Genomic DNA, 72089 nt, shown 5'->3' on the forward strand with positions numbered 1-72089 from the left:
TAGAACTTTTAAGACAGATAAATAGTACTCAGTCTTCCCTATGAACAACTGATCCCTGCTCTGAGGTAACTTCCTTTATTTGGATCCGATTTACCAACTTCTTTTCATACTGGAAAAAGATCTTAATTAAAACTCTAACTACAGTTAGTAAAGTCATCAAGTCTTCCCTCCATTCATACTTTCAAATGCAAGTATTTGGTTTCTTGATTGCAAACTTGACTGAGTGGACATTCATTCTTTTAAGTAGTCATGCCAACAAAGCCCTTGGTTCTTAATTCGGGGCCAAAGGAAGAGAATTTTAAAGTCCAGGGAAGAATGTGTGGCAGCTATCAGATGCTGGGCAAACTATCTCAAACTTGTAGGCAGATTTAAAGAAAACAACTACTAATTTAAGACATTAAATTAGTGTGCCACGGAAGCTGTCGCCTTATCTAGTGCCGAAAGGGAATACTCCTTCAAAAGGAACCTGAAGCCCATATGCAGAGGCTAGTTCTCCACTCAGCCAGCTGCCGAGACCCTCCAACCAGGACAGGCGACCAATCCACCTCCCAGGACTTGAACTGCGACAAGCCACGTTGCAGGCTACACGCTGGAAAACGCTTGCCAGAGAACCTAGCAGCCCCCAGAAGCAAGATGGCGGCCTCCCCCTCCCCTTCTTTCTCCAGGAGCCTCTCCATGTCCATGACCCAGACACGGGAACCCCGGCCCGGCCGTAGGAGGTGATTGCGCCTTGAGAACCCGGTAGCTCGTCGTGGGTCCGCCTGGAGGTTATACCACTGCGCCTCCCCCACGCCCGGAGAGCCTTTGTTCGCGGCCGCCAGAGTATTCGGCCCCGAGGACAGGAAGTGCCGATTGGCGCCCCGCCCCGTTCCCTCGCGCCCCGGAAGTGATCTGCGGCGGCTGCTGCAGAGCGGCCCGGAGGAGGGTGGGTCTCCCTAGAGCGGAGCGCCGGAGTCCTCCCCCTCCGCCGCCGCCCAGGCCGCCGCCGCCCTCACGATTCCTCCTGCCGCGCCCCGCGCGGGACTCCGAGCGCGGTCCGATCGGCACAGCCGAGGCTCAAGAGCCCGCGGGGCGAGCGGCTCGCGGTGCAGGTGAGCGCTTGCCGGCCGGGGAGGCCGGGCCGCGGCGGGGGTGTGTCCGACCGGCCAGGCCTGTGGCCGCCGAGATTGCACGTCCCGCCTGCCGCCTGTACTGGGACCCGACTGCGCCCCGACAGCGGGCGGCGTCTCCGGAAGGTCACCTGCATCGCTCCGGTGGCGCCCAGGGCTGTACCCGGGCGGTGCCCACAACCTGGGGCCGCCGCCGCAGTCCCTGCGCCGCACTCCACCTCCCTCGCTTTCAATCCACTCCTTGCCGGTACAGAGCAGCTGCTTTTCGAGCTTCTCTGCCAGTCTTTGGTGCCAGTTAAAGGAATGGCTTTTTCAGACTAAAGTCTTTAGACGCTTCGCGTCCAGCTGAAAGCTCATAGGCTCTTCTTGTATAGGTTTAGCCTCTAGAAGAGGAAGGGAATATAGGTATTTTGTATGACGAGGGTATCTTCCGCGTTTGGTTCCTTGAAAGATGGCAAGGAGTAGAAGATACGATTTGTGTGCTTTAGCTGGGCATATGTGTGTTTGAGTGGGCGGACGTGGTGGCGCTGAGGTGGTTGTGTTGTTGAGGGACTTAGGAGGAATTAAAGAATTAACTGGCCTTTGCTTGGAAACCAGAATGTCCAGACTCGTGAGAGCTCATCCAAGTGTCTTTGAGCTACTGTGAGAACTCTGGTGCCACGCCCTACCTGTCAAGCCAGAAAGCACCCAATTTACAAACAGTTTGGGTATGTGTGCTGGGAGAACCTTTATTTCTGTAAATTATTTCCTGTAAATAAATTACAACTTTAATTACGTTCCCAAAATTGGGTAATGTTTATTACAGTGTAGAAGGATTCCTTTAACTTCTGCTTGTTAATATGTCTCAGAGTATCCTATTAGTCTTTGCTGTTTGTATCTGTTGATACAATATTCTTGTAAATGACTCTTGTGACCCCTAAGATGTTTCTACAGCTTAATTTTTTTCAGAGGAGGAGCCTTTTCATCTTCCTCTCTGTTATCATGTAAAGTGCTCAGAACTCCCTGAATTTTTTTACTGAATGAATGACTGTGAATGTGTACAGTTGATGGAATAGTCACTTGTCAGAAGCAACTGACTTTGGTTGAGGGTATAGCTGAATGACAGTAGTTGCCTACCAAGGAAGGGGTACTAGTTTCCATCTGTAGCACGGCCCCCAAACAATTTTGTTAAGAGCACAGTTTTCTTCCTTTGAGATTCTTGGAGTGTAAAAATTTTGCTTTATCTTTTTTTTTGTTCTCCAAAAGATCAAGGAACTACTCAGGAAGAATTTCATTTTCACAACTCTGACTGGGGAAAGGTTTAAAAATATTTAGGGATTATGATGAGATGACATATTTTACTGTTTTCTGTTTACTTTTAGAGTATATCCAGAGTTAGAAGGAAGAGATTTCCTGGCAAAAGAGAGCAAGTGTATGCTTGGAGTTGATAACTGTACCCAATCTTAATAAAAAAGAGGAAGTTATGAATTGATGCTGTTTAGAAATAAGGTGAAAAGTGGGATTCCTCCAACTGGCTCATTTTTTGTCATGGATACATGAAATCTTCTGATACCTGATGTGACCGTGGCCTCTTTGATCAGCAGGCACTTTCATGTTTGGAGACCCACATGATTCTCTCTCCACTGAGTGTGCAAGTGCAGTGTTTATTTTGAAGTGGTATTTCATTACAACTCTTTTCCCAGGGCATTCAGGGTGGGGGAAACTAATCATAGGAAAGAATTATAGGAAAGAATGCTTACCATTTTTAAGGGAATGTTTTGGCTTATACATGGTTGCATTATTCTCAGTTTAGGGATGTCCAAACACGAACAAGCTGCACATATCTTTGTCTTCTAGTATATGGTGCTTGTGCACTGACTTTCTAAGCAGTGTTTTTTTTACAGAGCACAAATAAATGTACCAGTATCACTTCTTGTATATGGGTCTGCCAAACTAATAGGTTCTTGTATATTTATTCTTTTATAAATGAGTGAAAGAGCAATCAAATACTGGAAGTTGAGAATGTTAACCAGGGAAGAGACCATGATCTTGAAGAGGTAGGAGACAGTTTCCATTGTTTTATAAAATACTATAATTCTTAGATTAAAGAAAGCAAAGCCTTTGGTCTTGTAACAGTACTATATAGAAGTTATATTGATTGTCCATCAAGCACTGTGCTGAGGACAATCTCCACACTAGCTCTGCAGGATGGGTGGTCTTCCCCAACACTAAGTGAAGGTATTTGGCCAGAGGCCCAGCTCACAAGCTAGCATGTTGTAGAGCTAGGATTTAAAAGTACAGTAACAATCTCCAAGAGCACTGAAAATTGCAGCTAATCCTAAAAGTCAAGGGGAAAGTGATTCTCACTGACCTGGGCTTCCAGAAAAGATACTATGCTTATCACTCTTAGTCCTGAAGTATGGCCTGGAGGCACCAGTGACTAGCCAAGGGGCTTCAAGTGAGCTGCAGACAGCTTTGTTTCCAGGTGCTTGCAAACACAAGGTAGCTGTGCTCCTACATACAGTCTGTTGTGTGCCAAGATGAAAACTGGTCAAATATTGGTCTTGTAGGTGTCTCTAATGGCTTTTTACTACTGCAGCACCGGTTTGAGCCAGCCCTGTTTAAAATCATATTTGTTTCCTTCTTTCTGTCACTGATGTAGGTGTGACCAATGTAGGACACTGGGAAGAATGTCTAAAAAAAAAAAAGACAACAAGAGTTGCAGAACTCAGTTCTTACAGATTCAGTTGCCTTTTTATGGGCTTAAAAAGTAATGGATAGAGGACTTGTCGCCACTTGGTTTAAGAGATGGCAAGGGGGATGCTATCGGTCCAAATAACAAAGCTCCTTTCTGCCTGTGATTGTGGACAGTCCATTCAAAGGTTATGAAATGACCTTGATTTCAGATGCTATGTAAAATGGATGAAATCCCACAAAGATGCTGCAGATGGTAGCCATCTAACCCATAAGATCTCTGTCATTTTTTAACACAGTCAAATTGGTACTCATTGAATGTGGAGGTGGCTCAATGACTCGTGAGTGCTGTCTAGATTTATTCTGATTACTGAGACCCTGCTTAGCCCATAGTTGGCCTCCTGAGGATCTTTTTCTCATATTTAAAACATTCATCATACCCCACTGGTTGAAATCCTCTGTGACTCATGTTGAACATTATTCTTAATCTGATACATAGAACCTTCCAGAAGGACTGTTTACCTAAACTCACTACTGGCCCCATTCCTTTCCACGAGCACAGTTCCAACAGTGCTGTGACCCAGAATCCTGGTGTTTACTTGGGCGATCCCATCCCCATTCCTGACCCCTCTTCTCCCAGTCTAGTAAACTGCTCACCCTTCAGGTTCCCATTGGTTTACACTTTTTCGAAGAATTATGTATGTTAGCTAGGTTTTGTTGTTGTTTGCTTGCTTGCTTGCTTGCTTTTTCTGAACCTGTATCTTAAAAGAAAGAAAAATCTTCAAGACTAGGCAAAATAGTAAGGTGGGCATACCTATAATTCTTATAATTATAATAACTAAGGCAGGAGGACTGTAAGTTGGAGTAAATAGTGAAACTCTACCTTAGGTTAGGGGACCAGAGTGGATGTCTGTGTTTCTATGACCTCTATTCCAGTACTCATTACACTGTAGAGAGTGAGTTTGTCAGCTTATTTCAAGTTTTGCTGTACTCTCCTGAGGGCTGAGTTCCAGGTGTATACCACCATGATTGACTCAGTGTAGTTTTCTTTTGGGTGTCCCTTATTACAAGTGAGTTGAACACTTTCAAAATATGCTTAAGAACCATTTAATTAGTTATTAGCCTGGTTTTCTACATTTTTTTTGGTATTGTTCCTTCATCTTTTTAACTTATTTTTTATTTAAGAATATTACTTTTTTAATTCTGGCATATGTTAAAATATTTAGTCATCCTTTGGTGTTGTTTGGTGTTGCTTATCTTGGTTTTGCCATGAAAAAATCTTTGTTTGCTTAATTCAACTTAGTCATATTAAACTTATTTCATCTGGAGTTCTAACCATACAAAGCTTTTCTATGCCCTTAGATTGTAGAGAAATTCATACTTACTAATTTCATTTCTCATGTTTAGTTCCACATGGTGCATATTTCTATACATGGTTTCCTAAATGAATCTAATTTACTACTTTCAACTATTGGTATAGTTATCCAGTGTCATTTATGAAAACCAATATTTGCTCATTTGACACACACTATATGGAAATGGGTGTGTGCTATTCTGTTGGGTTTTCTGGCCAATGCTATGCCAGTACCAACACCCTAGTCATAGAGATCTATATCACACTGAGGTGTGGTGTGCTGTTGGACTGAGTAGCCCCCATTGCAGCGCTTCTCCTTACCGTTTCTCTTGTTCTTCTGCTGTTTTTTTTTTTTTCCTTGTGAATTTTAGCATCAGTTTGCCTGACTCTGTTAGTTTTCTTATTGGAATTGTATTACATTTATGGGTTTACTTAGGAGCAGTTGACATCTTTTTTTTTTTTTTTTTTTTTTTTTGTTCTTTTTTTTCGGAGCTGGGGACCGAACCCAGGGCCTTGCGCTTCCTAGGCAAGCGCTCTACCACTGAGCTAAATCCCCAACCCCTGGAGCAGTTGACATCTTAATGGCATTGAGACACTTTAACATTAACAGACAGCAAGCAATGCCATTATTTTCTTGTTTATTTCCGTGTCTTTGAGAAAGAACCTTTTAATACAACTTTTGTATGGCTCTTATTAAATTTAGTCATATTTTATCTTTTTTTAGATATATCTTCAAACTGGTTATTATTTATGCAAATAAATACTGTTGATTTCTGCTCATTTTCCTGATACGTTGCCGAATTCTAAGTTATTTTACAGTTTTCTCCTACACTTTCCAGATCCTGTCACATCACATGTAAATACAGTTTCTTCCTTCTCTGTATTTATGTGTGTTAACTTGTCTCCTTATTTCAGCTAGTCTCTGTAGAGCAATATTAAGTTGGTATACAGATGCTTACATTGTAACAATATTGATTTAGTTATGGATATGCCTTTTAATGATTGCAGTTCTCTACTCTCTTTAAGAGAGACTTAACTAGAGACATACATACGTTGAGATGTCATAAAGGTTGGGTTCTGGGGTGAGGGGAGCAACAGAATACAATGGTGAGTAAGGCTAGGATTGCTTGGTGGTTTCCCAGTTACAAATGGATCCTGTTTTCTTCTAGCTTCTCTCTGGCATTCTTCTAGACTTGATGTTATCTTCTCTCAGACTCTTAAGCTGAAGCTCCCTTTATCCTGCTGTGACTCTGGCTTGCATCATTGGTTCTCTAGGGCATATAGCAAAGCTGATGTGTAATCCAATGAGTGTATCTAGGGATAACCTAGAGTAACAACTATGGGGTGGTTCTAGATAGGATTATCCAAGGACCTGCATCACCTGGCTTTGAGGTTAACCTTTCTTCAGTTTATTTATGCAGGCCCAGTCGTCTGCCTGGAATGATGTATAGCTATAACAGTAGACAGTACACACCAATGCTCAGTCTTCCAAGGCCAGAAGAGAGTTATTTCACTGCTGTATAATTCATACAGAAAACATGCCCCTGGTATTACTATGGAGTTAAGGATGACCTTGAACTTCTTATCCTGCCACCACATCACAAATACTGGGATATACACCACTATGTTTCTCCAGAATAACTTTGTGTGGTAATTGGGATTGAATCTAGGACCTAGTATATGCTAGGCAGGTGCTCTATCACTGAGGTATATAGATTCTTACAATTTCAAGATTATGTAAGTCCATGTGTGAGTGTTCAGATCATATCCCATTTTAGTTTAAATCTTTCTTTTCCCAGGAGTGCTAAGTGGTAGGCAGTTATTTTCTTGGACCTTGGTCTGCACAGCTTATCCCTAGATATATCTGCACTGGCCTGTATTATCTTTACTGTCCTAGGAATGCTGTCAGGGTGTTAATAATCTCTTAGTGTTCTAGGTTGAAAGCATCTTGGCAAACATCTTAGTCCATGTCCTGCTGTGCCTCTGCTCTCCTGTGACCTGTGTAGTCATTTTCTCTGCATTGTACTACCTGCCTCACTGGCCTGGATTTCACTTGGATGGGGTTGAAGAACCTCAGATGTCACTCTTTGACACATGTTGCTGTCCTAGTACAGAGTTTGGAGTAAATTGTTTTCTCTTTTTCTTTTTTATCTTCCTCTTCACTGCTTTCTAGCCAGAGAAATCTGTTTTTACTTTTCCTTGCTTTCTTTCTTCTTCCTTTTTTCTTTTTCTTTTTCTTTTTTTTTCTTTTTTCTTTTTCAAAGTGGATGACCCTTTTGTTTTTCAAGAACATCTGGCCTGGAATTTGTGGTCCCTGCCTCTGCTATGCTAGAATGGCAGGCATGCATCACCTCTTTTGGCTCCACTCATCTTTTTTGCCTAAGGCATTCAGTCTGTGAAAGAAAATCTCTGTCTGCCGAGGCTTTAGGTTTCTGGGACGTTAGCCCTGCTCACTTCGTGCTTAGATAATTGCTGCCTTTCCCACGGCCCTACTCGTCTCCCAGGTCTCCCCAATTCCGTGTGCCACAATTAGGATAATTCACTCTGTCTCTTACCTTATATGTTATTACTTGCTACTTTTATTATTTGTTGTTTACTTAGTCCCAAATAAATGAAAAACTGATCTCTTCTTATTCTTGCTGTTTTTTCAGTTCAGAAAATTTAGTCCTGTATTTGTTTTTTTTTAAGCCTATATATGTCTTGTTAAAGTTGCTTGAGATTTGTATATGCTTTGCTTTTCTGTAACTTGTGCTTTTCCATTCTTTTTTCCCACTTTCTGCAATGAAAGGGCTAATTCTTTTTTTAAACCATTATTAAAATGTAGTTCAACTACCATGAACTCATTCTTTTTAAAATTTTATATTAGTATAGTCAAAGAGATGTGTTAACCTTCGCCACTCATTCTCGAACATTGCCCTTAAGGAGAAAGCAGCTCTAACTTGCTGGCTGCCTTTGCAGATTTATCCTGCCTTGCAGCCCTTGGCTGCCATACTTCATGTCTACAGATTTGCCTATTCTAATGTTCCTGGATTCCATAGGTGCTCTTTTGTATCTTTGATTTTCAGCGTTCACTGCATTGTAACATATGTGAATATTTCCTTTCATATGGTTGAACAATCCATTGTGTGACCATGCCATGCTTTATCTATTCATTAATTGATTAATATTTGAGTGCTTATGCTTAGGGGCTTATGTTAATGTCTTAACACTGAAATGTATCTGCTGACTTAACAAAGTAGCTCCTAAGTTACCTGTTTCTTTTGTTGAAGATATGGAAGAACTAGCAGTCTTTCCAATTTTATTCCATATGTATAAGCACTTTATTGTCCAACTTTTTTGCTGGTAGCCTTTGTAATAGGTATAATTTCTATATTTTCTCATCTGCTAGGATACTTTGTCTAAGCAATTCTGTGTGTATAAAATAATCTTTATTTTTGCATATTATTTATTTTCTTATTTGTCTTAGCATAAGGTCAAATGCCGAGAATGCTTTATTATAAGAATTATAAATGTGACTTCAAGGTAAATTTCCTTTTGAGCATAAAGGCAGTTTCTAAATAACTACTGTATTCTAAAGCCTAAGAAAGTAATGCTTCCACAGTACTGTCTGCTATCTCATTTGCAAATAATGCAAATTCATATTCTCGGTTGTCTCCTAATGCTTTAATCGCTGTTTTTCTCTTGTCTTAGGATCCAGTCAGGATTCATGATTTCTCTCCCAGTTATGTCTTTAGTCCTTCATGTTTTTCAGGGAACTATCATCAGCTTTTATGGGATATAATTTACATTAAATAACATATTTCCACTTAAGGCTTATATGATTTTTTTATAACTCCTGAATTATGAAACCATTGCCATAACATAATATTACAACATTTGAAACATAGTTTTCAAACTTCAGTAAGATTCTTTTTTGTGTATGTGTATGTACTTTGTATGTGTACATATATGGGCATGAATCCGTGTATGTGAGGCTCTCAAGTGACCCTCCTGTCTCCCACCTTCATGCTCTGGAATTACAGGTGCCCGCCATAATGCTTGGCATTTGTCCATTCTTTGGGATCAGACTCTGGTCCTCATACTTGGGAGGCAAGCTCTTTACCAACCGAGGCTCCCACCCCATATGCTCAAGTTAGTCTCTATTCCCATTCTCCAGGACTGGGAAACTATTACTTTATATTCTTTTCTAGGAATTTTCCCTTTGCCTTTCCTGAACAGAACAGAAATACTGAATCATAAAATATGTGGTCTGTTGTGCTTTTTATTTAAACTTGGCATATTTAATGACTTGTTCATTTTTGTAGCATGTATTAATAGTTTTTCCGTTTTTATTGATAAGTTGTATTCCATCCTTTAGATATATTACATTTTGTTCATCCATTCACTGATTGATGGATATCTGGATTATTTCTATGTATTTTTTTAATTACTAAATAGTCCTGCTGTGAATGTTCATGTAAATGTCTTTATTAGAACATGTTTTCATTTCTCTTGGTATATACTCAGGGGTATAATGACTGGATTGTGTGGTATATTAATTCTAAACTTTTTAAGAAACTACCAAGTCTTCTAAATTGGCAACATACTGTTTGTTTGTTTCTTTGTTTGTTTGTCTGTCTGTTTCATTTCCACCACCAACTTTTGAGGGCTCCCAGTGTGAGGGCCCAGCCATAAGAGCATGCTTACCAGCCATTGTTACAGTGTTTTTGTTGTCATTTTGTATTATATGGCTATTCTAATGGATGTAAAATGATATCTCATGGTAGTGAATTCTGTTTGTGTGATGTGCTGTGTCTCCACCTCCCAGGTGCTGGGATTACTTATATCATGAGCACTTTGTGGTACTGAAGATTGAACCCAGAACTTTGTGCTTGCTAGACAAGCCCTCTTCAGACTGAGCTATAGCCCCAGCCCTCCTTGTGATTTAATTTGCATGTCTTTAATGACCATGGTGCTGAGCATCTCTGTATGTACATAGAGGCCATTCATATAATTTCCTTAGTGAAATGACTAATCCAGTCTTTTCCCCTATTTCTTTTTAAATTGGGGTGATACTTTACTATTGAGTTTTGTGTATGTATTCTATATATTAGATTTTAGACACACACACACACTAGCCTTTCATTAGATATGTGTCATTAGTAAACATTTTAGTTAAAGAGTGCTGGCATTCTGTACTGATATTAACCAGGAATGATATTTTTTTGAGGGTTGGAATAAAAATGATCTTGTCTTAATTCTTCTGCATGTCTATTACTGAGCCACATACTCTTGAGTTAGTTTTGTTGAGTTATATTGAGTAAGGAGTGTAAGAGTTAATTCCTTCTCAAAGAGGAAGAGATAACGCACAGACAAATCATATGCATGATTCTCTTACAGTGTTGCCATTCTGTAGTGAATAGAAGCTTGGTTAATTGTGAAGTTTTAAAAGTAAAGTAAAAGCATGTTTGTTACCTGATTAATTTTGGCTATGATCAGACTTTATGAGTAGCACTTTTTTGAAACATGTCTAACACATGGTTTAAGATAAAACATTCCATCTCAGTGAAATGATGTTGTAATGGATCAACCGTGTTTCTCCTACCCTTTCTTTTATATGCTCTTTTTAGCTCTCTGCATAGGGCTTATATTTAGTTGTCTTGGAGTCTCTGCATTCCTATAGATTGCTAAAATCAATCTTTCATAATTAGTTTGCTCCCCTTCCACATCCACATAAGTCATCTCTGAAATGATTTTCTAAAAGTAAGGTGTTCCCAGTTTGTTTTCATGGCTGTGTATGCAATAGCTATGGCAACACGAGGAGGACTGGTGATATAGCTCATTTTCCTGCTCAAAATCTAAATCCCAAATCAGTAATACAACTAGTTGTCTTGTAGTTGGATAGAATGTGGATTTTGCAGTTCTTCCATATACTCCCTTTCAAGATTTATTTTTTAGCATGTAGAAGAAAAAGACGTAACAGGTTATCTAGTGTATTTCTCCACCTGCAAGAGAAACATCTTAGTGTTTCACTGTTGTGGGTTCTCTAACAAAAGACAATTATAAAGAAAGACACAAGTTTGTTAAAGTATGTGGCACAGATCATGAGAGGAAAGCTCAGTCAAGAGTAGCACAGAGTAGTGGCTTCACAAGAAGAATGTATTTGTGGAGAAGAACAAAAACTTCCTCCCCACAGAAAAGAAGAACTAGTTTTAGACTTTCAGGGACAAGAAACTGGGGAGAAACTAATGGAGTAAGAGTTATATATGGATATCTTTGCTGCAGTCTAGAATTCACTTAATGGGGTTTATTCTCTCTCGGTAGGAAAGAGATAGATGGAGAGCTGGCCCTTAGATTCTGTCTCCTGATTGCTTCAGAAAAACAACGAAACTTAGCTCAGAGGAGGATTTTCTGTTTTGTTTTGTTTTTTTGTTTGTTTGATTTTTTTTGTACCTGTTAATTCATATTCTCTCTCTCTCTCTCTCTCTCTCTCTCACACACACACACACACACACACACACACACACACTCAGTCTCTCCCAGCCACTAGCCATTGTTAAACGCAATGATGCTGTAGATTATACATCATATGGCTATGTTGGCTTTTAAAACTATATCCTTTGGGTTCGGTTCCCAGCTCCGAAAAAAAGAAAAAGGAAAAAAAAAAAAAACAAACTATATCCTTGTTTGTGCTAAAACATTACCTTAAGGCTTTTCTTTGTTCTTTGAATTTCTGGATTGCACATTTGAGGACTTATTACCTGTAGTCAGGTAACAGACTTGAAAGTAGAACCATTTGCCATGTCACATCCTTACTCAACCTAATAGCTTTTTAAATAAAACGAGTGCTTGTTCCATGATCCACCAGTTCATCTCTTTTTTTTTTTTTACAGGGATAATAAACATATATATTAGACAAGGTTTCCAAGAGTAACAGAATTTAAAAAAAAGTGTGCATTTTGCATGCCCATGCACACACGTACACACATATTCTATTGGATCTGATTCATTAGAAAACTTGTGTGTGTGTGTGTGTGTGTGTGTGTGTGTGTGTGTGTGTGTGTGTGTGTGTGTGTGTTATTTGTGTGGCTTACAGGTTATGGGATCAGTAATCCAACAATGGCTGTTCCCAGATGGAAAGACCAAGGATCTGGTAGTTGTTCAGTCTGTAAGACTGGATGTCTCAGCAGTCCCAATCTAGTGTTGGAGTCCCAGGAAAGTCCTACTGGACTGCTGGTCTTCAGTATGCACTGGAATTCCCTTCAGCAACAGGGTAGATGAACTTGCCAGTGTGAGGTGTGCCCAGGTTTAGGTTGGCTCTTCTTTGCCTCAAATGATCCAATGAAGAAAATGTTTTACCAGTGCGCCCAGGCGTTTAGTTGATTACAAATGTTCTCAAGCTGTCAACCAACATTGGTTATCACTGACTAACATGGTTTACAATCAGTAGAGGTTGGGTACAGTTCATCTCTTTAGTTTGTAACCATACTATTTTTTGAAATATTGTAATTAACATTTGCCTATTCAAAGCTTAAGTTTTAGAGCCCAAATACAAATTCCTAGAATCTGTAGATTATCTTCTGTGGTTGGGCCCTGACCAGACATTTTCAGATTCAGTGTTTCCATTTATTTATCCAAACACATACCATGTGGTAGAAAATCACTGAAGTTTAAGACATCATTAAGATGTAAAGTCTGTCTGTCTTTCTTTCTTTTTTCATCCAAGAGTATTTTTTTTTTCAGCATCCAAAGTATAAGTCCCAAGGCCTCAGTGGAACAGGGTGTTACACATTTGATGCTCATAGAAAATCAGACCATAATATGTCAAATTGCTATTAAATTGAGGAATTTGTTTGGGGGGTAGTCATGGCAGATGCCTGTAATCCCAGCACTTGGGAGGCAGAGGCAAGCAGATCTCTATGAGTTCAAGGCCAGACTGGATTACAAAGCTAGTTCCAAGACAGTCAAGGCTACACAGAGAAGCCCTGTCTTGAATACCACCTCCCCCCATCAAAAAGAGGAATTTGTGAGACATGAAATTCTGAGTGCAGAATCTCTCTTGCCTGTCATCAGTGTGCTATTATTTAGTGGCATTACTCTAGGCAACATACATTTCAAGAAAATTTTCCCATTCTTTATAAACATTGTACAATCTCCTTTCAGGGATGCAGTTCAGATCATGAACTGGCCACTTCCCTGAGCTCTCAGAAAACAAAGCTTTCATTTTAATGCTTCCATATCAGAAGTGAGTTTTCTCGGCTTCCACAGGAAACCCAACAGTGGAAGAAAGGACCTTGAACATTTTTATCATAAAGATATATTTTAATGAGATTAATTTATGAGTTATCTAATATAAACATTACATAATGTATAGAAGTACCAAAAATATGGCATGATACCCCACTTTTATGTATAGTTTTTATTTATCAACTTCAATAAATGGTGTTTAAATGCAACCAAAACTTTCTTTCTTATGTGAGTACTGCTTCTGGCAGCTAAGTTTGATGTTGAGAAAGTCTCATAACTCCTGGATTTCGGTATGTGTGTTAAGAGGACAGTAGATAGTAGGCCTTTGCTCATTTATGATCATTTTGAGAGGTAGTTTCTCATCTCTAGAACCATAGTTTAGCTTCTAAGGTGTAGCACACTCTGGTCCACTCCTCTTCTACTGTGATAAGGATGGAGGAGCACTGTCTGCCTCTGAAACCTTCAGTCTCACATAAATCTTACCTTTAGGCTCAGAGGTAAAAGGATAACTTTGTATTTCTTAGAAGAACAGTATTCCATCCTCTTCTCATTTTCCTATTGGGTTGACTACTACTTTGTTGTGAATTGTCAGTAGAACACTGCACCTTATGGCTTTGAGCCCCATCTAATTTGTTACATATTTAACTTTTTGATACAAATATTAACAATTTGTTTTTTAATCAAAATTTTCTATTGCCTAAAATTCCAGAATTAATCTGTGACAGCATTACTACTATTAAGATTATAAAATAGTGAAGTTATCCTTGCTTTTAGTACTGTATGTATTACTAGAATACATGGCATCCCAAATTGTACAGAATGTAAGAGAACTATATTTTGCTCACAAATTACTTGCTGCTGTTTCATTTTATTAATCAATTAATATAATGTAACCAAACCTTTGATGAATTCTGAACCTTAAATGGTGAGAAATAATTGCGATCATAACTGTAACTTTAACATCATTAGGATTTAGAACACACACATATACATGAAAAATACTGTTGCTTTTTTTAATATATTACAATTATTAGGCTATGAGTAAACAAGTTTTTTTTTTTTTTCATGAGTCAGTTAAACTCATGACTTTGTCAAGGTGTGGGAAATGAAGGCACAAGGGTTCAGAAAGGACATTTCCTTTTATAAGCTAGTCATGTGAACATGTGTTGAAATGAAAGTTGTTATTAATAATTTTCTTCATACCCAAACTGGGATGAATTTGCAGTTATGGCTTTATAAATGAAACAAGAAAGAGAAAAATGACAGCAGCTGAGGTAGGTTTGTTTGTTTGTTTGTTTGTTTGTTTCTTTAAGACTCCATCAGTTCTTTCTATAACATTGGAGCTAATGGGTATGCGTCTGTTATACAGAGAGTGTAAAATCTCAAAGCAGCAGCCTTGTGGTGGAGGAAACTGTGTGCCACCACAATGCAAATCTTGATGAGTGACCAAAACAGAACTAGTTTAGTCTCTCCACACTGCACTCTTCCTTCTCGTCTTCAGTATTATCTTGGGCTCTTAGAGCTTTAGGGTTTTCTGACCTATAACTCATTGACCAAATTCTTCACCGATTCTTTAGATAAACTGGAGAACAATGACGTGTCTACAGTGTAAGTGTTTGTCTTTGTTACTTGTGTCATTTCTGTGATAAAGTTCCTTGACAAAACAGATAGAAGGAAGGGAGGGTTTATTTGGGCTCACCCTTCAAGGGAGCAGTTCATCGTGGGAAGCAGGAAGGTGAAGCAACTGTTCATATTGTATCTACAGCCAGGAAGCAAAGAATGCTGGTGCTCAATTCAAATTCTCCTTTTGAATTCAAGAGAATCGTATCATTTACCACTCTCAGTTAAGGTAGACCTTTCCACCTCAATCAGGCAAATCTAGGTAGTCCCTCTTTTGCCCTCTTAGATAACCCAGTCTGGAGGGAGCCAACTGTCCTGCCATGAAGACCTTGAAGTAGCCCAGTAGAGAGGCCCAAGTGATAAGGAACTGAGGTCTCCTGCCAACAGTCACATTGAGTGAAACATCTTTAAAACAAATTGCCCTTGGATAAGAGCATCTTTCGAATAACTCCACTTGAGAACTATGGGGTGGCTGGATCTGAGTCATGAGATGACTTACACATGAATAGTAAGGAACAGCAAGAGTAACTTCATGTTTGCGGTATGGCTACCTCGGCATGACTCAGCGGTAACGCCATCCACTGCAATGTGCAATCTAGGAGAAGGAATGGGTTGTTTTAGTCAATTCAAGCATATGACTATCTCATAGTAGAAGTTGGGAACAGATGGGTTCTGTTACCTCAAGTCTTTAACTGTTAATATTGAATCTTGATTCAAGATACATAATTCCTGTAGTCTTACATTTTGCCTGGTTCTTGCATTACAGACATTTTGATGAATACTGTAAAATATTAGAAGACACTGGGCATACTTCCTCAGATTTTAGCACCATTTCCTTTAAAAACAAGCAGGGATGTCTGTATGGATTGAGAACATCGCATTTCTGTTAATGAGACAATTCCTTTAGGAGGAAATTTATATTGTCTCTGCCCTTACAAATCTTGCTCTGTGAATATTCTTTGTAATGACTCAAGATGATTTTTGTAAGTTTGTTAGAATCTACTTGGTTATCTCTGATAAAAGGGTTCCTTAGGTGTCTGTGGCCATTCCAATGTATTATTTCCTAGAAGGAAAACTCATTGGTGTAGTTAGGGATTAGGTTAAGGGATATTTCTAGCTGCATGTTTTAATTCCAGCTTAGACAGTTGTTAACTGTGTGACCTTGGGCATGTTTGCATTGGGTTTCATATTTTTATACCCCTAATATTCATATATTGATCCTAACTTCCAAGCTTATAGGTTTAGAAAGTGGAGCTTTGGAAAGGTGTTATGTCATGAAGGTAGAACCTTCAAGAATGGGATTTGTATGACCCCAGAGAAATCCTTTGCCCTTGTACTATATGAAAGTATTGAGCATAGAGCTGTCTGTAAACCAGACTCCCAGTATTCTGACACTCTGTGATTGGCTTTCAAAGTCTTAAGAATTAAGAGAAATAGTGCTTGTTGTTTATAAGCCATTCTGTATGGTGTTTTCTTCTAGCACTCAAAATGACTTCAGGGTCCTATTTTTAAGCCCTTAAATAGGTTTTGATTTGCCATCCGACCCACTGGTGTGATACTTAAGTATATCAGGACATTGTCCCAGGAAGTCAGACTTAAACTTTCCTATGAGTATAGCTTTACAGATGCTGTCTGTAAAGTCATAGCTGGGAGGGTGAGGTGGCCTAGAGAGTTAAAGGCACACAAGCTGCACTACCCATGTTTGTTCCTGGGATGCCTGCTTCACATAGTTGTCTTCTGACCCACACACGCAAACACGTGATCATTTTTAAAATTTAGTTATATCCAAATTTTAGTTTTGTTGATTTTAAGGTTCGAAGTCTTTATGTTCAATATTTTCATCTTATAGACCTGAAAAACATGGTCTGTAAAAATTTATGAGTAGTAGTAAACTAGAATTTTTAGAGGGTCAGCAGCAGAACTCTAGGCCCATTGCTCCATATTCTAGCCTTCGTTCTAGCTTAGTGTATAATCAGAGCTTTGATTGAATTAAAAATATTGAAAAAAATAGAATGAATATAAATATAATATTAATATAATAACAATGTCCATCTATTTTAGGAAACACACATGCATTGCCTTTTTTCATACTTCATTCATTTCATTCAAGAATGTGAAGTGACTACCATAGGTCAGAAATTATGCAAGGTGATAGATAGAGCTGTGACAGTAAATAAACTAAGGAGAATACCTGCACACATGGATCTTATGTTCTGAAAGATAGCATCTTAAAGGATGTAATCATGTTTTATCCTCTTCCATGTGGGGGATAACAAAAGCATCTGGAGTAGCTAGAGACCACTATGGAGCTTTATTCTGATGACATGGAGTCTTGGAGTAGGTACAATTTGAGGGATTTGTCAGCCGGTAAGATCTAAACTGTGAATGTGAATCTAAGGGTTTAGCCTGATCAGCTTGACATGTGGGGTTGCCCTTGACTGATAAAGGGAAAGCGAAGAGAGACTTGTTTAAGTTAGATTAATTAAGAATTCAGTTTTAGTAGCTTAGAAGGGAGAGTTATCTTAAAGGTTATTAGACAGCTGGCTCAGGTATTTAGTAGGAAAAATGAATGTGAATCTGGCATTAAGGAAAAAATGAGTCTTCCTTATGTATAAATGAGCTTCCTTATGTATGTCCAGTAGTTTGAATGTTCATCAACTCCAAAGTTCAGTCTGCAAGGCAAAGTGGCCTCAGGTGGAGCTTTGGGGAGATTAGGCTATGAGGGCAGAACAAATGGGATCTATGTATTTATAAAAGGACTAGAGGAAACTGTACTTCCGCTGTGTGACAACAAGGTTTGTCGTCTTGCAGGAACCATCTCTGAGCAACAAGCTTGTGGCACCTTGATATTAGGCTTACTGCTACAAATATACAAAATGTAAGTTCCTTTGCGTTATAATTCCCCAACCTTAGATGTTCTTTTGTTAAACAAATAGCACAAGAATGAGTAAAGTCCTTCTCAGCTAAATATAGATAGAAAAAGGAGGTTCAACTAAACCAACATTTACATACAGTGAGATAAGTAAAAAAGGAAATAGAAACCTGTGGGGGAAACAATGGGTTATAATATTCTGGAAATCAAATTGTTGTGTGTGTGTGTGTGTGCATTTTTTTTAAATGTTTTATGAGAGGCTGGCAAGAGCTCGCTGCTCTTCCAGAGAACCAGAGTACAGTTCCTAGAAGCCATGTCAGAAAGCTCACAACTACCTGTAACTACAGTTCCTGGGGACCCAACACCCTCTTCTGGCCTTCATGAGCACCTACACACACACACACACACACACACACACACACACAGAGAGAGAGAGAGAGAGAGAGAGAGAGAGAGAGAGAGAGAGGAAGAGGAAGGAGAGAGAGAGAGAGAGGGAGGAGAGAGAGAGCGCTTAGACATATACATGAATAAAAATAAAGAATGTTTTTCAAGGAAGTTGTTTATGAAAAGGAATGACTGTTTCAGTCAACTGCTGCCACGGGAAGGATCACGAAGGATCGTGAAGACTGGAAATTGACCGCTAGTGTTAGCCGTGATGCCCTTAACAAGAGCCAGTAAGAACAGACTTGAGAGACAGTGAGAGGAGGAATACATTAACGATTGTAAAAATGGAAGTGCAGCTGAGCAGTTTCTGTTCTTTAAGATGAAGTGTGGGAGCTGGGTGGTGGCACATGCCTTCAATCCCAGCACTAGGGAGACAGGCAGATCTGAAGTCAGGGCCAGCCTTGTCTACAGAGTGTAAGTGCTAAGATGTCCAGGGTTACATAGAGAAACCCTGTCTCAAAATACAAAAACAGAAAACAAAACAAACAAAATAAGATGAAGGGATGGGTCCGTCTCAGAGAGAGGAAAAAATTGATGAATGGCAGGAAGGCAGTTTTGTGGAGTGATGTTTAATTAGCTGCAGTGAGTGGGATCTTCTGTATGAGGGTATGCTGTATAAGCATCAGGATTACCGAGATAATTTATAAAAGGGGCAGAGAGCCAAATCCACCCCACTGCCAGATTTTAGAATAAAAGTTTTATTGGAATATCGCCATACTTTTCCATTTAGGTATTGTTAGTCCCAGTGGCAGAGTTGAGTAGGTGCTACAAAGCTTTAAGTATTTGCTAGAAAGCTTGCTGACTCTAGGTTTATAGTAGTTGAAGGAAGGTTGAAATACTGATAGGGACTCAAACAGAAGCCAAATAAGGGAACTGATTTTTTTTTTAGCAATGTATTTATTTTTGTTTTGGTCAAAACATAAGAAATGAGAACCTTGAATTTACAGCAAACTGGCTTGAATCCTCGGCACTTTTCCTAAGGTGGGTTCCTGAAAAGTCTGTTAGCGTTCCATCTTCATGGCAAAATACTGAAAACAAAAAATCATTATAAAAGGAAGAAAATTGTTTCCAGACCCTTATGAAGCTGAGCCACTAATGGAGCCACTAATTACTCAGGACAAGCAAAGGGGGTGGGGGTGGGAGGGACGACAAATGAGGAACTAGACCTTGTCTCAAGTTTTAGCTATGACTCCGTGGTAGATAATATACCAATTAGATTGGAGCTCCAGCCCAGTTACTTCCCAGAGGTTCCACCTCTGATTCTGTAGCTTTAGAGCTCAGCCCTTCAGGATATGAGGTTTTAAAGGACATTTTAATCTAAATCATAACAGCCTCCAAAATTGTAGGCTACAGGCTAGCTATATAGTCATATCTTGCTATATTGCAAACCACCTCACCTTTCCTGCTTGGAACAGTGAACATTTATGTCTCGTACCACTTCTGTGAATTAGGAGTCTAAAACTTGCTTAGCTGTGTGGTTCTAACTCAGTATCCCAACAGGCAGAAGCAACTGAGACATGGCTGGGTCTAGAGATTCTGCTTTCTGTTTATATCGCTGTTTGCAGGAGACTGGGACTCTCGATAAAACTACTCACAACATGGTTTCCCCCAAGTAAAACTGAGAGAACAGAAACCTTTGACTTTTATAATACGCCTTCCTCTCAAATGCATTGTATTGTAACACATACTGACCTTAATACAACCTTCGCTGGGAGCTTTCTTAAGGGCTGCTGCCCACACTGGCCTAATTGAATGGTAGTAAAATTCTTCAAGTTGTGTTCTTTCAGCATTGCTGGGCAGCCAGTGTTTCTCTAGTTACCCAGAGTAGGTATTTGTGACAGTTTGGTTATATTATAGTCATAAACACTTGTACATTTTTTTCACCAAGTTTTTTCCTTTTTCTTTTTCCCCTGATTTTATGAATAAAATTCATGGTAGAAAACTGGTATCCAAATAAAATATATAACTAGTGAAGTTATTACTGAAATTTTATTTTGCTGATATTTTTCTTGGTATTTATATATTAAAAATATAGTTCCTACATAAATTCTATTTCAAACTTCTGTATTGGTTACTTTCTGTTGCTGTGACAAAGACTCTGACCAAGAAGGCAACTCAGAAAATCTGTCAAGGCCTCCTAACCCTTTCTAAACAGTCTAGCAACTGGGGACCAAGTATTCAATCATATGAGCTATGGGCAACATTCTCATTCAAACCACATCCATTCCCTGGCCCCCATGGCTTCTGGCTGTATTATAATGCAAAATGCATTCAGTCCTATTTCAAAAGTCCAAAGCATCTTCTGAGGCTCAAGGCAATTTCTTAACTGTAACTGCTTATAAAACTAAAAAAGGAAATTATATACTTCCAAAATACAATGGCTCAGAATATTAGTGTTCCGCTTAGGAACACTAATGGGGGTGAGGGGCATGCAGTGAGGAAATACTGAAAGAGAGTAAAACCAAAACACAGGAGAGCAAATTCTAAATCCTGTTATTCCTTGTCTGATGTCAGAGCTTAGATGGCTCTGTTCTTCTGGCTTTGCTGCCTGCAATATACATCTCTCAAACTGGTTCTATTCCTTGTGTGCAGCTCTCCTTGGCAGATGTACCACAGTTCTGACACTGCTAACATAATCTAGGCCTCACTTTCTTAGCTTCACATAATGGTCTTTCAGGGCCTACATGCAGTGGCTCCCCTGCCACACAAGCAGCCTCAACATCTCTCCTTAAGCACAGAGGAAGGACTCTGCATCCCTCTTTCTTTCTCTTGTGTCTTCATAACTAAAGCCAGAGCACCATCCGTGGACAATACTAAGTTCTACTCCTGATTGGAATGGAGCCTGGCCTCCTTGAATCACATTTGCAGCAGCTTTGGTTTGTTGCTTTTTTAGAAGCAGAAAATTGCCTAGTAGGTCTTTTCACAACTTGGAAGCTTAGCCTGGGGAGGGGTTCTTGTCCTGATGCCCCACCCCACCACCACACCTTTATTCCAGTGCACATCAGGCCTCATCTCAATCCTTATATCTTTTAGCACAAGCCTTTGCTCCAACATTAACTTTCTCTTACATTATGTTTTGTATTTTCTCTTGCCCCGCTTACTCCTTTGCTGTAGACCCGCTTAAGAGTAGTGACCATGTGACAGCATTAGGCTGTCTTGAAATCTCCTCTGCCAAAAAAATTATTCCATTACTTTTCAATTTAGCCTCAGGCAGATTCCTAAGACAGGAGCAGAAGGCATATCAGATAATTGTCAGACTATCACAAAAATGGTTTCTAATATTATTCCCTCTGAAACCTAAGCTGGACCTCTACAGTCCGTTCTGCTCTTGGCACTGCCGTCTCCCAAGCTTCTCCTCTGATGGCCCATTAAGCTCTGTTTATAGCATTTAACCACTTTTCTAGTCCAAAGTCTCAAAGTCTTAGCATATGTTTAGGGAAAGCATATTGTCAAGTCTGTCACAGCAATACCCATTTCCTGGTACCAATTTCTGTTTTATTTACTTTTCTATTGTTGTCACAAAAAAACATAATGAAGACAACTTAAAAGAGAAAGCATGTTTACTGACTTAAACTTTTCCATGACTGAGCATGTTGTCAGGGACAGCTGAGAGCTTACATCTGGATCTGCAAGCAGGAGGCAGAGAGGATGCTTTTGGGATGACAAGAGTCTTGGGTCACACTTTCATCAAGGCCACACCCTCTAATTCTTCCTAAACAGTCCACCAACTGGGGATCAAATATTCAAAACATGAGCTTGTGAGAACCTTGCTGACCACCTTAAACCTCTAAGTTTCCAGTTACCTATATGAGGAGAAAGGCTTTGTAGAAATTGACTAATGACTGCCATATCAGAAAATAGAATTCCACTGTAGTCAGGCCTTCTTTAAAAATTCTATAAGATCGATATGCTTGTATTAATTCATTAAGGAAATTGCATGAATATTGACTTAACTTCGGAGGACTATCTCTTAATTCTGACTTATTGGGAGGGCATTTTGGGCAACAGCCTTATGAAAGCTAAAACAGCTTCCACACTTCACATGTCCTCCATACACAGGTACAGCCTGGGAGTAGTGTGACTCACAGGCCTTAATTTGCTGATTCTACCTCTTCTCTCTAGCCCTCCAGTTAGGGTTTGTTGGGGGCCAGATTGGAGAATTGGGAAAATGGCATTGTCACTTTACCCAAAGCCTTATACGTGCTAGGCAATCACTTTACTGCTGAGCTACACCCCAGGCTCTTAGTGAACAATTCAAACAGGGTCCCTGTTCCTCTGGGGATACAGTCAGTGTTAGTATTATTAATAAGCTATTCTTCAAGGTAGTTTCCTAGAGTGGCTTCCTGTCCAAATGCATGTGTGTATAGTTTCCTTTACAGAAAATGTACTAGATGAACTGAGTCCACTCTGCACTAGGAAATCCTGGTATCGTGATGAGAAGCACTGTAGAAATGGGCTCTAGAATGCTGGGAAAGCACTGAGGAGTTAACCACCTGGAAAGCAGGCAGGAGCAGGGGAAGCTGTGCAAGTCAATTCTGTTTAAACGGCCTTTCTTACCATGGGCACATTCACTTTACCCAAGTGGAAAGAAACGACAAGTCTCACTCAACATCCACCTGTCCTTCTGCAAATGCAAGGGTTACAGGCTTGCTACAGTGACAGCCCCACCTGACTTATATGGTTGGTGGGATTCAAACATTTACCAACTGAGCCAACTCTACAGCACCCCAAATATTTTTTTTCAAATATTTTAACTAAAAAGATTTTGATTGAGTTTGTGTGGACCACAATAATTGCTGTTTATCGTTGACTTATAGCAAATGTGCATTAAAGTGGTCATCTTGGAATTCACTAAAATGTGGATATACAATAAGAAGTTCAATCAGTTCTGTCTTCTGCCCCATTCTTGCTGTTTAGCTCTTTGATGAGTGCTTACAGGCAGTTGGCTACATGTTTTTACAGTAATAAACTAGAAGATTTTGCCAGTAAGGCAAAATTTGCACATTTCTTATCTTTTCCTCAATAATTTTTCCTAATTATAAAAATCATCTCCCAATCTCCCATAGCTTATCTTTTTTTTTTTTTAATTAACTTGAGTATTTCTTATTTACATTTCGAGTGTTATTCCCTTTCCCGGTTTACGGGCCAACACGCCCCTAGCCCCTCCCCCTCCCCTTCTATATGGGTGTTCCCCTCCCCATCCTCCCCCCACTGCCGCCCTCCCCCCAACAATCACGTTCACTGGGGATTAAGTCTTAGCATGACCCAGGGCTTCCCCTTACACTGGTGATCTTACTAGGATATTCATTGCTACCTATGAGGTCAGAGTCCAGGGTCAGTCCATGTATAGTCTTTAGGTAGTGGCTTAGTCCCTGGAAGCTCTGGTTGCTTGGCATTGTTGTTCATATGGGGTCTCGAGCCCCTTCAAGCTTTCCAGTTCTTTCTCTGATTCCTTCAACGGGGGTCCTGTTCTCAGTTCAGTGGTTTGCTGCTGGCATTCGCCTCTGTATTTGCTGTATTCTGGCTGTGTCTCTCAGGAGAGATCTACATCCGGCTCCTGTCTGCCTGCACTTCTTTGCTTCATCCATCTTGTCTAATTGGGTGGCTGTATATGTATGGGCCACATGTGGGGCAGGCTCTGAATGGGTGTTCCTTCTGTGTCTGTTTTAATCTTTGCCTCTCTCTTCCCTGCCAAGGGTATTCTTGTTCCCCTTTTAAAGAAGGAGTGAAGCATTCACATTTTGATCATCCGTCTTGAGTTTCATGTGTTCTAGGCATCTAGGGTAATTCAAGCATTTGGGCTAATAGCCACTTATCAATGAGTGCATACCATGTGTGTTTTTCTGTGATTGGGTTAGCTCACTCAGGATGATATTTTCCAGTTCCAACCATTTGCCTACGAATTTCATAAAGCCGTTGTTTTTGATAGCTGAGTAATATTCCATTGTGTAGATGTACCACATTTTCTGTATCCATTCCTCTGTTGAAGGGCATCTGGGTTCTTTCCAGCTTCTGGCTATTATAAATAAGGCTGCGATGAACATAGTGGAGCACGTGTCTTTTTTATATGTTGGGGCATCTTTTGGGTATATGCCCAAGAGAGGTATAGCTGGATCCTCAGGCAGTTCAATGTCCAATTTTCCGAGGAACCTCTAGACTGATTTCCAGAATGGTTGTACCAGTTTGCAATCCCACCAACAATGGAGGAGTGTTCCTCTTTCTCCACATCCTCGCCAGCATTTGCTGTCACCTGAGTTTTTGATCTTAGCCATTCTCACTGGTGTGAGGTGAAATCTCAGGGTTGTTTTGATTTGCATTTCCCCATATGATTAAAGATGTTGAACATTTCTTTAGGTGTTTCTCAGCCATTCGGCATTCCTCAGCTGTGAATTCTTAGCTTATCTTTTTTACTTTCTTAATTATATTTTCAAGAGCAAAGTTTTTAATTTGATGAAAGTGACATCTTTATTGATTTTGCTTTTGATGTTAATAAGAAGTCATTACCTAAGTCAGAGTCACATGCTTCCTCCTATGCTTTCTTCCAGATTTGTGGATTTGTGGAATAGTTTTTGTATTAAGATGGTCCACTTAGAGTTACTTGTTTATGTGGCATGAGATATGGCCGTATGTTAATTTTTACAAGTGGATATCAGCCTCACTTTTCAAAGGTTTATCTTTGCTTCATTACCCTTTGTCCCTTTATTAGCAAATATTGAAAGCAATATTAGCAATAGAGTTACCATCAGAAAGTGAATGGTTAAGAAATTGCAGTGTGTCCACACTATACAGTACTACTTAGCAATAAAAGGAAATGAACTATTGATACAAGCAACAAACATAACAGTGTATATTGTCCCATGAATTGTAAATATGTACTATTTACAATTTTGTTTGTTAGTTTCTGCCTATCCATGCTTGCCGGGCAAGCAGTTAATTTTCTTTGTTAGCTTTTTTAATTTTTAAGAAATCAATTTAAAAGAAGAAAGCAGTACATATTACATAATTTCCTTTTTATGTAACTCTGGAAAAATCCTTCACTAATCTGTTAGAGAAAACAAGGTCTATGATGAAGATATGTATAGGGAAAGAAGGGATTATGATGTCCAAATCTGTGAATGTGTGCCGCGTCCTTTCAGTATAGTCTGGTTTAGTAAACCTGTACACGTAAATATCTGAGGTGTACATAGAGTCCCAGTAGGTAGGTCAAGTTTTCATAATCAAGGCTTTCTTTTCCCATCTAGAAATAATATTCAGAAAATACTGTATTATAAGTTAGAGTAGTCCAAGTCATATCAGTCCTAACAGAGCTTATTTTTGATATTAGTATTCGGCTGTCTACAAATCAATTTTGATAGTTGACCCAAATGTCCCCAAATATTTCATTAGCAGTAATTACATAATCATCTGAGTTAATATACATCATTTAAGAGATGGGGAATGAAAAGAGAAAAGAGTAGTGAAAGGTGGTATTAAGGAATTACCATCTTAAGCTGTGGTCAGATTATCTTTTTTAGAAGGTAGTTTTACCTTTTGTTACAATGAAGGCAGTATTCATCGAAGGAGCTCTGTAGTCCCTTTGACATTGGCCTTAGTCTGTAGACATTTTGACTTATTCTCCTGTCTTACTTGTTTAGCCCATACTTCATTATAGTTGTGTCCTGTTGACTGAAGTGTAACTAGCAAACCAAGATTCAGCATTACTTGATCTTTTTTAGTTCTGAATATCCTTTCAGTTTATGAGAACAACAGCTATATTTAGCCTTAAGAATTTTTATACTTGAATTAAACAAACCCAGGTTTCATCTGTTCTTGCTTGTAATTTCTCAGGTTGAACTCTTATAAAATAGCATGGAAAGAGCTTTAACCTGTTATTATCTTCTTTTCAAGCCCTTAGAGTGAAGCCTGACTCACTTAGGGTTAGTTATGAGGCAGGTACTGATTCATGATCAGGAGAGCTGGGGTAGAGAAAATTGCTGTAAGAGCTGCTGCTGGTTCTCTGGGGTGGACTGCAGCTGTTAAAGTGCCTACTGAAACAAGCCATGTCTTCTTAAAGCTCCCACTGCTGCCAAGGTGTGTTCTAAATCTGGCCAGTCCTTCAAATTAAACTAGATCTTGTAGTATAGTAAGCCAGTTATGTCAGCCTGCCTTGACTCCTGGGTTAGTTCTGGGTTTAATTCTACCACAGTAGTTCTCAATCAGATATTTACATTGTGATTCAGTAAGAAAATTACAGTTATGAAGTAGCAATGAAGTAATTTTATGGTTGGGAGTCAGCCCAACCTGAGGAAGAATGAGAACCACAGCTCTACTACAACTCCCTAGGACTCTTGCAAGTGACCTCTGTCTTCTGGTGCCTCTGTTTCTTCATATGAAAACTTGAAGGGTTTGCCTTCTATTATGCTACCTTCCGTGATTCTTCAGGGTTAGTTACTGTATGTATTTTTTAACTCTTCTAGGTAAAAAAAATAAAGCAGCTTATTAAAATCACATTACTTTGAGAGAGGGTCTTTCATTGAACCTAAAAGTTAGACTAGAACATACTGTATGAAATAAAGTAACTTAGACCCAAAAGAGCCATGTGTCTTTTTAACTTGAGCATACAATTTATCTAATACCCTTTCCTTTTAGTCTTGTGTTGACTATGTGAATTTTTTTGGTCTGTTGGTTTTTTGTTTTGTCTTTTTCCTTTTAATTTTGGGGACAGGGTCCTTCTGTGTAGCTCTGACTGTCCTGAAACTCACTCTGTAGACCAGGCTGGCCTCAAACTCAAGAGTTTTTTGCCTGCCTCTGCTGCTTTCCCAGTGCTGTGATTAAAGACATGTACCGCCACCACCCAGCAATGATTTTTTTTGTTTGAATAGCATGGATTTTTTTCTGTGTATGAATGTTTTGCCTTCATGCATGTAAGTTCCTTGTGTACATATGTGCCTGGTGCCCCTGAGAAGACATAGGAAGGCATTATATTTCCTGGAACTGCAGTTAGGGATGGCTGTGACTTTCCATGTGGGTGCTGCAGATGGAACCTTGGTCCTCTGCAAGAACAACAGCTGCTCTCAACTCCTGGGCCATCTCCCCGCACTTCCCTCTTACGTTTAATATCATGAAAGTGTGTTGAGAGAGGAAAGGTTGCAGGAGTGCCTGAGTGTGCCTCAGGTACCAATGCTAGGACTAGGAGAGACGCTCTTGGAAATGAGCCTGTGTTGACACGTTAGATACAGTGCATCCTTCAGTGCTACCAAGATGCTATCTTGACTGGATGAACAGAAGTGGTGTGTGTAGCAAGCAGAATTTAAAGTTTGCTATTTTATGTCCCCTCCCTGACTTTCCTCCTCCTTCTCATTCTTTCTCATTGTTCCTTAAAAAAAAATTGACTGTTTGGCCACAGTTCCGCAGAGTAGTGGTTCAACAGGTGATCTGTAAAAGGCAGGAAGAGAACCCATGGCTGGAGAGTCTATCTTCAGTTTTTAATTCTTGCTTTCTAGAAACTATTTCGGGAGGTAATTTTGAAAGCATTGTCTAATCAGTATGTCCTTAAGGAAGTATGTCCTTAAGACAGTACCTGACATTAACAATAAATGCATATTGGTGCGGGTTTTGGTTATGGGGGAAAAGTATGACCATGTGAAGTCTTAATTAAAAAAAAAAAGAAAGAAAAACCACTATATAAAGAGAACAGTAACTGCCTTAAAAGGCGGACTATCAAATGTTTGTAAACCAGAAACTATACTTAGATGCTTATTTTAAAATGTTTCATGTATGTATAACTAAGCATGACTTTGCATGCTTGTAATTCCAAAATGAGAATCCTCCGCCCCTTTTTATTGAAAATAGATTTTCCCCCTCATACAATATATTCTGAATACAGTTTCCTCTCCCTCTGCTCTTCCCAGCTCCCCGCCACCTCTCCTCCCATCTAGATCCACTCCCTTTCCCTCTGTTACTACAAAACAAACAGGCTTCTAAGGGTTAATAATGAAATACAAAATAAAATATAGTAAGATAAACAAAAACTATCATGTGGGATTTGGAGAAAACAAACAGAAGGAAAAGAGCTCAAATGAAGGCACAAGAATTAGAGATCCACAAGTTCATACACAGGAATCCCACTAAAACACTAAACAGGCAGCCATGATATATACATAGAGGACCCAGTACAGACCCATGCAGGCCCTGTGCTTGCTGCCTCCTTCTCTGTGAGTTCATATGAGCTTTGCTTATGTTGATTTGGAGGACCTTGTCTCCTTGTCCTCCATCCCCGTTGGTTCCCTGAGTCATAAAGGCGAGAGTGGGGGTACCTTGAGACATCCCATTTTGGGCTGTGTGTTCCAAGAGACCTTTCTTAATAATAGTAGTAGCAATATTTCATTTTCTAATCATTGTATACTAACCAACCTTTTCCCGATATTTCTTAATATATGGTTTGAGGGGCAAGGACTTCAGTAGGAAAAGGTCTGTTTACCTGAATGTAATCCTCTGAACCCTTGTAAAGGTTGACTAACAGAGAGAATAGGGTCTACAATATTATCACCTGATCTCCACACAAATGCAACAACGCACACTCATACACACACACACCATATATATTTACATACAGACAATTTAAAACATGAATATATGTTTGGAATGTGATATAAATCTTGTTCCACTACTCTTGCAATATAGTTTGAGTGGTTGTTTGTTTTGGTGTTGAGGAATGAACCCAGGACCCCAAGCATCCTATTAATTTTTTTAAGCTGAATAATTGAAACATGGTTAAATCAATTTTCTTTTGATTGAAGTTTTAAATTTTGATATAACAGTTTAAAAAAAAAAAGCCTAGACTTAAACCTCATACTTCTGCTCATACCCAAAACCAGTTGTGTTTCATCTTCTAGTGTCTTTTATACATGCAGAAATGCAGGCTATTTTTAAGAGATTTATTAATTTTTATGTATATGTATGAGTATTTTACCCATCTGTGTGCCTGGTGCCTATAGAGGACATCAGATCTCCTGAAAATGGATGGCTGTGAGCCACCACGTTGATCCGGGTAGCTGGACCTAGGTCTCTGTGAGAGCAGCAAGTGCATTTTACTGCTGAGCTTTCATTCCAGCTCAGATGATATATTCTCATTAAGCTTACCTCCCACTTCCCTGTTCTGACTCCTCCCCCATCTCTCTATCCATGTGTTCCTCCCCAACTTCACGTGTTATTTAGACAGCAACAACAAACCCTGAGTTCACTCAGCTCTGCCAATATGTTTATGGGTGTGAGGCCATCTCCTAGAACATAGATAGCCTCTCATGGGCCACAACCCCAAGAAAAAACTGATTCTTTGTCTGCCATCAGCTTCCCAACTGGAGTGGGCTGGGACTTCATGATCACATCTTCCCTCTATGCTGAAGTTTCGTCTGTCTTGATCTGAGCAATGCGTACTCTTGTTTTCTCTGGGTTGACAACTTGTGGGTCTTGTGCTAAAAGAAGATTCTCTGCTGAGATAAAGTAATTTATGTGTATAACAATAACTTATAAGAAGTAAGCTTAATAGTATGTCCATTTAGCAAAATAATAGTAATAGGGTCTCTCTTAGAGCCTAACCTATATGTATCCACAGGTTCTTGCCCCAATACTGGTGCCAGGCATAGATTCCATCTTGTGGAGCTTGCTCTAAGTCTAGTCAGAAAGCAGCTGGTCATTTCTGTAACATTCATATGTCATACCACTTGGTGAAAGTTTTTACTAGCATTTAAGCGTTGTTCAGTGGAGTCTCTGGTGTCTTTTCTGTATAGACTCTACAATTCGGAATGCTTTGAACTCTTCATTTCTAATTCCTATCTCTTTTAACTTTTACTGCCCTACCTAACAGAAACTGTACTGAATATGAGAGAAGATAGTAGATACCTATTTCTTATTCGGGGTCTGAGCAGAGGTGCCTTTCCATTCAGTATGGAGTTGGCTATAGGCTTGTCATAGCTTTATTATATTGAGGTGCGCTCCCTCCATTCCTAGGGTCTCTGTGACTTTGATCATAAAGAGATTGTTAGATTTTTAGTGAGAACTTTTTCTATATATATTGAAATAATCATGTGATGTCTGTCTTTGAGTACCTTTTTTTGTTTTGTTTTGTTTTGTTTTGTTTTTGGAGCTGGGGACCGAACCCAGGGCCTTGTGCTTGCTAGGCAAGCGCTCTAGCACTGAGCCAAATCCCCAACCCCTCTTTGAGTACCTTTAAGTGCTATGTCAGACTTATGAAATGAAATGGATGCATCTCTGAAAGGAAGGCAAATAGATCATATGAGTTATCTTTTGATGGGATCTTGAATCATGTTTGCCAGAATTTTATTGAAGACTTTTGCATCTGTGTTCATAAGATAGATTGGTCTCTGATCTCATTATTTTGTCATGGTTGTATCTTTGCTGGGTTTAGTATTACAATACTGCTGGGTTCATAAAAAGAGTTTTGAAGCATTCCTTCCTTTTCTGTTTTATTGAGTAATTTGAATGAGTAATTCTGTTCTGAAGGTCTCAAATTCTGCAATAAATTCATCTGTTCTTGGAATTGTTTTAGTTGGGAGACTTTTATTGTTTCAATCTCATTGCTGGTTATGGATTTGCTGAAATGATTTCTTCCCACTTGGTTTAATTTGGGTGACTCTAATGCATCTAGAAATTGACCCTTTCTTTGAGACTTTCCATGTTAGTGGAATGTAGGACTTTAAATGCATCCTTATAATTTTCTGAATTTCTTTGGTATCTATTATAATGTCCCTCTTTACATTTCTAATTTTACTAGTTAATTTTTGGATAATTTGGATATAGGTTTGGCAGTTTATTTTTTAGACAACCATCATCTCTGTATTTCATTTATTCTTTGCATTTTTTATTTTTGTTTCTCTAATTCCTCATCCAATTTTAATTATTTCTCCCCATATATTAGTTTGAGAGTTTGTTCTTTTCCCAAAGCCTTAAGATGTATCATTTGCTCTTAGGACTACCTTTATTGTATGCCAGAGAGTTGTGCTTTCATTTTCATTCAGTTCTAGAAAAATCTTTTAGCTTCTGTGTGACCAATAGTGTTATCCAATAGTGTGTTGTTTAGTTTCCAAGTTTGTATACATTCCATGGTTTCTCTTGTAGGTGATATTCTGTTGTGGTCAGTAGAAAATAGGATGTTACTCCAATTCTGGGGGTGGGGGGCAGTGAGACAGGGTTTCTCTGTGACTTTGGCTGTTCTGGACCTCATTCTGTAGACCAGCTTGGCCTTGAAAATGCTGGGATTAAAGGAATGCACCACCACCACCACCACCACCACCACCACCACCACCACCACCACCACCACCACCTCCTAGCTCTTTCTATATTTCTATTTGTCAATGCTTGCTTTGTGTCCTAATGATTTTGGAAAGGTACTCTGAACTTTTGCAAAGGTATGTGTATTCTTCAATGCTTAGGTGAAATGTCCCGTCCAGCCCCACTCCCCTTTCCCTCTCCTCTCCAGTCCTTTCTCTTTTCCCTCTCCTGAACCTTCCCTCCTCTTGTCCAGGTAACCTATGCATTGTGACAGTGGAGTATTGAATCTCCCACTGCAACTGTGCTGGGGTTAATCTGGGGTTTTACATATGTATACCTCTGTTTGCTGCAGAGATTGTATTGTTTGCTTGATGAATTGTTCCCTTAATGAGTATGAAATGACTTTTATCTCTTCTAACAAGTGTTAAAGCCCATTTTGTCTGATAATAGAATAATTATGTCTACATGATTCCTAGATCTATGTTCTTGAAGTATCTTCTATCTTTTCACTTGAGGTATGTTTCTGAGAGACTGCCAAAAGATAGGATTTCTTCAAGTATCTCCCCATTTAATTTGATATTGGCTGTTGGTTTTCAGTAAATTGCTTTTATTATGTTTAGGTATGGGCCTTGAATTCCTGATCTCTCCAATACTTTTAACATGAAGGTATGTTGTATTTTGTCAAATGCTTTTTCTGAACCTAAGGAGATAGATGGTTGTGTGGTTTGTTTTTTTTTTTCCTTTGAGTTTGTTTATACAAATTACGTTAATTGATTTTAGCACATTGAACCAACCTTTCATCCCTGGGGTGAAGCCTACTTGATCATGTTGAATGATGGTTTTGATGTGTTCTTGGATTTGGTTTGCATGATTTTATTGAGTATTTTTGCATCAATATTCGAAAGTGAGATTGGTCTGAAATTCTCTTTTTTGGTAGGGTCCTTGTGTGGTTTAGGTATCAGAGTAATTGTGGCTCCATAGAATGAATTAGGTAGTGTTTCTTCTGTTTCTATTTTATGAAATAGTTTGAGGAATATTGGTATCAGATCTTCTTTGAAGGTCTGGTAGAATTCTGAACTAAATCCATTTTCCCTGGGCTCTTTTCGGTTGAGAAGTTTTTAATGATATCTTCTATTTCCTTATGGGACATGGGCCTGTTTAGAAAGTTTACCTGCTCTTGATTTAACTTTGGCTTGTGGTATCTGTCTAGAAAACCATGGATTTCATCTAGATTTTCCAGTTTTGTTGAGTATAGGCTTTTGTAGTAGGATCTAATGATTTTTTTTTAACTTCCTCCATTTCTCTTGTTATATCTCCCTCTTCATTTCTGATTTTGTTAATTTGGATATTGCCTCTGGGCCCTTTAGTTAGTTTGGCTAAGGGTTATGTATCTTGTTGATTCTCAGAAAGAGCCAGCTTTTGGTTTTGCTGATTCTTTGTTTTGTTCTGTTTGTTTCTATTTGGTTGATTTTAGCCCTGAGTTTGATTATTTCCTGTCTTTTACTCCTCTCGGGTGAGTTTGCTTCTTTCTGTTCTATAGCTCTCACGTGTGCTGCTAAATTGCTGTGTAAGATCCCTCCAGTTTCTCTACCAGTGCACTTAGTGCTATGAATTTTCCTCTTAGCACTGCTTTCATTGTGTCCCATACATTTGGGTATGATGTGTCAACATTTTCATTAAATTCCAGGAATTCTTTAATTTCTTTCTTTATTTCATCCCTGACCAAATTATCATTGAGTAGAGAGTTGTTCAGTTTCCACATGTATGTGGATTTTCTGTTGATTTTGCTATTATTGAAGACCAGCTTTAGGCCATGGTGGTCTGATAGGATGCATGGGATTATTTCAATCTTCTTGTATCAGTTGCAGGTTGTTTTGTGACCTATTATATGGTCTTATTTTGGAGAAGGTACCATGAAGTGCTGAAAAGACGGTATGTTCTTTAGTCTTATGGTGAAATGTTCTGTAGATATCTGTTAAATTCATTTGGTTCATAACCTCTGTTATGTCACTGTGTCTCTGTTTAGTTTCTGTCTCAATGACCTGTCCATTGGTGAGAGTTGGGTGTTTAAGTCTCCCACTATTATTGTGTGGGGTTCAGTGTGTGTTTTGAGCTGTAGTAAAGTTTCTATTATGAATGTAGGTGCCCTTGCATTTGGGGCGTAGACGTTCAGAATTGAGACTTCCTCTTGGTGGATTTTCCCTTTGATGAATATAAAGTGCCCTCATCATGCCTGATAACTTTTGGTTGAAAATCTATTTTATTGGCTATTAGGATGGTGACTTCAGATTGTTTCTTCGGACCATTTGCTTGAAAGACCTTTTCCCATACTTTTAGTCTGAGATATTGTCTGTCTTTGTTATTGAAGTATGTTTCTTGTATGCAGCAAAATGCTGGATCCTGTTCGCATATCCAGACTGTTAGCTTGTGTCTTTTTATAGGTGAATCTATTAATATTGAGAGATATTGAAGACAGATGACTGTTGGTTCCTGTTTTTGTTTTTTGTTCTTTAAGTAGGTAGCTTTATGTCCTTGTGATTTTCTCCTTTTGGCTTTGTTGTGAGATGCTTAATATCTTGTCTATTCTTTGGTATAGGTATCTTCCTTGTATTGGAATTTTCCTTCTAGGATCCTCTGTAGGGCTGGATTGGTAGATAGATACTGTTTGAATTTGGTTTTGTCCTGGACTATTTTGGTTTCTCCATCCATGTTGATTGGGAGTTTTGCTGGGTATAGTAGCCTGGGATGGCATTTGTGTTCTCTTATAGTCTGCATGACCTCTGACCTCTGCAGGCTCCTCTGGCTTTCAGAGTCTCTGTTGAGAAGTCTGGTATAATTCTGATAGGTCTGTCTTTGTATGTTACTTGTACCTTTTCTCTTACAGCTTTTTTTTTTTTCTTTTTTCTTTTTTCTTTTTTTTTTGGAGCTGGGGACCGAACCCAGGGCCTTGAGCTTGCTAGGCAAGCGCTCTACCACTGAGCTAAATCCCCAACCCCTACAGCTTTTAATATTCTTTCTTTGTTCTGTGTTTAGTGTTTTGACTATTATGCGAAAAGAGTATTTTCTTTTCTGGTGCCATTTGTTTGGTGTTCTCTAGGCTTCTTGTACCTTTATGGCCACCTCTTTCTTTAGGTTGGGGAAGTTTTCTTCTATGATTTTGTTGAAGATGTTTCTAGATCCTTTGGGCTGGGAATCTTCATTCTCCTCTATTCCAATTATTCTTACGTTGGTTTTTTCATCATGCCCTGAATTTCCTGGATGTTTTGGGTTAGAAGTTTTTTATGTTTTGAATTTTATTTGGCTGTTGTGTCAATCTCTTCGACAGTATCTTCTACACCTGAGCTGCTCTCTTCTGTCTCTTGTATTCTGTTGGTGATACTTACATCTGTAGCTCCTGACCGCTTTCCTAGGTTTTCCATTTCCAGGGTTGCCTCCATTTGTGTTTTCTTTATTGTTTCTACTTCCACTTTTAGGTCTTGGACCACTTTATGCAATTCCTTTACCTGTTTGATTGTGTTTTCCGTATTTCTTTAAGGGATTTATTTGTTTCCTCTTCAAGAGTTTCTATCTGTTTACTTGTGTTTTCCTGTATTTCTTTCGGTGCGTTATTTATATCCTCCTTAAAGGACTGTATTATCTTCATGAGACAGGATTTTAGGTCAGCTCCCTGATTTTCATGTGTGTTGGTGTATTCAGTGCTTGCTGTGGTGGGAGAACTGGGTTCTAATGATACCCACGTAATATTGGATTCTATTGCTTATTGGTCTTGCCTCTCCACATCTGATTATCCCTAGTGTTTGCTGGTCCTAGTGTCTGTCTGGAGTCTGCCTCTTTTGTCCCGTGGCCCTGGTTGTAGCAGACTTCCTGTGGGCCCTTCCAACTGGAGGGAATTCACAGTGTGGAAAAGCTGCTGATTTGTTGCCCTGGCTGCAGTAGCTCTCCTGGGAGGCCTTCAGACTGTTGAGTATTCAGAGGAGTAGCAGTCACACTGTTGTCCTGTGTCAACGGGACTTGGGGGATGGGGGGCATGGGGGAAGTAAGGGAGTGGGGCGTAGGGGGTTGTCAATAGACTGTGGTTTCTGTTTCCTTGTGTGCAGCCACACTCCAGGGAGGCTTTCAGTTTTTTCGGTCAGTTGCCCTGCATGCCTCAGAGCCTCTGGGAGGTCTTCAGACTGTGGTGTCAGTTGCCCAATTGCCCTGTGTACAGAGGAACTCCTGAGATGCCTTCAAGCTGTGGTGTCCTGGGTGCAGTGGCTCTCCTGGGATGTCTCCAGTTGTGGTGTCAGATGCCCTGGGTGCAACAGATCTCCTGGGATTCCTCAGGATGTCCTACAATGTTCTGAGTGCAGCAGGTCCTCTGGTATTCTTCAGGATATGATGTCATATGTTCTGAGTGCAGCAGGTCCCCTGGTAAGCCTCAGGATATAATGTCTTCTGGGAAGCAGACTAGCTAGCAGTCTGTCCCAGCAGAAAGGACCAGGTGGAAGATGAATTCAGCTCCTTTTATGCCCATAATTCATATATTTGGTTTTCAGAGTATGTCAGAATCCATCTATATTCTATTTATGGTTTTTTAATTTATCATTTTCTTTAATTGAATGGTTTAGTTTCTATATCTCCTAAAGCCCTAAATTAATATTCTGTCTTCTATCTGATCCGTTCTGTTGCCAAGGCATTCCACTGAATTTTTTATTGGAATTAATTTTCTATTTTTGCTTCAGTTCAGTTTGAGTTTCTTTCCAGACCTATGTCTTCCTATGCTTGCTCCACTTTTGGTAATATTGTCAATACACATTCAGATGTTTATGCCAAAAACTTAGTAGTTTGTCTTGTTTTCCTCCACCTAGTCAAACTAACATGCCCATCACTTGTTCTTGCAAATGCCCTACACAGCAGGGTCATTACAAAGGCTGGGTTTGGAGCATGTCACCTTTGCAACTCTTGTAACTCATCTGTTACAGGGAATTAAAGTTGTACATACATCGTAGGGTTGCCCATAAATGAACTAGACCAAATTACTACGTACAGTGTACTCAAAACAATGCCTCGCATTTAGTAGTGCTCGGGAAATGCTGTCTCTGGCATCGTAGCATTGATTTCAGAGAACAGGTAAGAGGACAGAGCCAGCACTGCTAGAGGAGCTGCTGCTGCCTACCATTGCAGCCCATGACTCTCTTCTGCCAGTATGGAGAAAGCTAAGATCAACCCTTGTATTTTCAAGTCTTGTTGTTTGGGGAGGAATGAATGGGGATGATACAGGGTCCCCTGTAGTTCAGGCTAACCTTGAGCTCCAATGGAGCCAAACATGACCTTCAACTATTGATCTTCTTGCCTTCAGTTCCCAAGTATTAGAATAACAGACATGTCCCACCAAGTGTTTTCAACAAATTTCAGCTCTTAGACTGTGATATCACACGCAGTCATGGCAATCTTTTTAAAACTCAAATGAAATTATACTCTGCTATCTATTGTTTTCCTGGTGCACTTATAAGTGAAATTCAAGCACTTTCCCTTGTTGTTCATTGCCTCCTGTGATCCTGTCTCTGTCTACCTTTTGGTCCCATATCATGCGGCTTCCATGTTTCTTACCAAGCATCTCATCACCAACCTTTTTCTAGTCCTCGGAGCATGCCAACCCTTTTTCGTGTTTTATGTTCACTGTGCCCTGTATTCCTGAAGTCTGAAATGTTTTGGCCTTAGGACATGGCTGCAGCTTTCATGAATTTCAGTTCTCAGCTCTCAGACATCACATCTTCAGAGACATCCATCTTGACTACCTGTTAAACGAATCATCCCATTACGTCCCCACCCCACCCCCGCTGCCGCCGCTGCCTAAGCACACAATTTCTTTTTTATTTCATTGTACTTAGGTCTAGTGGAATTTTCTTTCTTTCTTTTTTCTTTAATGTATATCTAATGTTCTGGTAGGAAGTGACTTTAGATATCTACCATATGAAACAATATCTGGATTGGTTGAGATAGTTTGGATCTCAGACATTGAAAGCTTCATGGCTGACTTGTGGTACTGTTGGGCAATGGCAGATGTTTAGGAGGTATGACTTAGTAAAAGGAGGTTAGGTCATTTGAGGTATGTCCTTGACAGGAATATTGAAACCCCCATCCCTGTTCTTTCTGTCTTCACTTCCTGACAACCACTGAGGTGCAAATCTTTGGCTTACCACACACACATTTTCTGTGTTGTTTCCCTACTGGGCCCAAAGCAACCTGGTAACCTAATTTTGATCTTTTATATGTCTAGCATGTCTAGTGTGGCATGTGCATGCCTACATTCTGACACTGTATAAGCACAAGCATATGTACACCTAATACAGACATGCTTATGTGATAATAATGAAGTTAAAACCATAACCAAAGAGACATAGTAGCCATGTAACCAAGTGACTTCTGGCATGCAGTACGTGAGGAAACCTGTATTGAACAACTACACACTCAGGCAATTTGAAGACATGATGGTTTTAAAAGGAAGTATCAGCTGCTACTTGGGAACACAAAGAAAAAGCCCAATTTGTATTGAGTGTTTCAGGTGAGACTGGGACCCCAAAACTGAGAAGAGGAAGCTGGGTGAGCAGGAACCTGATGCAAAGGTGGGGTCAGGGAAGAGCACTTACACAAGGAAGGAAGCCAGGGAAGCCTTGAGCTGAGATGCGACACACGCGGGGAGGCGGGCAGACAGGGCTAGTCTGAACCGCTCCTAAGCAAAGCTGTTACAAACTGTGGTGGACATACGAGGGACTGAGGCGTAACCCCGTGATTGCCTAACCACAAAGTCCTCCCTCAAGCCTCCCCATGAACTGTCTTTGCTGACTGCAGCGTGTTTTCCTCCTAAAGCCTACCAGGTACCCTGGCCAAAGGCAACTGTGTGCCCATCACCACTACAGCATCTTAAGAGTCTGGACTCCACATGAAAGCCTGAATACATTAAAACAAATGAATGATCTAAGATAAGTGAGGGCATGTTACATTAAAGCAGTCAGATTATATTGATTACTCCGAAAACCACCAATGTCTCATAGCATGGTTATTGAATTATGCTCTGCTGGAATCCTATTTCTAAGTCTGTTAACAGTTGTTGGATGAAGTTTCTTCACTTACCACAAGTATTCCTAAGGATGTCCTTAATGCAAATGGCAGTCTTTATTTCCTACTAACGTTAGGAGGAACATTTCTTCAAGCATTGAGCATATGAATTAACATGAAAATAAATGATCCTTTACTCCAGTGTAACAGATCCCCTGCCCCCATCATCAGCATGTGGTTGCCCTGGTTAGAACTCATTATAGAATCCATTAGAAGTGAAATGCCCTTGACTCATTGGCCTGTCTCATTGCTATGGCATTCTTTGATAGATGGTTTTCCCTCTAAGAGTGTGTATTCTGGTTACTATCTATTTAAAGTCACTGCAGAATGAGAGCTAGTGTCTTGAACCCGAGGGACATTATTTCTTTCCTGCACAGAATTCTGATGAGTATACTGAACCCTCCCTGTTTCATTTGTCTCAGATTCTTTTCAGTCCTCTGAAGACTGCACACAGGATGGCTGCAAACAAGCCCAAGGGTCAGAATTCTTTGGCCTTACACAAAGTCATCATGGTGGGCAGTGGTGGTGTGGGCAAGTCTGCTCTGACTCTGCAGTTCATGTATGATGAGGTAAGTGCCCAACTTCACCTGGAGAAAGGTTGAGCTTGGACACAGTATCTTCCACCTTAGGTTAGTGCTGTTTGGTAGGATTCTTTCACTCCTCGAAAACTCCTAATAATATTTTTTCCATTTTAAGTTCAGAGCCAACATCAGTACCTACTTAATTTTACAAGTCAAAAACACACTCAGGCTAAAAAAAAGAATGGGAGGAGGAGCAAGAGGAGGACACAGTACTGATTTGTTTGTTCATTTGCATATTCTATACTGTTTATTCCTTACCTAGTCCTCTCTCAAACTAACCTTCATATTAGCCCTCCCCTCTCTTTTTTGGGATGGAATTTGAGATAGAATCTCACTCACAAGTCTGTACTGGCTTGAAAAGCTCAGGGCAGTTTGTCTGCCTCAGCTTCCCACATGGTAAGATTGCAGGCCTGAGCTGCCATGCCCAGCATTAGTCCCTTTCCTGCCAATGAGGAAGCCAAACTAAGAGCATTCAGGTTTTAACTTTCTTTAAGTAAGTAAGAGCCTTTTCTCTAAGAGCTGTAATTACAGTGCCTGTCCAAGTGACAACTGAGAACAGTAGACAAAACAGTTGGTTACTAATTATGTACTAAACGCAGTAAAATGCTCCACACCACCAATAAACCAATTCTGAGGTTTCCCCAAGACAAGTGGAACAGCTCCGGCTTCTTCAGGGTTTATCAACACACAAAAGAAAAAAAAATAGAGGTCATCTTTGGATGACAGGTCAGACCCTTGCAGGCTGAGGAAGACAACTGCCTCAGACATGGAAATAGGCATGCCCACGGGTGTGGCACTGGAGTATACCTACCTTCCCAACTTGTACCAGCTCCTCCTCATCTGCTGAGCATGCCCAAGTGAGCCCAAGAACAAGGTGGGAACGTAGGCTGCCACCGAGCCCAGTCTTTCACCAGCCAAAGACAAGGTTAGACCCTGGACCTTACGGCTGTCAGCCTATCCCGAGGTGACTATGCGATCACAAGTTTAAGCAAGCTGTGAAATACAGGTGACTCAAAGGCAATCATGTCACAGGGTCTCAACTGTGGTCATATAGCCAATAGTAGTTTGTTCCCACAGGGTAACAGCCAATCCAGTGGGTTAGTGTTGAGGTTGCTACTGCAGAACTTACCCAAGGCACATGCACCCTTCTGTTTGATGAAGTTTCTCGTCTTGCTTTTTTTTTTTAAATGCACTGAGTTTGGGTTGAAAACCAGCCACCAAAATGGATCCCGACACTGATCTACAGCCCAATGGCCCTGGTAATCAGGTGCCCTGACTCCCAGACCTCTCCTCCGTACTCACAGAATTGATTCACTTTTCAGAATCAAAAGGCTAAGTAATATTGCATGGGATTACCAGAAACTGCCTACGTAAAAGCAGAAACTGTTGACATTAAATAAAAACTTGGCCGTAGACTATATGTACATGTGACCCACCCATGGAGACAGTTCCTGCACATAGGACCGAGGAGTCACACTTGGAACATGAGAGGAAAGTTGAGGGCAGAGAAAAGGAACCGAACTGGGGAAGCGTCTGGTTCACTTCTGCTTCCAGACTGATTAGACAGCCAGTCTGACCCTCTACAGCACCAGCCCCACTGGTTGGGCAGGTGACCTGAACATACAGTTCATATGGCACAGAGAATACGGCCCCAGCTTTCCTGTGGCACTGGGGAAGTCCAGTTAGTTCTGCCTCTTGGCAAACACCAGAATAGTATGCTGGAGCTCAGCCTTAGCCAGCATCCTCATGAGCGCCTTGGGAGTCTCATTCACCCACCCTTTGTCATAGCTGTCCACTGGGAAGCAAGTTGACATCTTTTCCTGGCTGCCCAAACCCACGTGGTGAAGCTGATGTTCCTGCATTCTGCAATCACTACCCAGAGACTAGTGGGAGAATGGTGATTATTGCCTTACCAGTTGTATGGTGGGAATGGTAATAAGGGTTTCACCATGCTTCAGTTTATATAGAATTCTTGTCATTCCTGCAATATCCAGACCCATCCTGAGACGATGCTGTGTTTCTTTGTTGTCCAAAAAGGCCCTTGAAGAGGTTTGCAAAGGAATTTCCTGTGATCTTATACAGACGGAAGTGATTCTGGTCATAGACCTCAGCAAAGGGTGCTTTGAACCAGGCATTGGTTTCATACCCACAAGATGATGGGGTTCTCAATGTTGTAATGATTTAAATTTATTTTTATTTCATGTTCGTTGGTGTTTTGCCTACAAGTATGTCTGTATAGAGGTGTCAGATCTCCTGGAATTGGAGCTACAGACAGTTATGAGCTGTCATTGTGGTGCTGGGAATTAAACTTAGGTCCTCTGGAAGGGCTGTTGAACCATCTCTCCAGCCTCCATCAGTTTTTAACTTTCAATTGATGATTAATGCAGTGTTAAAAAAAATAATAATGGTAGAATATTGGATAATCTTACAGTTATTAAAACATTATGTTTCAAATAATTATTCTGACTGTCTAGCACAATTCTTAACCTGTGGGTTGCCTAAAACCATCAGAAAGCATAGATATTTATATTACAGTTCATAACAGTAGCAAAATTACAGTTATAAAATAACAACAAGAATAATTTTACGGTTAGGCATCACCACAACATGATGAACTATGTTAAAGGGTCTCACAGCCTCAGGAAGGTTTGCAAATAAAGAAACTGACCAGTAATCTAAGATGAAAATGATACAGTTTTTACTGTTTGATTAAAAACAGGTAAAAAGTAGTGATTTCAAAATAAGATGTTTTTAAAAGTAAAATAATTTTTAAAAATGGATTTCTTTGTGTGTGTATGTTTTTGTAGTTTGTAGAAGACTATGAACCTACCAAAGCAGACAGCTACAGGAAGAAGGTAGTGCTGGATGGGGAGGAAGTGCAGATCGACATCTTAGATACAGCAGGGCAGGAAGACTACGCTGCAATTAGAGACAACTACTTCCGAAGTGGGGAGGGATTCCTCTGTGTCTTCTCTATCACAGAGATGGAGTCCTTTGCAGCTACAGCGGACTTCAGGTATGGCTCAGCCTAATCTCATGTGTACACACAATTCTTTCCAGAAACAGGTGGATAACTGGAGCTTCGTGCTTGTTAATCATTACTGTCTTGAATAGTGTCTTTCCACTTCGATATCAGTGTGTGACTCTGGCCCCTGTGGATATACACGCATACATTCATTCAGGCCTTACAGTTGCCCAAGTGCTGGTCACATTGTAGTTCTAAGTACCCAGAGAGCCTTTAGCTTTACTAAAGTGTTTCAGAGTAAAGCATTTCTACTACTGTGGTAGCACATGGATCACAGTGATGTTCTACATCGTTTCTGTAGTAGTCACTTCTCAGCACTTGTGTCATTGTCAAAGACACATTGCCATTCTCCTTATAATATAGGTACCTAGGATTTTTAAAATATAAATAATCTTATAGACTAAATTTATAAAGTGAATCACTGTATATATTAGCATATTTGATTTTGTTCTACAGTGTATGTTCTTTACTTTGTACCTAATTGGAGTTTGCCATAGGTTTGGCTTAGAGGAGGTGACACCACTCTCTGAGACCTGCTGGGGTGAGCAGTCTCTGGAGTAATCTTGACAGTACTCAGTTCATCAACCAAGATGCTTTTTACATACAGAGTTTTGTATCTGTGATAGGAGTTCTATTGCACAAGGCATAGTATAATACTATGTACTATATCCTCTAATTGGGGTTTACACAGTCTAGTTGTATATATAAAGCATGGTGCAAAACCCCTTTACATGGAGGGTAAAGTAGGAAGTGATCATTATATATGGTCCAGAAAGGGAAGTCATTGGGAGAGTATCATAAGAAGGTGACCGTGGAGAAAAGAGGATATGTCAGTGTTTGAACACTATTGAGCATCATATACTTGAAACTCAGAATCTAAGCGAATAGTCGTCCCCCAAACAAAAGCATGTGGTTGAGGAAATGCACAAAATGAACTGATTTAGAAGATTAAATCTGTTGGCTTCTGTAAAAGAATTTCACATGTGATACTGCATAGTGCAGACCCTGAAAACTTGTAAACTGAGAGACATGGAAAATTACATAAGTACTAATACATGCCCTTTCCTTCCTCCAAAAAATACCAAAGGGTCTATTATGAATCAGGCCTTGCAGTTGGTAATGGAATAGACTTTGTCACTATCGCTATGGTTGACTGGGAAATCAGGGTGATTTGTCTGCTGCTCTTCTGTGTACCTTCAGTGCAGTTTCTGAGCAGCCCCAGAGACTCAGCAGCACAGCAAAGTCAGTTTGAGACGGTCTGACTGGTTACAGACATCGCTGCACATGACTCAACCTGAAAGTTAGTTAGCATCGGTGCTGTTCCTAAATACTTGCAGCCTTCACCCTTCCTGCTTATCTGTCACTGAGGCAGGCCTTTGCTTCCCTGTCTCCTCAGATGCGCTTGCTAGTGTCAAACTTACCACACCACACTTTTTTAAAAGTGTGTGGATGTTTTGCCTGCTTGTATGCCTATGCAGCACAGAAGCCAGAAGAGGGTAGTGGACCCCTGAAGCTGAAGTTCCGGTTGTTAGCTACTGTGTGTGAATAGAACCCTGGCCATCTGGAAAGCAGCGAGTGCGCTGACCTTCTGAGCCTTCTCTCCAGCTCCATGCTTACCATACTTTTTTACTGAACTTACACTTTTTTTTTTCTTACCAGGAAGTCTTTCTCAAAGACCTGTTTCTTTCCTACATGCATCATTTATGAGCATATAACAGTACAGCATGTGGCTGATCTACACTGGACTTGAGAAGCTTTGGAGCTTCCTTTCCTTACTTCCAAAATAAAATTGAGCTGGGTTTTAAACGGATTTTCATATTTTAACATTTGAATAGTAATGTCTGAAAGTAGCCTGGACTAAGAAAGTAACCTAACATGTAGCAGTAGTCCCGGCAGTGGGAGGTGACACAGGCATCTTTGCTGTAGAGTAAAGGTGCAGCCTGGAACCACAGGACTGACTCTCGAAAGAAAAACGAGGCCCTAGAAACAAGCCAGGATAGGCTAAAATTCTCTCCAAAACAGATCATAAATTAAGTAGCAAGAATGGTGAGTTGCTGATACACATTTTAAAGATCATATTAGTGGTAACAAGTATTACACAGTGGAGCTGTACAAACTAATCAGGTATATTTTACTGACCTGCCATTCAAAGAATCTATTCATGTTTTTATTTTCTCTCAACTAAAAATGTTTGTGTTCCTATAATTTCTGCATCTCTTAATAATTTCAAAGGTATGGCATGTCTATGATAGCAAGATGATCTAAGATACTTATTTTGGTTTCTTTTAAATTTTTAATTCCATTTATTTATTTGTTTATTATTTAGTTTGTGTACATAGGCCACAGGACGAATGTGGAAGTCAGAGGACCAATTGTGAGACTCCATTCTCTTCTAGCATGTAGGTCCCAGAGAATGAGCTCAGGTTGTCACCCTTGGCCACAGGGGCCTTTGCTAGCTGAGTCTTTCAGCCAGCCCATGTTTCTTCATTTTGAAACAGAAAAGGCCAAACAGGGTTTCAGACACCTGTAACTCAAGTTCCTTGTGATATTGAGGCAGAAGGATCCCAAGTTCAAGGCCAGGCCACACTGGCGACTTGCTGAGACCTCTCTCAGAATGAAAGGGATTGAGGGCATAGCTCAGTGGCATATCTCTTCCACCGTGTGCACACGGCCTGAGATTCAGTCTTAGGACCTTAAGATACGTACACAGACAAACTAGCTAGGCATTTGCTCCAGTACTAATGAGAGCACCTATGACTCACTGTATAATTGACTATCACCACACATAGTTATAAGCATTCACTTTTAATGCTCTCAGCAACTGTGTGAGTAATGAATGCATTGTCAATCCCACCATATATATGAGGGCAGTGAGGCAAAGAAGTACTTTGCTCAGAATCACATGACTGGGAAGAACAGAGCCATAATACTTGACAGTCAGCGATATCTTGTAACATATAACATCTTTGTATACAAGAGCTATTTTTGGAAATCTCGGGCCTGTGTGGGAGGGGCCTTTGGAATGTAATAAGAATAGTGCTGTCTCTGAAAGCTCCTTCCGTAATCTCAGCTTAAGTAAGAGAAAAGTCCCAAAGAAACAGCTCAGCAATGTCCCCCTCATCTTCCAAGCTCATCTTCAAAGTAAGGATAGGCTGGGTGAAGTGTCCGCACAGCCTGTTGGAATGTCAGGGCGCCAAGTGCTGCATGAGTGCCTGGAACAGGAAGACATACTGTGTACAAACTGGGAGCCAGGCTGAGAACGGGACTCCGTGACAGAGTATGTGCCTAGCGTCTGTGAAGCCATAAGTTCTGTCCCACACTGAAAAGGAAACGCTAAAATCAATGAAAACAGCTAAGGAGATGGGTTTGGATCTGGATAGTAAGTGACATGTCAAGCTGTGATGCATGAAATGTGCTCACACTCGGATAGCAACCAGGGAAGGCCGTGTGTCCTGCGGCAGAGCTTGTCCTCACAGCTCTTCTGTTACTGCCGTGCTTGTGTTCCCTCTGCTGGGGTTCTCCATCCTCAGTCAAGGGAGTGTGTGTCTAAATTAGTGGTTGGCAGGAACCATGAACTTGGATTATCTAGAAACATGCTTGTAAATAAGTTCTGATTGCAGATGGCTAGTTGTTATTCTGTGGGGTTTGTTTACTTGTTTTTGATTTTAGACTTATTTTATATTTATGATTCTGTTTGGCACACATACATGTAGCTATGTGTGCCATAAGTGTGCCTGGTACCCACACAGATAAGATGAGAGCATCAGATCCCATGGAGCTGGAGTTAGGAATGCTTGTGAACCACCATGTAGGTGCCGGACACTGACCTGGATCCTCCTCCACAAGGACCGTCTTGGCTGCTGAGACAGCTCCGGTCCCTGTTCTGTGGTTTCTACTATGTAGACATTGTGTCAATACTTTCTCACTTGCTTTACTTCTCTAGGGAACAGATTTTAAGAGTAAAAGAAGATGAGAATGTCCCATTTCTCCTGGTTGGTAACAAATCAGATTTAGAAGATAAAAGGCAGGTTTCTGTAGAAGAGGCAAAAAACAGAGCTGACCAGTGGAACGTTAACTATGTGGAGACGTCTGCTAAAACGCGCGCCAACGTTGACAAGGTAAAGGGTGTTCTCATTGTTACTGTACCATGTATATAAAAGCCCTGTTACCCTACTTTATCTAGACTCTAAGATCCAACTAAAATTTAATATAGTGATTTGTTTGTTTACTTTTATTTATTGAGGGCAGGAGGGAGCTATAGCACACTTGTGGAAGTCAGAAGACAGCACAAAACAGTTCTCTCCTCCCACCAGGAATTAAACCCAAGTCCTTAGGCTTGGTGGCAAGCACCTTTACCCGAGAGCCATTTTACCAGCCCTGACAGAGATTAGAATGTGTTTAAGTAAGACAGTAGAAATTCACCTTGTCTTGGGCCTTCTCAGATATAAGACACTACAGAAGAATATAGTGTTCTAGGTCATCAGTAGCACTCCTCATCCCACTTACTGCCTTCATTTTTAATGGGATTGTATACTGTAAAAGAAGTTCTTTAGATCCTAACATGCCAACATGCTATGTGCTTGCTCTGACTGATGCCTGCCTAGTGTTATAGAAGTCCTCTGAAGGGAGGGTGCCTTCTGGATGGAACCCTTTCCAGGATTAGGGGAGATATCTTCAGGGTGCTTAGAGATTTTCATTAGGGTGCTCTCTAGTTACTGTGTACTATGACTATCCGGAGGAGCCCCTTAAACCCACTGTCCAGCCAGTTGTCCCTGAATCCTAACAAGCACACACACTGCCTTAAGGTTCACCACTAAGGACTTTGCTTCAATTGTTCTAGAATGGGAATACACATTTCTAGAAAGCTCATATTGCTCTAGATGGCCTCATGTGTTTGTAGACCAGTTGGCTTATACTTAGAAGTCCATAATACTGATTTAGGAAGCATGAGGTTGGTCGGCCATAGTAGAATTTACCTTTAATCACAACACTGGAGACAGAGCCAGGCAGCTGTCTGTGAGGTCAAGGCCAGCCTAGACTACACAGTTGCAATGAGAACTTGTCTTAAGAAGAAAATACACACACAAGAAAAGAAAAAAGAAAGAAAAAAGAAAAAATTGAGGCAGAAAACATGAGGTTAAAAAAAAATCAGCAGTTCTTTCTATTCATTTGTAATAGATATTATGACCATGTTGTCATGATTAAATTTTTTAATAATGTGGTCAGACTTAGTACTTGGATACAGTGAGTCCTACAATATTTCTGTTCCATATACTATACTGGTTTTCTGTAAGATTATGTTAAATATTTTTAAAGTTCTTCTAAAATACATTTTAATATTAAATGTGAGGAAGTTTTCAAAACATAGGCATATCTTTCTTCCTAATTGTCCTCAGGAACTTATGAACACACTAAAAGTGACTAAGACTAAGGGGAAAGGGAAAAAAGGGCAAAAAGAGGAGGCAGTGTAGAGAGATGAGCCATGCTGTCATAGCCATGTCTGGTGCTGACCTCAGAAGAATGCCAGGTGGGGTCAGGCTCTCCCAGGAGAGTTAGAAGACAGCCAGCAATCCAGCAAGAATGCAGTCTAAATGCGTTATCAGAAAAAATGTCCATGGCTTTAAACTTAAAAAGGACATTAGTCTTGCTTAAAAAAACAAATGTACTGTTTAAAAAAGTAATGTCATTTTTTAAATCCTATCTCATTGGGAAAAAATGGCAGTATATTCTTGGCATGAAATGTAAAAAAGCCTCATATTTATAGAAGGGCAATGTGATATTAATCTCTTAAAATTGTGACCCAGCACTTGAGATTCTAAACGTGTATTTTGTTCTACTGTAGACAAGGGAAAGTGGCACAAAGTCCCATTCCTAACCAAGAAGCTATTTGTAATTGGTAGTGACCAGGAAAGAGAAAATCAGTTTTCTCCAGTATACTGTCACTGCTCTATTAACCTACACCAAGACCTAGGTCGTAGGCTCAGGAGAATTGACCAGAGCAGGAGTGCCTGACTCAATAGGTTCCTGGGTGCTTTTTGTTTTGTTTTTGTGCTTTTGGTATTATTTTGTCTTTAGGAGGGGTTTGTGTGTTTGTTTTGATTTTTTTTTTCAGAGAGAATAAATTTGGGTGGGTAGGGCAGTGGGGAACGCTAGGAGGAGTTGCAGGAAGTTAAAGCCAATAAATTCAAAAGTATTAAAATAAAAATGTATTTTCTGGAAAAATCATGCACACATAAATATATTTACAGTGATAGTCATTGAAACAGTATTTATAGACGTGAAAGACTAAAGCTACATGTGTCTAATAACAATTTTAAGTCATGATGAGTCCTTATACTGAACCCAACTATTCAAAGGAGAAAGTGCTTTTAACTGCTGAGCTATCTCTCCCCCAGCACCCACACAGTTTTCTACTACAAACAGCACCCCACCAAACTTCTGTGCATCAGAAAAATGCACGGATTCTTTTTCAGCAGAGGTGACAGGTGACAAAGTGCCCACCATACCAGTGCCCTTGTGTTCCATTATCTTTATAAGAAATTGCTTTCATGTGTCCTTGCCAGCCCAACTAAAACAGCCCTTAAAACTTGCCCTGATTACGGGTGAGAATGCATGTGCTTTGATTGATTGATTGACCCAGTCATCTGCCAATCTGAAGTCTTTCTGTCCATCTGCCTAATGACTTGCATACCTTTTGACTTGTGTCTGTCTAGAATAATAACATTATCCCCTGTCCACTTCATTTGTTGTCATTATTGTCTCCTAATCTGTAACATGTCTTCATGTGGCTTACTTAATCTTTGAACAGGGGAAAAGTAGATTATACTGTCACATTTTGATTATTTTATTTTGTGATTTCTGAATTGTATGGCTTCCTTAGAGCTTTCAACCATTCTAAGCTACACACATACACACATATTACTTCCTTTGTGTATTCGTTTTTATAATAGCTCCTTGGTTCTGTTGACAATTTAATAGTCTTTAGTGTGAACTCAGGGCCACTAAATACTTAAAAGTGAAAATACTGGTGAAGGCAGTTTTTTTTTTTAAGCAATGGATATTTTAAGTCAAGTATAAACCTGTGGATTTGTTTTGTCTAACTTTATTTTTATTTATGTGAAAAGGTTACTTTCTCAGGTAATTAGTGTGGAATTAGAAAGCCACATTTTATAGGCACTGAGTTGTCCTATGAGAAAAGAGGGTGGAGCCCGGAGAACAAGACGGGCAGACGGGGAGGTGGTTCTGCTGGCTGTCTGACTCTGGCTTCTCTTCCTTAGTGGATGTTTGTTTTGGTCGGCACTTGAAACAGGATTTCATTCATCAGATTAACTGATGCAACTTTAAATGTTGTCTACCATGTTTTCTAGTATGGGTGGTTTTCTGAAAGTCATCCACTTGCTAGAAAGTTAAGCCTTCTTCTATGTCCATTTCACAGTGTACTATGATACAGTGCTGATACAGAGACCAGTACTGGAAGACTCCCATGGAGTTCTTTGACCAAAAAGGAGGCTTCCTGCTAGAGTTAGTCCCATCTGAACTGGAAGCAGAGGCTTCCAAAAATCCCTGGGAGATTTTGAATCCCAACACTGGTCTATGCCATTGTGATATTTCAGCATTGTATGCTCCCCAGTCCAGAATTACCCTTTATTCATCCGTTTCCCTGTCTGATGAGGCATTAGCATGTATAGTTCCCTCACTTTCTCATCTAAGTTTTATGTTTATTGTTCCAACTCAGAAATCCCATTTGATAGATTGTTACTCAGCCGTCAACCGGAGCCTGTTTGCCCGTTACTTCTCATTATTATCACCGCCTTGTGGCCCTGCCATTGAACAGTGTCAGGAAGTCTTTTTAAAAATAAAAGAAAAGCTCACGAATTCACAGTATTAATTAATGCCCTTTCAGATTTTTCTTTCCGGGATCCTTACATCTCTGAGGTAACACTCATCCTGGAAAGCCTTGCTTCTAGCAGCAACACTTGTGTTATCCTCCAGAGTGTGTGTGTGAGTCACTCTCACAGTGAGCCACGGAGTGATTCTTAAGACTTGTTTGGCCTTGTTTTGGTTGTTGCTGAGGTTCTGTGTGTGTACGTGTACACATGCATGTGTGTTTTTGTGTGTACGTACATGTGTATACATGTGGGTATGAGTGTGTGTATGCATCTATGTAGATGTGGGTGTGAGTGAGTATGTGAGACAGACAGACAGACAGACAGACAGACAGACTCAGGATCATACATAGAGCTTCTTGCATGCAAGGCATTATGGTCCTACTTGTTAGACTTTTATTTTTATCTTTAACACCTAAGGTGAATTTTCCATATACTGTGTTCTAAAGACCCTTGAAATAATTTTTTCTCTACATGATTATGTCATCAACTAGGAATGTAGTCATTGTTTCCAGTTTTCAAATTTTAATGAATTTTGTGTTTTATTTATGGTTTTAGTGTACAAAATTGTAATTTTTCCAGGTAGAAATTACATTCAGTTCTGATGTCTTCCATTGCTCTTGAAAATAGTGCTCCTGTAAGCTAGTGAGTATCTGGTTTATCCTTTGATGGTTCTGTCTTTACAAGTACAAGGAGATGCACACACACTGTTCCTCCCTCCTGTACAAGTACCTTCTCCATATGTCTGCTGCTGGGAGTTCTCCAATTAGTTTCCCTTGAGAGCTAAAGGCATAGTAAGACGGCATGTAGTCTTTGTCATTTGTGCTTATATGTTTGCACACTTGTGACAAGTTATTTTTTATATTTGTTTGTTTCTAATTTTATTGAGGTTGGGAGGTTTTTATGTTTTTGTACTTTTTTAATTCCCTAAGTAGTAACTGAATTTCTTGAGAAAGTGTGAACATATGTGAAGCTTAGCCAGGCAGATGGTGAGTTCAGGGCAGCTAGACTCTAAAAAGCAAACAGAACGTAGAACTGTGGCCTGCAAGAGTTACCGTCTCCTCTCAACACTTATCTATTATGTTTTTCTGGGTCTTTCTTTGTTAGAAAACAGGAGAATTGTAGTTGAGATTTAATACAAGGAATTTTTAGTTACTGTGTTAATTTTTTTCACTATAAACATAATTACCACCAAACCAATGAATTAGCAAAACACATTTGTTGATTACAAAATGCTCGTTATATGGCCTGGAAAGACGGCCCAGATGTTAAAAACACTGGCTGCTCTTGCAGAGGACCCAGGAACAGTGCCTTGCACTCATGATGGCTCATAACTGTCTGCATCACCAGTTCCAGGGGATCAGTGCCTCTGACCACATTAGGCACAGGACACACCATTGGCACACATACATGGGTCACTCTTGGCACACATACATATGTATATTTAGGCAAAACACTTATACACATGAAATAAAAATACCTTTCAAAAATATTTCATGTACTCCTTTGAGTTTTATCTTGGGCTCTGTCATTACTATATAGCACTATTTTCATTTGAATCTTGAAAATTACAATAAAATAGGTAGGGTTTGTTGTACAATGTACCATGAGATATATGTCATTCAGACAAGTTGCTAATTTTCTCAAGTTTCAACCTTCTTGTGTGCTCTCCTCTCCCTGCATTCACCAATAAGCCCTCTTGGGGGTAGGGCAGCTCTGTAAGTGAGCATTCGCCATCTTGTGCTGGGGAAGGGAGAGTTCTCAGACGCGATTCTTTCATCCGGGGGTTTGTGCTGTGACACAGAAACACTGGGTTCATGCTGCTTCTCATTTGTTTACTCCACTTTCTTTATTTCTAGGTATTTTTTGATTTAATGAGGGAAATACGAGCCAGAAAGATGGAAGACAGCAAAGAAAAAAATGGAAAAAAGAAGAGGAAAAGTTTAGCCAAGAGAATCAGAGAAAGATGCTGCATTTTATAATCAAAGCCCAAACTCCTTTCTTATCCTGACCTGACCATACTAATAAATATAATTTATAAGCATTGCCATTGGAGGCTCAATTGACTGAAATTACTTTAACATTTTGGAAATTGTAGTGTATCACTAAAAGCATGAATTGGAACTGCACTGGAAGTCAAATTCACTTAAAAAAGAAATTGTGTGGCTTCACCAAGAAGCAGAGTTCAACTTATTTCATAATCGCCTACCTTTATCCCAGTCCTGAATGTAGCGTGTAAGCTTGGTTGGGTTTTTTGGGGAGGTGGGGGGGGGGGCAGTCTTTCTCAAACTGTTAATCAAGAGGTGAAATGGGGTGGGGGGGTGGGAGGACTGGCCAATTTCCTCTGGTGTTTATTATAAAGCTTAAATTTTATATTATTTTAAAATGTCTTGGTCTTCTACTGCCTTGAAAAATGACAATTGTGAACACGATAGTTAACTGTACCACTTTTTAAACTGTTGTTATGCAAATCTTGAAGAAGTTACTGGCATGGTTGTTACATATAGTAAAACTGAGAGTAATTCATCTGTGAATCTGCATATTAATTACCTGCTGATTGACTTAGAAAAAAGATGTGAACTTATACATGGACATTTTTGAATATGCCTTAATTTAGAAACTGAAAAACATCCAGTTACATCATTGTGGGTGTGTTCTCACTAGCACTCGCTGCCCATGTGACTAATAACAGAAGGTTTTATCTTGCCAGGCAGTGTAGAGCTACAAGAAAGATTCCTGAGAAAAGTCCAACTGCTAGGAGTCTGACCAAGTTAAAGATGTGTGCCATACTCTGGTTCTGAGAGTTCCAGAGCTCCTTCATTGGTTTTAATAAACTATAAGGTAGTTAAAGATGAAAGGCCAGCATATATTTATACAATGAGTTTAGATTATGGGTGTGAGTACCAATTAAGTGAATGCTACTTTTGTGTAGAGTGCTGGTCTCCAGGAGTCGCTTTCTGCAAGTGATGTGCATTTAAGTGTTTAATCTCCTGGGAGCAGGGCATAGGGAAGCCTCTCAGGAGAGCTAAGTGGTCTGTACTAGGACACGAGGAAATAATGCTTGTCAGTTCTAAATGTGTACTCCTGAGGTTACAGTTTGGGTGTTAGGAGAAGTCTTTGCAGTCTCTTTATGTTTATAATGAATACTGTATCAATATTTCCTAACATGAAGCAGTCAAACATGTATGGCACATACTGACCAGATGTCGGGCTGTGATGTTTCCGCTGCAAGAATTCAAGCATGCTGTTAGGAGCATAATTTCAATGGGAAGTAAACCACTATTAGATTTTTCTTTTCCTCTGTGGGGCTAAGACACTTGATTAAACAGTTTTTCTTGTTGCACAGTCCTAATTTCCTATGGTCAAGGAGACACTCAGGCATTCCAGGAAACAAATGTGTTCATGACGTTACCGGAGACAGGCATTCAGGAACTCTGCTGTCTAGTTACTATATTCAGCTTATCATAAGTATTTGTCCTTGAAGGGTTTGATTTAATATTTTCACAGACTAGGCCATGTGCAAAATTAGAGTTCCCTGTGTAACCCCAGCCAGCAGGCCCAGCATGGCTGTGAGCACTCATTACAGTCTTGTTGACCAGGTTCCTAACCACTAACATTGCAATTAGCTTTGAGACCTTCCCTCTCCTGGGTACTAGGTGCTATGAAGCCAGCTGACAGAGAAGCATCACATGTCTTGGGCTGATGCCGCTACCCGGTTCATTTACTTGCAATTTGAGCCATTTAAAGACCAATAAACTTCCTTTTCTAAAAATGTTTGTGGTGTTAATTGATGTTTACAGAATGATATTCTTACTTTACCAGCTGTTACAAATAATGTTGGCAGAGATGCAGAATGAGAGGATGAGGGTGGGGAGGTAAAGGGCCAACTTTCTAGGCATGAGAAAGGATGCAAGAGGTTTTTTTGTTGTTACTTTTGCTTTTTTTTTCTTTTGTGGGAGTTGGTTTGGTTTGGGGTTTTTTGGTTGGTTGGTTGGTTTTGGTTTTGTTTATTTGTTTGTTTGATGGGGTTTCTCTGTATTACAGTCCTGGCTGTCCTAGAATTCACTTTGTAGACCAGGCTAGCCTTGAACTCAGAGAGATCCACTTGCATCTGCCTCTGGAGTGCTGGGGTTAAAGATAGCACCACCACTGCCCAGCTGGGTATTTGTTTTGTTTGTGGTGCTGGTAATCAAACTCAGGACCTCTTCATGCATGCAAAGCAAGCATTTATCTACTGAGCTATATTCTCAAAATCTATTTAATAGAAGCCCTCAAGCCATCATAATCTTCATGAATAATCTGTTAGGACAATATTCTTTTTCCAAAACCCCAAGGAAAAACAGCATCTAAAGTATTTAAGTACCTGCATCTTCCACCTAAGAACAGGGAGTTTGAACCAGCCAATAAGAGTGGAAGTTGAACTGAAAGCAAACAGAGCTAGCATGCACACTAATTTCTCCAGTGCCCTTGTAACTGTTACAGTTAATTCCCCCTTTAGTAAGAATTTCTGTTTGACACCAGTTACCACTGGTTAAACCACGAAATAACTGGAATCTGTATGTTTTATCTGGCATGTTGGAATAAAAAGAAGGAACTAGAAAACTAGTTGAAGGATCCAGAGACTCAAGTTTTCTCACTTCAGTGCTAAATCTTAGCACTGAGAGAACGCTCAGAAGAAAACTGCAGAGACCAGGTGGCCTTCATTGGCTAAAGAGGCCAGATCCTTCATCTTCCTTCTGCCTAGTTCTAGTAACTCACAGCAACCAGAAATTAATTGTTCTGGTCTAGTGTTCTCAAAGCACTAGGTTCAATCCCCAGCATGGTCAGAAATTAAATTCCAATGACTAAAATAGGGATGATGGTGTATGAAGACCCTGGAAGGAAGGGTGGGTCAGAGATGCAACCACTGGTAGCCAGTTGGTCTCTAAGATGGAGAAAATGATTACCAGAATCGGAAGTATCAGGGAGAGGATGGAGAGAGGATGACTAGTAGGTACAGAGGTGTCGTTAGGAAAAGTAACAGTGTTCTAAAGCACAGTAGGATAACTGCAATCAACAATTAATTGAAGTAAATAGTAACCAGAATTTTTAATCCTAATGAGAAATGAATGATAAATGTGCCACCTAACATGGAAATTATACCTGGTTACAAGTAATGAAATGTCATGCTGTATTCTTTAAATATGTACAACTACCACGTGTAGGCATAAACCTTTTTTTGCAACCTACTTTTAATAAGGGTTCAACCTCTTCTCTAGCCCACCTCCCAGCAGAGGTGGTGGAAGGGAAAAGATATTAGGAGATGGGAGAAGTCGGGTTATACAGCAATAGTTCTTTGGGGACAAGCTCAATGTTCTTTGGCAGCAATTCAGTCCAACTCAGCTGCTGCAGACCAGTCCTCTAAGCAGGCAGACACCACACATGAACCAGCAGCTTCAGTTCAGTCCTCTCAGCAGGCAGAAATCAAGTACAATCCAGCAGCTGTGGTTCAATCCTGAAAAAACCGCCAAACTCACCAACAAGCCTGCAGGCTGCTTCCGGAACCTCGAGAGCAGTTCTTGGGTGAGTTTCTCTCAATGGCGGCATTACCACAAGTTGAGCTCAACAGCACCGTGTAAGGCAAGCCAAAACGTGCATATCGATGGTGAAGAATGGTGAGGCAGAGCAAACCAAGCCAATGCTCAGTGCATGTCTCCCACTATCTGTAGGACATACTAAAACTCATCAAGCATCCTTTCACCTGTGTCTGCTTCAGGAAAACAATTCTTTCACACGTCTGCTTTAGCAAGACACCCTTTCACCTGTGTGCCCCAGCAAAACATCAACTTTCCAAAGAAACTAGTAGTTTCTACTTCAACCACATATCAGTGTCGAGCTTTAACCAGGTTTACATTGGTACACAGCTAAAGTACCAGCTACTTAAGATACTTACCCAAGCCCAGGAATGCCTTACTGAACTGGTGAGAGCCTAGCATATTAAAAAGGTCAGGAGAACATATACTTATTTAAATACTGAGAAAACATTTAAAAATAACTATACTGTGCCAACTACAATAGGAGAGACGGATGGATGGATGGATGGATGGATGGATGGATGGATGGATGGATGGATGGAGCACTAGCTCCTATCAGCCTCATCAAAGATCTGGAGGAACATGTGAGGAATCACTAAAGTGAACATGGAAATTATAGTGGAGATAAATAGGTATGGCACCCATAGACTCATGTTTGAATGCTTGGCCCATAGAAAGTGGTAATATTAAGAGGTATGGCCTTGTTGGAGCAGGTATGGCCTTGTTGAAGAAGTATTCAATGAGGGCAGGCTTTGAGATCTATGCTCAAATCATGCCCAGTGTGGCACACGGTCTCCTGCTTCCAGTGAATCAAGATGTAGAATTCTCAGCTACCATATCTACCTGCATACTGCCATGTTCCTATCATGATAGTCTTGTCACAGCAACAGAAGTGCTAACTAAGAAGAAGTTGGCATCAGGGACTGGAGTATTTCTGTGATTGGCCTGGCCATGCTTTTGTTTGGAGGAATGTGGATTAGGAAATCAGTGAGGTGCTTTAAGCAGTGCCTAATGGACCATCCTAGTAGGAGCACTGAAGACAGTGGTGCTGAGAATGATTCGAAGTGTGTTGGCCTGACTCAAGAGATTTCAGAGGAGAAGAATTCTAGTATATGGCCCAGAGACTGTTTTGTGATATCTTGGTGAAGAATGTGGCTGCTTTTTACTTATATCCAAAAAGTTTACCTAAGGCTAAACTGAAAAGTTTTGAACTAATTCTATTGGCAGAGGAATTCTCAAAATGGCCTAGTGTGAACTGTCTTTTATGGTGATTAGTGGACACAATTATGCAGATCTACAATGAAAAGGAGCAAGCTGAGCAAGGAAAAATATAAAATGTACAATTTGAGGAGAAAAGAGAATGGAGAGAAGTCCAGTGTTCGATGTCATAAAAATGGTTAAAGAAAAGCTGGATGATAAATGGAATAAAGGGCGTGGTAACCACAGGGAAAGACCCTATCCAGCTAAGCTTCCAACTTGTGTAAAGTAATTAAAAGTGAAAAGGAATATTAAAGGAACGTTTAGGGCCAGGTTGGTGGTGTGCACCTTTAATCCCAGCACTCAGAAGTCAGAAGCTGGTAAATCTTTGATTTCAAGGCCAGCTAAGCATAGGCAATAAAGGTAACCATTGGAAACAGAAAGCTGTGGAAGATGTAATTGAAAGAAGAGGTCATGTTTCAGCCCCAGTAAGAAGCAGAAGTTGGCAGCCTCGGCCACATGGTTCTGGCATTAGAGTCAAAGATAGAAAGGGGTTATGGAATCATCCTCTAAGACTAAGGAAACCCACCGAGACCAAGTGTATGGTAGGGGTGTCCCTGCAAGGAGACCCAGAGAGACCATTGTGTGAAGCTTTGAAGGTGAAGCCTGTATTTCCCTGTAAACCCACAGAGCCCTGTGATACCTATCAAAGGAAGGTTGCAAACAGGGAGTGTAACCAGCTCAAGAGAAAGAATGTGCTGCAGTCAACAAAGGTGAAAGGGGTTGGGGACCTGAATTTGACATCACACACAGAAATGCTGTTTGGAGTTTGTACAGCTGGTTTTTTGGCTTTGCTTTGGTCCAGTATTTCCTCAGTGTGCTCCCTTCTCTATGTTTTGGAATGATAATGTTTACCCTACACCTACTGATATTATAGGTGATTACAGCTAAGAGAGCACATGAATCGCAGAAGAGACTTTGAACTTTTAAAAGTTATTGAGACTGTGCTAGATTATGCATTGTGTTATGGCTATGGCTTCAGAAAGTGGAAGTGGCACTTTGCATAGGAAGTGGCACTGTTAGGAGACGTGGCCTTGTTGAAGAGATGTGACCTTGTTGGAGGCAATATGTCATTTGGCAGGGGGAGGGGTGTGAGGTCTTCTATGCTCAAACTATACCCAGTATGGTACACAGTCTCCTTCTGCTGCCTGTAGATACCACCATGTTCCCTCCATGACAATAATGGACTAAACCTCAGAAACTATAAACCAGCCCCAGTTAAATATTTTCTTTGGGGGAGGGGGATTACAACGAAAAATAAATTTTACAATATAATCTGAACAAATCCTGTATTCTTAGACTCTTATCTCTAAGATTCCAATCAGCTCTACAAGTTACAGCATTCAATAAAAGTATTATAGTTTTTTTTCTGCTTTCATTGTCAATTTACAGGATTCTGCCTCAAAACATTTCCTGAAACATTTTTATAAATCAACTTATATATGTGTGTGCTCAAACCTTATTCCCCAAAACCAAATTTAACAGGACCTGATAGCCAAGAACAGCTGGTTGGTTTTGGTATTGAGACAGGGTCTTGGTGACGTAGTCATGGCTGTGCAAACCAGGTTGGCCTTGAACTCACATGACCTGCCTCCCGTTGCTGGGATTAAAAGTATGTGCCACCACAATGAATAATGGGTGTCTTAACAGCCAGAGACACATTACTTTAACTGGAAGACTGAACTGAAAGCAAATGGCAGTTAGCTGAAATCTGTCAGCTAATTTGATAAAACTGTATTCGTCTCAAAATTAGCCATTCTTTTAGCTGATACTTCTTTTGCTAGCTTTATAAAATGAAAATAAAGAGTCTAACTTAACTATAAAGCTGAGTTCTCATTTTTGCAGTTATTTTTTAAAATAGTTTTTAACTTAATTTATTCAAATTATATTTTTAAACTCCATATTCCTTTCTAAATTCCTTTTTGCATGTCAAAAATACTAAACAGCTTTATGGTTTGCTGAAATTCATGTAAGAAAACATAGAAATGTGACATAATAGCTTGCTTAAATTTCTCTTAAATATTAATTTAAAGAATTCCAACTTTTTTAAAAAAACTTCAGCAATGATTATATCTGAAATGTATAAATTTTAAATAATTATAAAAGGTTAAAAGTTTCCTATTCCCTCCTTATTAAAATGATATTAGAGCATCTTTTGTGTATATGCCCAGGAGAGATATAACTGGGTCCTCAGGTAGTGGAATGTCCAATTTTCTGAGGAACCTCCAGACTGATTTCCAGAATGGTTGTACCAGTCTGCAATCCCACCAACAATGGAGGAGTGTCCCTCTTTAGTCTAACTTCTTGAGTTACTTGAGTTTTAGATACTAGTCCTCCATCGTAGATGTAGGATTGGTAAAGATCTTTTCCCAATCTGTTGGTTACTGTTTTGTCCTAATGACAGTGTCTTTTGCCTTACAGAAGCTTTGCAGTTTTATGAGGTCCCATTTATCGATTCTTGATGTTAGAGCATAAACCATTGGTGTTTTGTTCAGGAAATTTTCCCCAGTGTCCATATGTTTAAGAATCTTCCCCACTTTTTCTTCTGTTAGTTTGAGTGTATCTGGTTTGATGTAGAGGTCCTTGATCCACTTGGACTTAAGCTTTGTACAGGGTGATAAGCATGGATCGACCTGCATTCTTCTACATGCTGACCTCCAGTTGAACCAGCAACATATGTTGAAAATTGCTATCTTTTTTCCACTAGATGGTTTTGGCTCCTTTGTCAAAAATCAAGTGGCCATAGGTGTGTGGGTTCATTTCTGGGTCTTCAATTCTATTTCACTGGTCAATCAGTCTGTCTCTGTACCAATACCATGCAGTTTTTATCACTATTGTTCTGTAATACTGCTTGACTTCAGGGATAGTGATTCCCCCAGAAGTCCTTTTATTATTGAGGATAGTTTTAGCTATCCTGGGTTTTTTGTTATTCCAGATGAATTTGCAAATTGTTCTGTCTAACTCTTTGAAGAACTGGATTGGTATTTTGATGGGGATTGCATTGAATCTGTAGATCGCTTTTGGTAAAATGGTCATTTTTACTATATTAATCTTGCCAATCCATGAGCATGGGAGATCTTTCCATCTTCTGAGATCTTCTTCAATTTCTTTCTTCAGAGGCTTGAAGTTCTTATCATACAGATCTTTCAGTTACTTGGTTAAAGTCACACCGAGGTATTTTATATTATTTGGGACTATTATGAAGGGTGTCATTACCCTACTTTCTTTCTTGGCTTGTTTCTCTTTTGTGTAGAGGAAGGCTACTGATTTATTTGAGTTAATTTTATACCCAGCCACTTCTCTGAAGGTGTTTATCAGCTTTAGGAGTTCTCTGGTGGAACTTTTGGGATCACTCTAATATACTTTCATATCATCTGCAAATAGTGATATTTTGACTTCTTCCTTTCCAATCTGTATCCCTTTGATCTCCTTTTGTTGTCTGATTGCTCTGGCTAGAACTTCAAGAACTATATTGAATAAGTAGGGAGAGAGTGGGCAGCCTTGTCTAGTCCCTGATTTTACTGGGATTGCTTCAAGTTTCTCTCCATTTAGTTTAATGTTAGCTACTGGTTTGCTGTATATGGCTTTTACTATGTTTAGGTATGGGCCTTGAATTCCTATTCTTTCCAGGACTTTTGTCATGAAGGGGTGTTGAATTTTGTCAAATGCTTTCTCAGCGTCTAATGAAATGATCATGTGGTTATGTTCTTTCAGTTTGTTTATATAATGGATCACGTTGATGGTTTTCCGTATATTAAACCATCCCTGCATGCCTGGGATGAAGCCTACTTGATCATGGTGGATGATTGTTTTGATGTGCTCTTGGATTCGGTTTGCAAGAATTTGATTTAGCATTTTTGCGTTAATATTCATAAGGGACATTGGTCTGAAGTTCTCTTTCTTTGTTGTGTCTTTGTGTGGTTTAGGTATAAGAGTAATTGTGGCTTCATAGAAGGAATTCGGTAGGGCTCCATCTGTTTGAATTTCATGAAATAGCTTGGATAGTATTGGTATGAGGTCTTCTATGAAGGTCTGATAGAATTCTGCACTAAACCCGTCTGGACCTGGGCTCTTTTTGGTTGGGAGACTTTTAATGACTGCTTCTATTTCTTTAGGAGATATGGGGTTGTTTAAATGGTTTATCTGTTCCTGATTTAACTTCGGCACCTGGTATCTGTCTAGGAAATTGTCCATTTCCTGCAGATTTTCAAGTTTTGTTGAATATAGGCTTTTGTAGTAGGATCTGATCATTTTTTGAATTTCCTCTGATTCTGTAGTTATGTCTCCCTTTTCATTTCTGATTTTGTTAATTTGGACACACTCTCTGTGACCTCTCATTAGTCTGGCTAAGGGTTTATCTATCTTGTTGATTTTCTCAAAGAACCAACTTTTGGTTCTGTTGATTCTTTCTATGGTCCTTTTTGTTTCTACTTGGTTGATTTCAGCTCTGAGTTTGATTATTTCCTGCCTTCTACTCCTCCTTGGTGTATTTGCTTCTTTTTGTTCTAGAGCTTTTAGGTGTGCTGTCAACCTGCTGATATATGCTCTCCTGTTTCTTTTTGCAGTCCCATAAGTTTGGGTTTGTTGTACCTTCATTTTCATTAAATTCTAAGAAGTCTGTAATTTCTTTCTTTATTTCTTCCTTGACCAGGTTATCATTGAGTGGAGCACTGTTCAATTTCCATGTATATGTGGGTGTTCTTCCCTTAATGTTTTTGAAGACCAACTTTAGCCCATGGTGGTCTGATAGGATGCATGGGATTATTTCTATCTTTCTGTATCTATTGAGGCCTGTTTTATGACCAATTATATGGTCAATTTTGGAGAAAGTACCATGAGGTGTTGAGAAGAAGGTGTATCCTTTTGTTTTAGGATAGAATGTTCTATAAATATCTGTTAAGTCCATTTGGTTCATGACTTCTCTTAGTCTATCTATGTCTCTATTTAATTTCTGTTTCCATGATCTGTCCATTGATGAGAGTGGGGTGTTGAAATCTCCTACTATTATTGTGTGAGGTGCAATGTGTGCTTTGAGCTTTAGTAAGGTTTCTTTTACATATGTAGATGCCCTTGTATTTGGAGCATAGATATTTATGGTTGAGAGTTCATCTTAGTGGATTTTTCCTTTATGAATATGAAGTGTCTTTCCTTATCTTTTTTGATGACTCTTGGTTGAAACTCGATTTTATTCGATATTAGAATGGCTACTCCAGCTTGCTTCTTCCGACCATTTGCTTGGAAAGTTGTTTTCCAGCCTTTTATTGTGAGGTAGTGTCTGTCTTTGTCTCTGAGGTGTGTTTCCTGTAGGCAGCAGAATGCAGGGTCTTCATTGTGTATCCAGCTTGTTAATCTGTTTCTTTTTATTGGGGAGTTGAGTCCATTGATGTTGAGAGATATTAAGGAATAGTGATTGTTGCTTCCTGTTATATTCGTATTTGGATGTGAGATTATGTTTATGTGCTTTTCTTCTCTTTGTTTTGTTGCCAAGACGATTAGTTTCTTGCTTTTTCTAGCTTGCCTCCTTATGTTGGGCTTTACCATTTATTATCCTTTGTAGGGCTGGATTTGTAGAAAGATGTTGTGTAAATTTGGTTTTGTCATGGAGTATCTTGGTTTCTCCATCTATGTTAATTGAGAGTTTTGCTGGATACAGTAACCTGGGCTGGCATTTGTGTTCTCTTAGGTTCTGTATGACATCTGTCCAGGATCTTCTGGCTTTCATAGTCTCTGGTGAGAAGTCTGGTGTGATTCTGATAGGTCTGCCTTTATATGTTACTTGACCTTTTTCCCTTACTGCTTTTAATAATCTATCTTTCTTTTGTGCATTTGGTGTTTTGACTATTATGTGGGGGAGGAGTTACTTTTCTGGTCCAATCTATTTGGAGTTCTGTAGGCTTCTTGTATGCCTAAGGGTATCTCTTTTTTTAGGTTAGGGAAGTTTTCTTCTATAATTTTGTTGAAGATATTTACTGGTCCTTTGAGCTGGGAGTCTTCACTCTCTTCCATACCTATTATCCTTCAGTTTGATCTTCTCATTGAGTCCTGGATTACCTGTATGTTTTGGGCCAGTAGCTCTTTCCGTTTTACATTATCTTTGACAGTTGTGTCAATGATTTCTATGGAATCTTCTGCTCCTGAGATACTCTCTTCTATCTCTTTTATTCTGTTGGTGATGCTTGTATCTACGGCTCCTTGTCTCTTCCTTTGGTTTTCTATATCCAGGATTGTCTCCCTTTGTGCTTTCTTTATTGCTTCTATTTCCATCTTCAATTCCTTCACCTGTTTCTCTGTGTTTTTCTGGAATTCTTTCAGGGATTTTTGTGATTCCTCTCTATAGGCTTCTACTTGTTTATTTATGTGTTCCTGCGTTTCTCTAAGGGAGTTCTTTATGTCTGTCTTGAAGTCCTCCATCATCATGATCAAATGTGATTTTAAATCTAGATCTTGTTTTTCTGGTGTGTTTGAATATTCAGTGTTTGCTTTGGTGGGAGAATTGGGCTCTGATGATGCCATGTAGTCTTGGTTTCTGTTGCTTGGGTTCCTGCGCTTGCCTCTTGCCATCAGGTTGTCTCTAGTGTTACCTTGTTCTGCTATTTCTGACAGTGGCTAGACTGTCCTAAAGGCCTCTGTGTCAGGAGTGCTGTAGACCTGTTTTCCTGTTTTCTTTCAGCCAGTTATGGGAACAGAGTGTTCTGCTTTCAGGCATGTAGTCTTTCCTGCCTGCTGGTCTTCAGCTGTTCCTGTGGTGTACCAGGCAGGTCGCTTGAAGCAGAAAAGTTAGTCTTACCTGTGGTCCCGCAGCTGAAGTTGCTCCTGGGGAGCTGCTTTTGAGCTCCCACTGAGGGCGGCAACACTGAGGGCGGCAACCCTGAGGGCCTATGCTGCCTTTTCCCGGGGGCCCTGTTGTGCACCGGGGTCCCAAATGGTGTTAGGTGTTTTTCTCTGTAGTCAGAAATGTGGGCAGAGTGTAGTCTCTTCTGGCTTCCCAGGTATGTCTGACCCTCTGAAGATCTTGCTCTCCCTCTCATGAGATTTGGGTGCAGGGAACTGTTGACCAGGTCCCTTCAGCTCCGGGCGGCGTCTTTGGGAGACTTTTAATAACTGCTTCTATTTCTTTAGAGGTTATGGGATTGTTTAGATGGTTTATCCTGATTTAACTTTGGTACCAGGTATTTGTCTAGAATGTTGTCTATTTCATCCAGATTTTCCAGTTCTGTTGAATATAGTCTTTTGCAGTAGGATTTGATGATTTTTTTTTAATTTCCTCAGATTCTGTTGTTATGTCTACCTTTTCATTTCTGATTTTGTTAATTTGGACACACTCTCTGTGACCTCTCATTAGTCTGGCTAAGGGTTTATCTATCAGGTTGATTTTCTCAAAAAACCAACTCCTGGTTCTGTTGATTCTTTGTATAGTCCTTTTTGTTTCTACTTGGTTGATTTCAGCTATGAGTCTGATTATTTCTTGCCTTCTACTCCTCCTGGTTGTATTTGCTTCCTTTTGTTCTAGAGCTTTTAGGTGTGCTGTCAAGCTGCTGATATATGCTATCTCCTGTTTCTTTTTGCACGCACTCAGAGCTATGAGTTTTCTTCTTAGCATTGCTTTCATTGTGTCCCATAAGATTGGGTATGTTGTACCTTCGTTTTCATTAAGTTATAAAAAGTCTTTAATTTCTTTCTTTATTTCTTCCTTGACCAAGTTATTATTGAGTAGAGCATTGTCCAACTTCCTTGTATATGTGGGCTTTCTGTCATTACTGTTGTCATTGAAGACCAGCCTTAGTCTATGGTGATCTAATAGTATGCATGGGATTATTTCAATCTCATTGCATCTGTTGAGGCCTCTTTTGTGACCAATTATGTAGCCAGTTTTGGAGAAGGTACCATAAGGTACTGAGAAGTAGATATATTCTTTTGTTTTAGAATGAAATGTTCTATAAATACCTGTTAAATCCATTGGGTTCATAACTTCTGTTAGTTTCAATGTGTCTGTGTTTATCTTCTATTTCCATGATCTGTCCATTGATGAAAGTGGGTTATTGAAATACCCTACTATTATTGTGTAAGGTTCAATGTGTGCTTTGAGCTTTACGTCAGATTTCTTTTATGAATGTAGGTACCCTTGCATTTGGAGCATAGATTTGTAGGATTGACAGTTTATCTTGGTGGATTTTTCCTTTGATGAATATGAAGTGTCCTTCCTTATCTTTTAGCATAACTTTTGGTTGAAAATTGACTTTATTTCATATTAAAATGGCTACTCCAACTTGTTTCTTTGGACCATTTGCTTGGAAAGTTGTTTTCCAGCCTTTTACTCTGAGGTAGTGTCTGTCTTTGTCTCTGAGGTGAGTTTCCTGTATGCAGCAAAATGCTGGGTCCTGTTTATGTATCCAGTCTGTTATTCTATGTCTTTTTATTGAGGAATTGAGTCCATTGATGTGAAGAAATATTAAGGAATAGTGATTGCTGTTTCCTGTTATTTTCGTTGTTAGAGGTGGAATTATGTTTGTGTGTCTCTCTTCTTTAGGTTTTGTTGCAAGGAGATTACTTTCTTGCTTTTTCTAGGGTGTAATTTCCTTCTTTGTATTGGAGTATTCCATCTATTATCCTTTGTAGGGCTGGATTTGTGGAAAGATATTGTGTAATTTGTTTTTGTCATGGAATATCTTGGTTTCTCCATCTATGTTAATTGAGAGTTTTGCTGGATATAGTAGCCTGGGCTGGCATTTGTGTTCTTTTAGGGTCTGTATGGCATCTGCCCAGGATCATCTGACTTTCATAATCTCTAGTGAGAAGTCTGGTGTAATTCTGATAGGTCTGCCTTTATATGTTACTTCACTTTTTCCCTTTCTGTTTTTAATATTCTTTCTTTGTTTTGTGTATTTGCTGTTTTGACTATTATGTGACAGGAGGAATTTCTTTTCTGGCCCAATCTATTTGGAGTTCTATAGGCTTCTTGTATGTTTATGGGCATCTCTTTCTTTAGGTTGTGGAAGGTTTTTTTTTTTAATAATTTTGTTGAATATATTTACTGGCCCTTGAAGTTGGTAGTTTTCACTCTCTTCTATACCTATTATCCTTAGGTTTGATCTTCTCATTGTGTCCTGGATTTCCTGAATGTTTTGAGTCAAGAGATTTTTGCATTTTCCGTTATCTTTGATAGTTGTGTCAATGTTTTCTATGTTATCTTCTGCCCCTGAGATTCTCTCTTCTATCTCTTATATTCTGTGGGTGATGCTCTCATCTATGCATCTATGACTCCTGATCTCTTTCCTAGGTTTTCTATCTCCAGGGTTGTCTCCCTTTGTGCTTTCTTTATTGTTTCTATTTCCTTTTTTAAATCCTGGATGGTTTTGTTCAATTCCTTCACCTGTTTGGTTGTTTTTTCCTGTAATTCTTTAAGGGGTTTTTGTGAGAAACAGAATCTTTTATGGGGAGACCAGACACTACCATGTCCAGGTTACGCCATCTCATGGCACATGTGCCTGCTGTGAGTATGCCTCACAGCACACCTGCCTGATGAACATGTCCAATTAAAACAATTATCACCTGCTTTGTGAGGCTGCTTCTCTCTGGAAGAAGCAGCAGTGAGTCATTGTCCTGTTGCAGAGGTAACCATTTCTGGAAAAGGGCATTGGAAGACTAACCTGCAAGCAGCATGAACACCTGTTCACATCCGACAGCACACAGATTCTTTAAAGTGGGAAATCCTACACTTGGGGGCAGGTCCTTTTCCAGGTTGGAATTCTCTCTTGTTCATTCTTTCATCCATTACCTCATTCATCAAATTTCAATTTTAAATTTTTCTCAATTTTCAAATCGTAATTAAAATAGTTACATCACTATCCCATCTCCTTCCTTCCCTCCAACCCCCCATATGCTCTCCCTAACTCCACTTTTTGTGGTAAGTATTGATCTACACACACACACACACACACACACACACACACACACACACACACACAACCGCTGAGTCTATTTAGTGTTGCATAAATATTATTTCATACATATATATTTCACCCATATACATATATAAAATCATAGTTATTTTAGGACTGGCTACTTGATATTGAACGACCAATTAGGGGCCTCTTCCCTGGGAAGAATAACTCTCCCTTTCTCAGTAGTCCTCAGTTGCCTGTAGCTCTTTTTCTAGGTTGGGGCTTGTCTGTTGATGTCATCCTTGATCAGGTGTTCTTTAGATGATAATACTTCATGCATGTGACTTACCTGTGATTTCTGGAAGACACAATCTCATAGCTGACTTTCTGCTCCTCTGGTTCTTACCCTTTCCACCCCCTCTTTCATAATGTTCACTGAACCTTAGAAGCAGAAGTTGTTTGGGATGTGTCTGTTGGGGCTAGGCACCCAATAATCAGTTGTTCTCTGTATTTGATTTGTAATAATCAATTGTTCTCTGTGATGGTCTCCATCTGCTGCAAAAAGCTTCTTTGATGATTGGTGAGAATTTACGTGGCTCTGAGGGTATAAGGATAAGTTTAGAATGTAGTTAAGACTGTACTGGTCTAATAAAGTGGAGCTAGCAAATCCTCCTCTAAGACTGGTGACCTTGGTAGTTAGTGAATTTCCAGTACCAGATGTGATTTCCCTCCTGTGGGCCTTGAGTCCAATTAGACAGCTGTTGATTACTTCTGAGATACTAGTGCCACTATTACACCTTTAGAGATAACTTTCCATGTGATTGTAGTGGTTTGAAAAGGGCTATGGCCTCCATAGGCTCATATATTTGAATGCTCGCCTATTAGGCAATAGCACTATTTGAAAGGATTAGGACATAGGGCCTTGTTGGATTAGGTGTGGCCTTGGAGGAAGTATGTCACTGGGAAGGGCTCTGAGGTTTCAAAAACTCAAGTTAGGTCCACTGTTTTCCTCTGCCTGATCCCTACAGCTCTGGATGTAGAACTCTCAGCCATCATGTCTGTCTATGTGCTGCCATGCTCCCTGCCATGAAGATAACAGTCTAAGTCATTGACATTCTAAGCCAGCCCCAATTAAATGCTTTCATTTATAAGAGTTTCAATGGCCATAGTGTCTCTTCACAGCAATAGAACAATGGCTAAGACACTGTTCATTGTTGTGATTCATAGGTATCACAGCTGGTAGGACTACAGATTGCTTCCCCAATTTGGCAGTTTGCATACCACCTTCTGGTACTATAAAAGCTAGTCCACAACTGAAGCTTTTGAAGATCAGTAAAATACAGACTTCCTCTTTACTGCCTTTATTCTCATCGTGTGTTTGTGTGTGTGTGTGTGTGTGTGTGTGTGTGTGTGTGTGTGTTCTCATATATATGTGCATGTCTGTATAGTTGTACATATTTAACTATATGCACATGAAGGCCAGATGACAGCCTCAGATGTTTTGGGTGACATCTACCTTGTGTTTTGAGACATGGTGTATTACTGGCCTAGGAACTTATCCAGTAGGCTAGGCTGACCCATGAGCCCCAGTAGTCCACCTGTTTCTACCTTCCAGGCAATAGAGCCATCATGTTCAGCTTCTTTTTCCAAATGTTCTAAGGACTGAACTCCAATGTAGCATCTTACCAACTAAATCATAGCCCAGCCATTTATTGTTCCCATTCAAAACCACGCAGAAGTGTTGGTATATTTGTTTAGCTATTTTATTGGGTTCTAATAAATCTAACTCAACACTTATTCCATCCGAATCCCTTTCAACCCCCCAACACTAGTAGGAGAGAAAGAAAGTTAGTGGGGAAAGAGGGCATAGACCTCTTTAGACTACTTCCTGCTGATAGGGGCCTCAGGCTCCTAGGAATAAGTTCAATCTTCATTGTCAGAATATCCAGCAATACAGCAGACACAACAGCAAACACAATAGCAGGAAGTAAAACCAGTAGGGACCAGCAGTAGCCACCACAGACCTCAGGGGTTCTCCCATTTATACCCTCCCAGAGTCCCTAGAATTAAACTATCTACATCTGACAAAAATCATGCCACTGTTAGTGCATGAGGCAAATCACAATCACCTGCTATTTAGCAGCACCTTATCCCACACCTGGGATTAAAACAAAAACATAGTCACATAACTTTTTTTAAGGAAACAAAATTCTCACCGAAGAATTTCACTTCAATGACTGCTGCAGCCCCTGTTTATACCATTCCCACTCTTGTTCTTCTGTTCCTCCTCCAGCCCCATTTATGACGGATACAGCAGTGAGACTGAACTGCAGGACTGACCATGGCTCCTTCTGCATAAGCTGCTTTTTCCAATTCTTAGAATAAACACATGACTTCAGAAATGTGCAGCATCGAAAATGTTATCCTCTTATCTGGCAAGAGGGACATTGAAGATGTGTTTGTGTGAGGTATCTAGAGCTAGTTAGATTAACTTGTTGGATCCAAGGTAGTCACAAGAGTCCCCATTGTTAGAAGCTACCAAATCTGTGGTAACTTTACAGCAGCAACAAGAAGCCAGTAATAGAAGCTATCTGGTCTCACACAGCTGAGACTGCCCACTCTCTCTGTTGAACCCCTTATCTCCTTCTCTGAACTCTATTTCCACCACATTGGGTATTTGGAGCCTTTTCCAGTTCAGGACCATTTCCTGTTTTAGCCTCGTTGACAAGAAAATTTCTTTTTCTTTCTCTCTGGCAAGTACCATTTGTTTCTTACCTGAGTTTATTCCTCTACCACTCTCTCCTCCTTGCAGGCAGACTCACTTTTGCTTAAGAATAGAGTCTAAAGAAGAGCCCCTACCTCCAGCTGAGGCTGGGACACATCATACCTGATTGTGTAAGCAAACAGGAAAGCACATTGCCCTGGCTATTAGTTGGATCAGATACCCAATGTTTCCAGCTAGTGGATTTGAGGCAACACCTGCTTCCTTACTTCAAGGAAATATTGGTGATAGAAATAGACCTGTAGGGTAGTTGTCCCAATTTGTTAGCAATGATTACCCTGGAGAGACAACTGGACCTTTGGATGTCACTTGGAATGTGAGTACATACAGCAAAAGGAGAACTTGGTAATCTTTGTTGCTGATTTTTCTACTCCAGACACAGGGTTCCTCTCTGTGTAGACCTAGCTGTTGTGGAGCTCATGATGTAGACCAGGCTGGCCTCAAACTGACAGGTATACCTGCCTCTGCCTCCTAAATGCTGCAATTAAAGATGTGTAACACCACTGTCAGAATGATATTTTGTTTTGTTTGAGGTTGGAGTTCTGTGGTGCTAGAAACTGAAACCAAACACACTTCCCCAGCCTGCATCCTCAGCCCAGAACTGGATTGACATTGTTGAGCCATTGTATCAGTCAGTGTGGAAGAATCTTTCTTTTTGGCACCCTCTGGGGGATGAAACATTTGCCTCCTTTTGAACTAATTGAGTTAGGGTTTTTGATACTTGCAGCAAAAGTATCTTTCTCCACATCTCTTAGATCAAAGCTTCCAATAGCTGATCACTGCTTCCTCAGAAGACTCCAGAGCTTTATTTTTGTGGGTTTTTTTCTGAAACAAGTATTTCCTGTGTATCTCAGGTCAGATTTGAATTCCTAACCCTCTTGCCTCAGCTCCTGAATGCTGGGACTGTAGGGTACACCCATCCCTATATCTTCTACCCCTTATCATGCAATGGAATCACCCAAAGCTAAGTGCAAAGAGATGTTCTACATGCACATGTCAGAGTGAACAAGGTTGGTTCAGAGATAGAACAATAAATAAGAGGTGCTTCATTAAACTCATAGCTTTGAGTACCTGCAAAAAGAAACAGCAGAGAGCATATATCAGCAGCTTGACAGCACACCAAAAAGCTCTAGAACAAAAGGAAGCAAATACACTCAAGAGGAGTAGAAGGCAGGAAATAATCAAACTCAGAGCTGAAATCAACCAAGTAGAAACAAAAAGAACTAAACAAAGAATCAACAGAACCAAAAGCTGGTTCTTTGAGAAAATCAACAAGATAGATAAACCCTTAGCCAGACTAATGAGAGGACACAGAGAGTGTGTCCAAATTAACAAAATCAGAAATGAAAAGGGAGACATAACTACAGAATCAGAGGAAATTCAAAAAATGATCAGATCCTACTACAAAAGCCTATATTCAACAAAACTTGAAAATCTGCAGGAAATGGACAATTTCCTAGACAGATACCAGGTACCAAAGTTAAATCAGGAACAGATAAACCATTTAAACAACCCCATAACTCCTAAAGAAATAGAAGCAGTTATTAAAGGTCTCCCAACCAAAAAGAGCCCAGGTCCAGATGGGTTCAGTGCAGAAATCTATCAGACCTTCATATAAGACCTCATACCAATACTATCCAAATTATTCCACAAAATTGAAACAGACAGAGCGCTACTGAATTCCTTCTATGAAGCCACAATTACTCTTATACCTAAACCACACAAAGACCCAAAAAAGAAAGAGAACTTCAGACCAATGTCCCTTATGAATATTAACGCAAAAATACTAAATCAAATTCTTGCAAAGGGAATCCAACAAAGAAAGAGAACTTCAGACCAATGTCCCTTATGAATATTAACGCAAAAATACTAAATAAAATTCTTGCAAACCGAATCCAAGAGCACATCAAAACGATCATCCATCATGATCAAGTAGGCTTCATCCCAGGCATGCAGGGATGGTTTAATATACGGAAAACCATCAACGTGATCCACTATATAAACAAACTGAAAGAACAAAACCACATGATCACTTAATTAGATGCTGAGAAAGCATTTGACAAAATTCAACACCCCTTCATGATAAAAGTCCTGGAAAGAATAGGAATTCAAGGCCCATACCTAAACATAGTAAAAGCCATATACAGCAAACCAGTAGCTAACATTAAACTAAATGGAGAGAAACTTGAAGCAATCCCACTAAAATCAGGGACTAGACAAGGCTGCCCACTCTCTCCCTACTTATAAAATATAGTTCTTGAAGTTCTAGCCAGAGCAATCAGACAACAAAAGGAGATCAAAGGGATATAGATTGGAAAAGAAGAAGTCAGAATATCACTATTTGCAGATGATATGATAGTATATTTAAGTGATCCGAAAAGTTCCACCAGAGAACTCCTAAAGCTGATAAACACCTTCAAAAAAGTGGCTAGGTATAAA

The 72089-nt window shown here is 39.8% G+C and overlaps 1 protein-coding gene across 5 annotated transcripts; it reads left to right on the forward strand.

The window, feature by feature from the left end:
- The first annotated feature begins 872 nt into the window (after window positions 1–872).
- On the forward strand, window positions 873–53929 carry Rala (RAS like proto-oncogene A). Of its 5 annotated transcripts, NM_001414180.1 has the most exon segments (6): window positions 899–1091; window positions 17794–17860; window positions 39088–39234; window positions 42054–42262; window positions 46215–46389; window positions 52017–53929. In NM_001414180.1, coding segments are annotated over 4 exon segments (621 nt in total). In that variant the 5' UTR covers window positions 899–1091; window positions 17794–17860; window positions 39088–39120; the 3' UTR covers window positions 52140–53929.
- Window positions 53930–72089: the final 18160 nt, after the last annotated feature.

Source organism: Rattus norvegicus, chromosome 17, assembly GCF_036323735.1.
Source record: "Rattus norvegicus strain BN/NHsdMcwi chromosome 17, GRCr8, whole genome shotgun sequence".
Taxonomy (NCBI): domain Eukaryota; kingdom Metazoa; phylum Chordata; class Mammalia; order Rodentia; family Muridae; genus Rattus; species Rattus norvegicus.

What these genes read in the sequence shown, in the direction of transcription:
- Rala (XM_039096112.2), top strand. Translation starts at nt 39,121, where the DNA reads ATGGCTGCAAACAAGCCCAAGGGTCAGAATTCTTTGGCCTTACACAAA. An exon ending in GCAGCTACAGCGGACTTCAG is followed by an intron (nt 42,263 to 46,214) that starts GTATGGCTCAGC and finishes TTACTTCTCTAG; the next exon opens with GGAACAGATTTTAAGAGTAA. An exon ending in CGCGCGCCAACGTTGACAAG is followed by an intron (nt 46,390 to 52,016) that starts GTAAAGGGTGTT and finishes CTTTATTTCTAG; the next exon opens with GTATTTTTTGATTTAATGAG.